A 69,610-nucleotide genomic window follows, 5' to 3' on the forward strand; every position below is an offset into this window, starting at 1 on the left:
AAATAGTTTACTTTCCATACTTGTAGTAGTAACTAAAAAGAAAACCCAAAAAGATTTCTCGTTCTTCTTTTGCTTGTTGGGAGCTTTCCCGTGTAAATAGTTTTATTTCTTTTCTTGTTCTTTGGGGTCGAGAGGAGAAGACCATGATTAAAATGATTGAGTGGCTCATATGCATTATTGTTGATCTAACAAAGAGCCCATATTACCTTGTCTTCTCTCTTCAATTGAATGCTTGCAAATTCCAACTTAGTCCAATGCACGTGCACTATTATTATTATCCACACTATTCGGTCGTGCAAGTGAAAGGCAATAATGATGATTATATGATGAACTTATTGAGATGAGAAAAGCTGGTATGAACTCGACCGCTCTTGCTTTTGTAAATATGATTAGTTCATCGTTCCTGATTTAGCCTATTATGAATAAACATGTTTGCAATGACAATTAGAGATTATAGTTGCTTATGCCATGCTTAATTAGCTAGGAGCTTATAATGGTTTACCTTGCGTGCCAACATGCTATTAAAATGGTTGTGATGTGGTATGATAGGGTGGTATCCTCTTTTGAACGATTCGAGTGGCTTAACTTGGCACATGTTCACGCATGTAGTTGAAACAAAATCAACATGCCCTCTACGATATTTATGTTCATGGTGCATTATATCCTACTCATGCTTGCATTCGGTGTTGATTAATTTTAATGCATTTTCATGACTGTTGTCGCTCTCTAGCTGGTTGCTTCCCAGTCTTTTGCTAGCCTTCACTTGTACTAAGCGGGAATACTGCTTGTGCATCCAATTCCATAAACCCCAAAGTTGTTCCATATGAGTCCACCGTACCTACCTATATACGGTATCTACCTGTCGTTCCAAGTAAATTTGTATGTGCCAAACTCTAAACCTTTAAATAAACATTATGTTTTGTATGCTCGAATAGCTCATGTATCAACTAGGGTTGTCCGTATCTTCCATGTTAGGCGGGTTATTCTCAAAAGGAGTGGACTCCGCTCCTCACTCACGAGAAAATGGCTGGTCACCGGGATGCCCAGTCCCATGCTTTATGCAAATCAAATCAAAATAACTGCAAACAAAACTCCCCTGGGACTGTTGTTAGTTGGAGGCACTCATTGTTTCGAGCAAGCCATGGATTGATGCTTGTTGGTGGAGGGGGAGTATAAACTTTACCATTCTGTTTGGGAACCGCCTATAATGTGTGTAGCATGGACGATATCGCCATCTCTCGGTTGTTATGTTGACAATGAAGGTATACCTCTCAAAATATTATTCATATCTATTTCAAAACCAAGCTCTAGCACCTCTACAAATCCCTGCTTCCCTCTGCGAAGGGCCTATCTATTTAGTTTTATGCTGAGTCATCATCTTCTTATTAAAAAGCACCAGTTGGACAGCACCACTGTCATTTGAATTCATTACTATTAGTTTACATTGAGTCTGACTTGACTGGATCTCTTTTACCATGAATTACAATGTTTAGTCAGTCCTTGATCTTTAAAGGTGCTCTGCATTTATGTTTTGTGGTCTCAGAAAGGGCTAGCGAGATACCATCCTGTTATATCATATCATGATTGTTTTGAAAAAGTGTTGTCATCCGAGATTTATTATTATTGCTCGCTAGTTGATTATGTCATTGATATGAGTAAACATGAGACCTAAATGTTATTGTGCATATGTTTAGTTCATAATCTTTGCTGAAAACTTGAATGCCCGCTTTACATATTTACAACAACAAGAGCAAACAGAGTTTGTAAAAGTTTTTCTTTATGACTTTCAGTTTATCAACAGAATTGCTTGAGGACAAGCAAAGGTTTAAGCTTGGGGGAGTTGATAAGTCTCCGTCGTATCTACTTTTCCAAACACTTTTGCCCTTGTTTTGGACTCTAACTTGCATGATTTGAACGGAACTAACCCGGATTGGCGCTGTTTTCAGCAGAATTGCCATGGTGTTATTTTTGTGCAAAAATAAAAGTTCTCGGAATGACCTGAAAATCAATGGAGAATTATTTTGGAATATATAAAAAATACTGGAAGAAGAATCCACGTCAGGGGGGCCTCCACCTGTCCACGAGGGTGGGGGCGCGCCCCCTGCCTCGTGGGGCCCCTGACGCTCCACCAACCTCAACCCTAACTCCATATATCCATTTTCAGGGAGGAAAAAATCAGAGAGAAGGATTCATCGCGTTTTATGATACGGATCCGACGCCAAGCCCTAAACTCTCTCGGGAGGGCTGATCTGGACTCCGTTCGGGGCTCCGGAGAGGGGAATCCGTCGCCATCGTCATCATCAACCTTCCTTCATCACCAATTTCATGATGCTCACCGCCGTGCGTGAGTAATTCCATCATAGGCTTGCTGGACGATGATGGGTTGGATGAGATTTATCATGTAATTGAGTTAGTTTTGTTAGGGTTTGATCCCTAGTATCCACTATGTTCTGAGTTTGATGTTGCTATGACTTTGTTGTTCTTAATGCTTGTCACTAGGGCCCGAGTGCCATGATTTCAGATATGGACCTATTATGCTTTCATCAATATATGAGAGTTCTTGATCCTATCTTGCAAGTCTATATTCACCTACTATGTGTTATGATCCGGCAACCCTGAAGTGACAATAATCGAGACCACTCCCGATGATGACCGTAGTTTGAGGAGTTCATGTATTCACTATGTGTTAATGCTTTGGTCCGGTACTCTATTAAAAGGAGGCCTTAATATCCCTTAGTTTCAGCTAGGACCCCGCAGCCACGGGAGGGTAGGACAAAAGATGTCATGCAAGTTCTTTTCCATAAGCACGTATGACTATATTTGGAATACATGCCTACATTACATTGATGAATGTGAGCTAGTTCTGTGTCACCCTATGTTATGATTGTTACATGATGAACCGCATCCAGCATAATTCTCCATCACCGATCCAATGCCTACGAGCTTTCCATATATTATTTTTCCTTATTTACTTTTCCGTTGCTATTGTTACAATCACTACAAAATAACAAAAATATTACTTCTGCTATCGTTACTTTCGCTATCGTTACCACTACTATCATATTACTTTGCTACTAAATACTTTGCTGCAGATATTAAGTTATCCAGGTGTGGTTGAATTGACAACTCAACTTCTAATACTTGAGAATATTCTTTGGCTCCCCTTGTGTCGAATCAATAAATTTGGGTTGAATACTCTACCCTCGAAAACTTTGCGATCCCCTATACTTGTGGGTTATCAGACACCTATTACGAGTTATGATCCGCAATACCCGAATAATTGGGATTCTTTTCGGTGATTACCGTAGTTTGGGCAGTTCATGTATTTACTAAGTGCTAATGCTTTGTTCCGGTTCTCTATTAAAAGGAGGCCTTAATATCCCATAGTTTCCATTAGGACCCCGCTGCCACAGGAGGGTAGGATAAAAGATGTCATGCAAGTTCTTTGTTTCGGGACAAAAGTTGCCCCGGTCGCGACCAACCACCTCCCCCGCGCGCCTCTCCCTCCCCCTTCCTCCCTGCCGCCGGCGCCGGCGCCCGCTGTAGGCCTGGCTCAGGCGACGCTGGTGGCGGCGGCCCCCTGGCCTTTCCCCTCTAGGGTGTCCGCCGGCGCGGGACGGGGCGACCCCGGGCGGTGTTTCTAGGTGACGGCGGTCTAGCGTGGCGCCAGGGGTTCCTGGCGTGAGCGGGGGCGGACTCCTGGACGGCGGCCTCGCCGTTGGCGGCAGGGCGATGCGGCGGCGCCCGCTCGACCCAGATCTGGGCCCTTCGGGCCCCATCTGGGCCTGGGCGGGCCGGCGGCGGGGTGGGTCTGCTTCGTGGCTTCCGGGAGGCAGGGGAGAGGCGATGAGCGGCAGGGTGCTGGCGGCGCCATCACCGGCTTGCTGCAGCATGTCGGCGGGGCTTAGCGACCCGTTTCGGGCCTGCCTGGGCCAGGGGTGGCCTGGCATGCCCTGCTGCCGCGTCCGGACGTCTACCGCGACGGTGCCGGAGGTTCTGGCCTCCCGCACGATGGCGGTGGAGGTGGTTCCCTCCCGTTCGGCTTCAGTGCTGCTACTCCCTCCGCGAGGCACTTCTCTCCGGTCCTCTTGGCCTCGTGTTGGTGTTCGCAATGAGGCGGCGTGGGTGGTGGCGCAACCGCGATGGCGCATGGTGGTGGGAGGCGGTCTGGCTGGTCGGCTCTGGTCCGTTGGGCGGTGGGGATTGGAGTGCGGGAGAAATCCTTGTCGGTTCTTCGGCTCCGATGCGGTGACACCTGCGGGTGCTACCATTCCTTCCTGGAGGGTGTCAGTGATATCCATCCCCCACCTCCCTTCGCATGCCGGGGAAAACCCCAGGACATGTCCGGGTGATAACCCACAAGTATAGGTGTCGGTGTCAAAACCGGCGGATCTCGGGTAGGGGGTTCCGAACTGTGCGTCTAAGGCGGATGGTAACAGGAGGCAGGGGACATGATGTTTACCCAGGTTTGGGCCCTCTTGATGGAGGTAATACCCTACGTCCTGCTTGATTGTTCTTGATGATATGAGTATTACAAGAGTTGATCTACCACGAGATCAAAGAGGCTAAACCCTAGAAGCTAGCCTACGGTATGATTGTATGTAGTCCTATGGACTAAAACCCTCCGGTTTATATAGACACCGGAGGGGGCTAGGGTTACACAAGGTCGGTTACAAAGGAGGAGATATACATATCCATATTGCCTAGCTTGCCTTCCACGCCAAGTAGAGTCCCATCCGGACACGGGACGAAGTCTTCAATCTTTCTCCATAGTCCAACAGTCCGGCCAAAGGATATAGTCCGGCTGTCCGGAGACCCCCTAATCCAGGACTCCCTCAGTAGCCCCTGAACCAGGCTTCAATGACGATGAGTCCGGCACGCAGTGTTGTCTTCGGCATTGCAAGGCGGGTTCCTCCTCCGAATACACCATGGAAGAGTTTGAATACAAGGACAGTGTCCGACCCTGCAAAATAAGTTCCACATACCACCATAGAGAGAATAATATTTCCACAAATCTAATCTGCTGACACGTTTTGACAGCATGACATCACACCATGGCCCGGTCATTATTCGAACCATTTTTCTCAACCAGCTCCGCACATAACGCGAGGCGGTTTTCTTGACACGTCTTGTCAAAGCAGAGATCGTGTCCCCCTTATCACAGGATTCTCATCAATACAAACATGGGTAACCCAACCGTGCATGTTGGTATGACTCCCAGATCTTAGGTAAGTCCCAAACGGCCATGAGGAGGACGCCTGATATTCACCCTCTTTAAAAAGGGGACAAGGCTTTTTCTTTTTTCCCTCCCGTGCTCAATCGAATCCTTCCCCTGCCTCGAGTTCTAACACCCAAAGCTCAGGTCAGGTGCTTCGGACCTTCAACTATGTCCGGATCCAACCTTCAAGGTCGGTGGATGCCTTCCTCCGTCACAGAGGAGGACATCAAGAAGTTGAGAGAGGCCAGATATCTGACCGCCGAAATTTCGCATAGGCTGCCTGCCCGAGGGCAGGTCGTCCCTACTCCTGAACCCAATGAGAGCGTCGTGTTCATCTGCCACTTCCTCCGAGGACTGGGCCTCGCTCTGGATCCCTTTGTTAGGGGTCTTATGTTCTATTATGGGCTGGATTTTCACGATCTGGCCCCGGATTCCCTTCTTCACATCTCGTCATTTATTGTCGTACGTGAGGCCTTCCTCCGCATTACCCCTCACTTCGGCCTATGGCTCAAGACCTTCGATGTGAAGCCGAAGATGGTCGAGGGGCAGCACGCAACGTGCGTAGGTGCTTTAATAAGCAAAATCGCTGACGCTCCATGGCCAGAGGGTTCCTTCCCAGAGGTGTCCGGATTGTGGCAATAGGAGTGGTTTTACGTCACAGCTCCCCGAAGTGCCAAGTGGGTAGCTGCCCCCACCTTTCGCTCGGGCCCCCCACCGCAACTGATGTCATGGATCAGCAGGGGGCGGAGCTAGGGTCCAGCAAAGGATGTGCCAATACTGCAAAGCCACATCCGAGATCTCTTTGAGAGAGATTTCAGTCTGGTTATGGTAATGCAAGTTATGCTAGTTCGTCGAATCCAGCCTTGCAAATGTCGGCCCCTCCACATGTGGGAATTCAACCCAGAAGGACCGCGAGCTATTCAGCATTTCCTCGGCATAACACTCGAAGAGATGTACAAATCGTTCTTCGAACCCCAAATAGAGTGTTCGGACACCACCGAGGACGTGGGTCTGAGTTGCAACCGCCCCGCTGCCCAAGTAAGTAATCCCATGTCGAACCTACTATCCTTTTATTTATCATGGCATCATTCTAAAGAGTCGCTTTTTGACCAGGACTGGATAACAAAGGCAATGATGATCAAGTGTTCGGCCCCCCTTCCTGAGGGCTTGGACAATCCGGTACTGGACAAGATGCTCGAGCCGGCGCCTTGTCCAGTGCCCTCAAAGGAAGATGATGGGGGGAATAGAGAGGGCGAAAGCGGGCCTCACTCGCTACTTATTCCAGCCGAGGGAATGAGCTCCTCCGCGAGGGAGGACAATCAAAGGGAAGAATCTGACATTCTCTCTCCCCAGGGAAGGAAGAGGACTACCTCTGAAGATCCGGAAACTAAGGTTTCCAAATGGGAGAAGAAATCTTCATCAGAGGGTCCTGCCTCGGAGGGTATTCTTGCCACACAATGTCCACGCGGGGATCAGCCCTCTACCGATATGTAAGTAATCGAAAAGTACTTAATAGTGGAAACATCCTACCTTACTTCCAAAGACAATAACCGATGCTTATAAATTGTAGTCCGAATCGTAGCCCTTCTCGACAGAGTTCATCTTCGGGGGATCTTCTTCCGGAGATGATGGAGAGCGAAACGCCTCCCCCGGACACCCCGCCTCATGAAGCGGGCGACCTTGAAGTGTCGTCGCGAAGGGTATCTCCGGATCCACTAAGGCCAGAGGATAACCCTTTGGCTACCCGGAATCCCCAGTATCCGGCTCCTAAGGAGAGCGACGGCAAGGGTCCGTACAGTGTGCGGTCGGATGCGCTGAAGGATCTTCTGGGGCAAGCGGCCATCTCGGAAGCGCATCATATGCTAATGGGTACGGTAATTGAAAGGATTTCATCCGCTGAAAGCGGTTTTCATGAAGCCTTTATGAGTCTGCTGAAAGGCTTTGAGGTACGTGAAATAATGTATGTTTTTAACAGTACCGCACACGTTAGGTATGCCCTATGCAGATAGTAGCCCCTGAGACTCTGGTTGTCGTCAAAAACGGCGGCAGACAGAGGAACATAGTCCCAGGTAATAACCAGACTGCCTTTATGTGCAGGTGGCTGAAGCTCCGGTGGCTAGCTGGACTGATGGGTTTGCCGAGCTAAAGCGGCAACTTGATGCGGCAGATGCGGACATTGTGCTTGTCAACAAGCGGCTTGACGAGGCATAGGGTGAGTGATTTCTCTGGTGATTGTCACATAATAAGAGTAGCATGATGCCAGTATCTTTAATATGTTGTGACTGCAGATGGAGCTGCCACCGTGGAGACCCTTCGGGCGGAACTTGCCCGAGCCAAGGAGCAAGCAAGGAGTAGCAATGCGGCCACTCTAAAGGCGGCCGAAGAGTTAAGGGCCGAACAGGCCGCGCATTGCAAGAGCAAGGAAAAAATAGCCAAGATGGTTGTAGAGTTAAAAGATGCCGCTGACCGTTACCAGCTTCTTGAAGAAGAAAACCGAGCGAAGACAACGGACCTGGAGAAGGCCCTGGTGGCTGCCAAGGAAGACCACTCCAAAATTAGAGCGACGAAGGAGGAACTGAATCAAGCTGCAGATATCGTGTCTGGGAAGCCCTTCTTGTTGCGGACTAAGTTCGGAGATCCGAAGTATGCTCCTCTGGACCGGCTATGGAGTTCTGCGGACGCCTACATGGATTTGGCTGCAGGTGCTGCTAATGCGGCTGAGTACTTCAAGGATCAGAAAGGTCCCGAAGTGGAAAAGCTGTTCTGGTCACAGTTTCACGCTCCAGTCCGTCCGCTGGTGTTGAATGAGCGATTGGCCAAGTGGGCTGAGCTCCATAGGTTGTCCGGACTTGCCATGAGGTCCGTTGTGGATCACCTGTGGCCGGGAGGGCCAAGGCCGAATAGCTACTTTAGTTTAGTGCAACAATTCCTTGGTGCTGTGCCACACATCGATGCTGTAAAGAGATCGGTGTGCATAGAGGGTGCGCGGATGGCCCTTGCCCGTGTCAAGACATACTGGGCGGAGATGGAGGCCACCACTGTTGTGACACAGGGTTCGACCGTAGGCCGAGTGGCTGCCGAGCACTACTTTGAAGAAGTTCTTGAAGGCGCTCGTTCGATAGAGGCTCAGTGCTCGAAGAATATTATATTCTAGTGACATGTATTCCCATTGTAAAAACAATGTTTTACTGAATTATCAAGGCTGTATTTATACTTTTGCCCGAAAGTACTATGATGCCTCCTGTGCGACCGTTTATGTATATATGTATATAACCTGAAAGTTTGCAGTCGTCGGTTTCCGCCCCCACGCATATAATGCGGGGGTGTTCGCAGAAAATGCATATCCACACTTGATCCAACGTCTTGGTCCGTTAAGGAGGTGATAGCACAGGGAACGAGGCAATCAGACTATATTGCTTTAACACTTTCACTTAGCCATAGGAGTTTGATGGTGGGGCTACTATATAGCCCCTGGTACTTCTGCACTCGTCCGAATACGGGGCGCGTACGTACATGACCGGGAAACGGCCCTTCGTTAATGCGGAGGAATCCCGAAGATTCCGATGAGTCATCGAGTGGTTGACCAGTCTCTCGCTATATCATGACAGTCAGTTTTCGGCTTTCTCTACTGAGGTGCTTGTCCAGATGAACCAGGGCACAATCGAAGTAGTTCTCCCAGTGCTACCTTAGCTGATATAACGGAACGTAAGGTACCAAAACGTGGGAGCCGGGCAAACCCAACATGTGACCAAAGACATGATTCAGAGCTGATGCATATAGGGCCAAACTCGCGGCGCCGAACACTCCCTAAGGTGTTCGGTCTTTATGACATATACCGGGCTAAACAATGCCCTTAATAAGAAACCCCATGTGTCCAGGTACGTGCAAAATCCTGACGTAGCCACATGCCAATAACGCCAGCATCCTTCTCGGTTGTATGGAGTATCCGGAGGATGTGAGCAACAAGAGACAATAAAAAAGGTTTACGCAAGGTCTTAATCTAAAAGGAAACCTTTGGGCGGGTCCCTGCTCCACGTCTGCGCCTGTATCTCCGTTGTGCCGTGTCCTGGACGGCTGTAGCACGATTGTCATCTGCAAAAGGAAAGAACTTAGGTGAAAGTTGCCGTGCCAAAAAGAAGAATTGGTTATTATCAATGAACTATCAAAATTCAAAAGAAGCCAAGTTGAGCTGGGCTGGCCCTGATTACACGCGGGAAGCCCCTGGTATTGTTTATGAGGGTTTGATCATCAAACCGATCTCATGTATATATGATGGAACGTCGGATTCGTTTAACCATGTCCGTGGACTTGACGACCTGCCATTTTTTCTGGTTGGTGAGGCCATCTAGTTTGCGGCTGTTAGAGCCGCCGCATCCTCTTCCGTACGTAAGAAACATTTGGTATTTCCGCTAACTAAGATGATGCCGCGTGGACCAGGCATCTTAAGCTTGAGAAAAGCATAATGCGGTATTGCGTTAAAACGAGCGAAAGCCATTCTTCCGAGTAGTGCTTGATAACCACTTCGGAATGGGGCGATGTGAAAAGTTAACCTTTCGCTTCGGAAGTTATCGGGAGAACCAAATACCACCTCTAGTAGTAGAGAGCCCATACAGTGGGCCTCTTGGCCTGGTATTACTCCCTTGAAGGTAGTATTACTGTGGCTTATTTGTGTCGGGTCTATCCCCATTTTGCGGACTATGTCCTGATATATCAGATTTAGATCACTGCCATCGTCCATGAGGACTCGTGTGAAATGGTACCCATTTATTATTGGGTCTAACACCAAGGCCGTCAGTCCTTCGTGCCGGATATTTTTCTCGTGATCCCTACGATCAAAAGTGATCGGGCAGGCCAACCAGGGGTTGAACCTAGCGGTGACGGACTCTATGGCGTGTGTGTCTCGGAGTGCATGCTTGCTTCTCCTCTTTGTCACATGGATCACGTTTACTATTTTAACCTCTGGTGGGAATTTTTTCTGTCCTCTGGCACTTTGCTGGCGAGGTTCATCCTCGTCTTCGCTTGGTGTCTCTTCCCCTTTGTGTTTGGTGTTTAGCTTACCGGCCTGCTTGAAGACCCAACATTCTCTGTGGGTATGATTTGCAGGTTTGTCTGTGGTGCCGTGAATCTGGCAGAGTTTGTCAAGAATTTTGTTTAGGCCAGATTGTCCTTCTCTGCTGCCTTTGAAAGGCTTTTTCCGCTGACCTGGTCGGGAGCCCCTGAATCCAGCATTTACTGCCGTGTTATCTGGGCTACCTTCTTTATTTTGACGCTTGTTTTTGTTGCGGCGTGGTTTACCATTGCCGTCCCTGACTTTGGATGTGCTTGGGTCACTGGTGCTGCTACAGGCCAACCAGCTATCCTCGCCCGCACAAAAGCGGGTCATGAGGCTTGTTAGGGCTGCCATTGTTCTCGGTTTTTCTTGGCCAAGGTGTCTGGCGAGCCATTCGTCTCGGACGCTGTGTTTAAAAGCTGCTAAGGCTTCGGCATCCGGACAGTCGATGGTTCGGTTCTTCTTGGTGAGGAACCTGTTCCAAAGCTTCCGGGCGGACTCTCCGGGCTATTGGATTATATGACTTAAATCGTCTGCATCCGGAGGTCGGACATAAGTCCCTTGAAAATTGGCCCGAAAAGCGTCCTCGAGCTCCTCCCAACTTCCAATTGAGTTTTCGAGGAGGCTTTTCAGCCAGTGCCGAGCTGGCCCTTTAAGCTTGAGGGGCAAGTATTTAATGGCATGGAGATCGTCTCCACGAGCCATATGAATATGGAGGATGAAGTCCTCTATCCAGACTCCAGGGTCTGTGGTCCCGTCGTACGCCTCTATGTTCACCGGTTTGAATTCCTTTGGGAATTCGTGATCCAGCGCCTCATCAGTGAAACATAAGGGGTGTGCGGCACCCCTGTATTGGGATGCGCCATGGTGTTCGGACGGTTGTAGTATTCGGTGTTGGTTTTGTACCGTAGCGCGCTTCCTCGATCCATAGATGGATCTGATCGCGCCGGATTTTTGACACAAGTTCTCACGTAGATCGTGAGTTGACTTATGTGCGACTTTGTTAGCTGCTCTATCACGTTCACAAGGTGGTGGATCTGGCCGATTGGCCGTATCACTCTTCGGCTGTATGGGCTCTAAGGCCTCATCATTGAATTCTGGTAATAGCTTGCGCTTTGGATAGCTATTCTTATGGTAACTTCCACCATACTTTGTTACTTTGTTCCACTTGTTGTTGAGCGTATCTTGTGCGACCTTGAGTCTTTGCTTCTGTTTCTTCAGGCTCCTCGCTGTGGCAATAAGCCTTCTGCGGAGGTTTTCTTGCTCCGAGTGCGTTTCCGAGATGATGTGTGCATCTTCGTCCGGACTGTTTTCTTCCCCAGACGGGGTTTGATGAGGCTTATCCTTGGCGTCGTCGTGTTCGGATGTCGGATCCGTACTATGTTTGCAGTTTGCATCTTGATCGTGCTTATCCACCAGGGTGGTGCAGTCGTCGTTTCTTCTAGAGTCGACTGGACTGTTATTTCCTCTTGCGTTGTTATCGCTGTTTTTGCTATGGCGGGACTTAGAGCGACGCCGCTGACGTCGGCGCCTGGGTTGCTTGGAGGGGGCATCCTCCGCTGTCTCTTTGCCATTGCCCTCTCTGGGTGTGTCCGCCATGTATACGTCATGTGATGAAGTGGCGGTCCAGCGCCCTGTGGGCAGTGGTTCCTGTTCGTCTCCTGCATAGTCGTCCATACCGTCGATGTCTTCGGAGTCAAAGTCGAGCATGTCAGTTAAGTCGTCGACAGTGGCTACTAAGTGGGTGGTGGGTGGGCAGCGAATTTCTTCGTTGTCCGCATCCCATTCTAGTCGGACATAGTTCGGCCAAGGTTCTCCTGTCAGGGAGAGAGACCTTAATGAATTTAGCACATCTCGGAAAGTTGAGTGCTGAAAGATATCCGCGGAGCTGAACTCCATGATCGGACCCCCGTCGGATTCGACAGGCACGGATGTAGGCGGCTCGGAGTCCATGGCCGGGGATAAATCCAGTGGTTCGGCGACGCGGCTCTCGAAAGGGGTGAAGTCAGTATCTGGCTCTATCGCCACTGAGAGTGAGGCCTCCATGGCGGGGTCTATCCCTCCGTTCTCGGATGGTGCATTGCTCCGGATTAATGGCCGGAGTAGCTGCGGATGCGATCTCCCGAACACTGTCCGACGGCAGAGTTACGTCTTGCTCGTCGCGACTGTGCGGCGCGTCCGGCATGGGCTCAAATCCGTCGAAGATCAAGTCACCGCGGATGTCGGCCGTGTAGTTCAAGTTTCTAAATCTGACCTGATGTCCAGGGGCATAGCTCTCGATCTGCTCCGGATGGCCAAGAGAATTGGCCCGCAGTGCGAAGCCGCCGAATACGAAGATCTGTTCGGGAAGGAAAGCCTCACCCTGGACCACATCGCTAGCGATGATCGAAGGAGCCATCAAGCCTTATGGTGACGACACAGTGGAACTCTCAATGAAAGCACCAATGTCGGTGTCAAAACCGGCGGATCTCGGGTAGGGGATCCCGAACTGTGCGTCTAAGGCGGATGGTAACAGGAGGCAGGGGACACGATGTTTACCCAGATTCGGGCCCCCTTGATGGAGGTAATACCCTACGTCCTGCTTGATTGTTCTTGATGATATGAGTATTACAAGAGTTGATCTACCACGAGATCAAAGAGGCTAAACCCTAGAAGCTAGCCTACGGTATGATTGTATGTTGCCCTATGGACTAAAACCCTCCGGTTTATATAGACACCGGAGGGGGCTAGGGTTACACAAGGTCGGTTACAAAGGAGGAGATATACATATCCGTATTGCCTAGCTTACCTTCCACGCCAAGTAGAGTCCCATCCGGACACGGGACGAAGTCTTTAATCTCGTATCTTCATAGTCCAACAGTCCGGCCAAAGGATATAGTCCGACTATCCGGAGACCCCCTAATCCAGGACTCCCTCAATAGAGGATCACAACAGTTTTCGAGCGTAGAGTATTCAACCCAAATTTATTGATTCGACACAAGGGGAGCCAAAGAATATTCTCAAGTATTAATAGTTGAGTTGTCAATTCAACCGCAGTTGAAAGACTTAATTTCTGCAGCAAAGTATTTAATAGCAAAGTAATATGAAAGTAATGGTAACGGTGGCAAAAGTAACAGTATTGGTTTTGTAGTGATTGTAGTAGTGGCAACGGAAAAGTAACTAAGCAAAGATCAATACGTGAACAGCTCTTAGGCAATGGATCAGTGATGGATAATTATGTCGGATGCGATTCCTCATGCAACAGTTATAACATAGGGTGACATAGAACTAGCTCTAGTTCATCAATGTAATGTAGGCATGTATTCCGAATATAGTTATACGTGCTTATGGAAAAGAACTTGCATGACATCTTTTGTCCTACCCTCCCGTGGCAGCGAGGTACTATTGGAAACTAAGGGATATTAAGGCCTCCTTTTAATAGAGTACCGGAACAAAGCATTAACACTTAGTGAATACATGAACTCCTCAAACTATAGTCATCACCGGAAATGGTCCCGATTATTGTCACTTCGGGGTTACCGGATCATAACACATAGTAGGTGACTATTGACTTGCAAAATAGGATCAAGAACTCACATGTATTTATGGAAACATAATAGGTTCAGATCTGAAATCATGGCACTCGGGCCCTAGTGACAAGCATTAAGCATAGCAAAGTCATAGCAACATCAATCTCAGAACATAGTGGATATTAGGAATCAAACCCTAACAAAACTAACTCGATTACATGATAAATCTCATCCAACCCATCACCATCCAGCAAGCCTACGATGGAATTACTCACGCACGGTGGTGGGCATCATGGAATTGGTGATGGAGGAAGGTTGATGATGACGATGGCGACGGATTCCCCTCTTCGGAGCCCCGAACGGACTCCAGATCAGCCCTCCCAAGAGAGATTAGGGCTTGACGGCGGCTCCGTATCATAAAACGCGATGAATCCTTCTCTTTGAATTTTTTTCTTCCCGAACGTGAATATATAGAGTCAGAGTTGAGATCGATGGAGCCTCAGGGGGCCCATGAGACAGGGGGCGCCCCCCGCGCCCCCACCCTTGTGGACATGGTGTGGGCCCCTGGTGTTGATTCTTTCGCCAGTATTTTTTATATATTCCAAAAATATTCTCCGTGAAGTTTCAGGTCATTCCGAGAACTTTTGTTTCTGCACAAAAATAACACCGTAGCAATTCTGCTGAAAACAGCGTCAGTCCGGGTTAGTTCCATTCAAATCATGCAAGTTAGAGTCCAAAACAAGGTCAAAAGTGTTTGGAAAAGTAGATATGATGGAGACGTATCAACTCCCCCAAGCTTAAACCGTTGCTTGTCCTCAAGCAATTTAGTTGACAAACTGGAAGTGATAAAGAAAAAATTTTACAAACTCTGTTTGATCTTGTTGTTGTAAATATGTAAAGCCAACATTCAAGTTTTCAGCAAAGATTATGTACTAACCATATTCACAATAACATTTAGGTCTCATGTTTACTCATATCAATGGCATAATCAACTAGCGAGCAATAATGGTAAATCTCGGATGACAACACTTTCTTAAAACAATCATAATATGATATAACAAGATGGTATCTCGCTAGCCCTTTTTGAGACCGCAAAACATAAATGCAGAGCACCTCTGAAGATCAAGGACTGACTAAACATTGTAATTCATGGTAAAAGAGATCCAGTCACGGTCCTACTCAATGTAAACTAATAGTAATACATGCAAATGACAGCGGTGCTCTCCAACTGGTGCTTTTTAATAAGAGGATGATGACTCAACATAAAAGTAAATAGATAGTCCCTTCTCAGAGGGAAGCAGGGATTTGTAGAGGTGCCAAAGCTGGATTTTGAAATAAAGATGAATAATATTTTGAGTGGTATACTTTAATTGTCAACATAACAACCGAGAGATCTCGATATCTTCCATGCTACACACATTATATGCGGTTCCCAAATAGAATGGTAAAGTTTATACTCCTCCTACCACCAACAAACATCAATCCACGGCTTGTCCGAAACAATGGGTGCCTCCAACTAACAACAATCCTGGGGAGTTTTGTTTTCAATTATTTTAATTTAAGCATGGGACTGGGCATCCCGGTTACCAGCCATTTTCTCGTGAATGTGGAGCGGAGTCCACTCCTCTTGAGAATAACCCATCTAGTATGGAAGATATAGACAGCCCTAGTTGATACATGAGTTATTCGAGCATACAAAACAGAATTTCATTTGAAGGTTTAGAGTTTGGCACATACAAATTTACTTGGAACGGCAGGTAGATACCGCATATATGAAGGTATGGTGGACTCATATGGAATAACTTTTGGGGTTTATGGAAGTGGATGCACAAGCAGTATTCCCGCTTAGTACAAGTGAAAGCTAGAAAAAGACTGGGAAGCGACTAGCTAGAGAGAGACAACAGTCATGAACATGCATTAAAATTAATCAACACTGAGTGCAAGCATGAGTAGGAATTTTTTTGAAATTACTGTGTTCCCCAACAGGATTATCATGATGTGCACTACCGAGAGGGCCCAGAGATACCTCTCCGATACTCGGAGTGACAAATCCTAATCTCGATCTATGCCAACCCAACAAACACCTTTGGAGACACCTGTAGAGCATCTTTATAATCACCCAGTTACGTTGTGACATTTTATAGCACACAAGGTGTTTCTCAAGTATTCGGGAGTTGCATAATCTCATAGTCAAAGGAATATGTATAAGTCATGAAGAAAGCAATAGCAATAAAACTTAACGATCATTATGCTGAGCTAACGAGATGGGTCTTGCCCATCACATCATTCTCCTAATGATGTGATCTTATTCATCAAATGACAACACATGTCTATGGTCAGGAAACTTAACCATCTTTGATTAACGAGCTAGTCAAGTAGAGGCATACTAGGGACACTTTGTTTTGTCTATGTATTCACACATGTATCAAGTTTCCGGTTAATACAATTCTAGCATGAATAATAAACATTTATCATGATATAAGGAAGTATAAATAACAACTTTATTATTGCCTCTAGGGCATATTTCCTTCAGTCTCTCTCGCGTGTAGCCTTCTACTTTGTGCCAATTGTTACACCAAGTGAAAGGATCACCCACATATCCCAAATCATCCAAAGCACACCCCTCCAAGGTCCTCCGAAACGTATCCATACACCCATCTCTGTGGTCGCATGAGCTCGGTGTCGCCTTCCCCTCCCCTGCTTCCCCCGAGTCCAGTTGAGGGGAAATGACCTAATCGGCCATTCCTATCGGGCCTGACTGGAAGGTGCTTTAAAGTTCGTGCTATGCAGACCAAATAGTGAATGCAGGTAACAAACGACCAATTTTGTCCCGTGCGGGCCTGGTTGGGCTCTATGCAGACAACCAAACACGCCCCATATTGTCCCGCTTTTTGAATTCATACATGAATCTCCAAGACATGTCTTCGAATTCCTGCAATTTTTCTGTTCATGTTTCTTTGTTCTTATCCCGTGTTCCAAACAGGTCCTAGAAAGGCATAAGGGAAACACAAGATTTATATGTTATACACTCTTGAATTATGCACGATTAGAAAGCCATGGAAATTGACATCAGAGTGTGCTCGACACGATATAGAAAAAAACATACAAATTATAGCATGAGGTACGAGTGAATGAATTATCTCTTTTTAAAATTAGCTTTGAGGGGAAGAGGGACCGAAAAGGCTGACCAAATTGCCTGAGACTGAGAGGATGGCCGGCCACAGCCACACTCATACATGGTCTAGACACCTACTCCCTGTCTCCCTCCGTCCGGTGAAGAGTGTACGTTTGGCTTCAAAATTTGTCCACAAAAGAGTGTACTTTTATTTTTCCAATGCACTTTAAAGTAGAAAAAAATGCTTCTCTCTCGTCACACAGTAATCAAGACCAATAACAATCTACACATGGTTTTCTTAATTTCTACATGCACTTAGCTCATTGGGGGTTGGGTAATTAAAGAGGAGAGAGATGGTGGCTTGCATCTTTCCAATGCATTTTTTTGCTTCACCCCATAATTAGTCCTAAAATATCTAGATGCACACTCTTCAACGGACCGAGGTGATAGAATCTGTTGTTCCAGTGGGCATGGGGATTTCGGTAGTAGTGGTGGTAGGTATTACCTTTTGCTTGTGGCTCGAGGAGCTCCTGGTGCCGGCCATGGTGGCGGTGATAGCAGAGAGTAGTGGTTGCGGTGCTTCCCATCAGCACTGCACTAACCCTAGATTGGTAGGGGATTAGGTAGGGTGTACGGTGTTGCGACGAACCTCGTGGTGCGAGCCGCCGACCCCCACCTCTTTATATAGTGCAGGTGACAGGGGCCCGTCAACCATAGTGGGTTGAGCGGCCCTGATCAGGGCGCGGATCTAAGGGCCCGATGGGCCGTTGGGCCCACACGGTGGAGATCATCCTAACAGGAGGGAGTACGGGTGAAAGCTTGAGGCAATTTCAATGAAAAATATATCCTTGTAGATTCTATGTAAATCTGGCAAAATCAAATGGCCTACGCTAGAGGATTTCTCAAAGACTCAAATTCTACGAGAGAGAGAAAAACGTGTGTGGTTATCTTGAACAAAAAAAGGCTTTACTTTATTGTTATTTTTGAGACACACACACAAAAAAACCTTTAATGCGTGTGGTGATATAGCAGACAGACGAATCGGTCGATTATCCCATCATTAACTCGTCGGTCCTGGTCCAGTTCACTTGGCATCATTGGATCGTGGCAGGATAAGTCCTTTGGAGTCACATTGTCCTTGTAGACTCTTTACAGCCTACTGTTTTGGCTCCATTGGAAATTACTCATCAGTCCCAAACATCATCGGGATTCACCAATTTTATTTCATCTCATATAGTCTCTTATCATTTAGACAAACAGACACTTCTCAAAGCTCGATTGAGCACTTTAAATGAGGTGGGATCAACCTCCATTTGAATTTCACTAACATAAACTTTATAGTAATCAGAAGTATCTGATTTTCTCATTCCTTGAGACCATATGTGTCTCAGGTACTGGCACTTCTTTCATATGGGGATGTTGTTGTTCTGTCATTGCCAAGAGGCAAATTAATTGCATAGTCTTTCATTTCCAAGAGGCAATGGGTTTTATAGGGACCTGTATCACAAGATCCATGTTTACTCATTCCTCCTTTATAGAGCTAACAAGTGTTGTATAGGTCATACAACATGCTCCCCCAGATTACTCCATCTTCACTAAAAATGGCGTATCTTTAAACTTTATTATTTGGGTTTATTCTATTAAAACTTTCTTCTTTATGGCACTTTAAGCACCATCTTAGTATTCCTTAGTCTGCTTTCGGAACTGTAAAAGATCCAGGAATACAACTATTTCTTTTCTTTAGGGGTATTAATATGACCGTCGTACTCCCCCAGACGATCACATTCTTCATCACATTATCTAAATTATAGGGGAGTTTCATCATTCTTAATTTATCTCATATTTCTTTCTCCCCCCTCGAAATGTGGCAAGAACTTTTCTGCCACAATTTCGAAAACCATTCATAACTCTTGTGAATTGAGGAAACTTCGATTATCTACTTCATTCATCAGATTACTTCATACGAAATGAAGTTATCTCTTCATACAAAATGAAGTTATCTTTTAACTAGTACGGGAGTACTTTTTCCTCATTCCATTTCAGGAACTCAACAGAGTTCTTTATCATTAGTACTTTTGCAAGTCACACTTGCATATCATTCTTATCTTTAGGTTCATCTGTAAATTTTATTCTCTTTGGATTTATTGAGTGCTTAATGACCATTACACGTAAGGTGTATGGTCGATACTAGGAAAGCATAATAGCTACTCCATACTTTTCTCCCAGAGTGGGACACATTAAAAGCACATGAGTCATCATATCTTTCTCCTGTCATACAGGATAAGTCCTTTGACAGAATTTCTCCCGCCATACGAGAATTTCTCCTTTTACCCCGTTACTCAGGTATTTTCCCATACTTTTCTCACCATACGGGTTTTATCATAATCATCTTTTCCCGCCATGCGGATAATTCCCTGTAAGGGACATAAATGCCAGAATTGGCTCTTTTGACTGCATTATTCAATCATCACATTTAGGAATAGATCCTAATGCTCTTTGACACACATGCTTGATCCGACGTTGGTCAAATTAAACGTGCATGTTGCTTGTTTCATCTCAAATCATGTTGACTGAAAAATCTTCTTCATAGAGAGTACATGAAAGACATTCGTCAACCAAGACTCTCAATGATCTATCTATTTTCTATTCTTGGATAAATATCCAAGAATTTTTCTTTCTGAAGCCATTCTTTAGAGAGAACATACTCCCTCACGTTATGACCTTTCTTGGTCATCTTTCGGGTCACAAGTACCCAACCATTCGCTTTCACAAATGAAAGCATGGAACACTTTTAGTCCGAGAAAAATTATCCAATAATCAACAATAATGAGCATAAAAATAACCCATGTTGGTCTGGTTAAAAATATGCACATCAAACTTTTAAAACTTTCGTTTATATTCTAAATCACCATTGGGCAAAATTAGAATAAAACATCATCCTTCTACATTAATTCCATATCACCGTTGGGCGGAAATGGAAATAATGCATATAACTCATAAACAATGTGATGATAGTACTTCTATTAAACAACTTTGCTAAGAAATAATCATCATCAACAACTTTATTGCAGCGGGAACAAGAAAAATACATTTCTCTAGCTCAAGAGCATTTCTTGATCTTTATCTGTTCTTTGAAAATTGATCACTTTGATACAAAATTTATTAGAGATTTAAGCTTTGAACATAAGACTCATAGAATTATAGTATTGTTATCATCAACGTTGGTCTGAAAATAACAATACTATATTTTAACTTTAAAACAAATATCTTTCTTTTGTCATAGCAGAAACTGTCTGCGTCTTATTTCACCCACAGGGGAAAAACATTGCTAAGAACAGTTCTTCCAATTAAATTTCCCCGTTGGTTTCAATTTAATTGGAAGATAAAACTTTTTCTTTGCAACGGAAACTTTACAATATTCTATTCAGAAACAATTACGTACTCTTTACTCTCTAAGTAATTTTAACCGTCTGGTTCAAAACTGCATTAGAGAAGCAACAATTTAATCTTTTACTTTAGTTCTATTAAAAACACTTTTATTTTTATTTGCAGCGGAAAACCATGAATAAAAAAATTCATGAACTTTTTTACTTTTCAGAAGTATTTCTTTTACTTTTCTGTTTTCTAATCAGTTATATCTCGATGGTTCAAATTGACTAGAGATTCAAATTGTACAAAACTGTACAAAAAACAAACAAAAACAACAGCCCACCGCTTCCGGCACAAAAGGGCCTACAGGCGGGCGCGCTCAGCTGCGCGGCTGCACCTCCGCCCTATTGGGCCCATCAGCCCACCAGGGCAGCGCGGCTGCGGCCTGGCGCTCTATGCTTTTGGCCCAAAAGGCACGGGCGAGACTAGGTTTTACATCCAGGCCGTTCAAGGCGATCGGACGGTCGAGCATGGATATCAGTTGAACAAAACCGGGATAGAGTTCCCCGATACCGAACCCTAGCCCCCATTCGAGTCTGCCTCTCTCGATCTCTCTTGCTCCTCTTTGCGTCTCGCCCGCAGCGGCGGTCAAGGTCCAGGTCGCCGGGCCACCGCGCGAGGCTCGATGTCGGCCGCCGGCGACGGTGTCCACCAGCGCGCCGTGCCAGCCCAGCCACCTTCTCTTCCTTTCCCCTTGCCATTTCACTCATCGCGCGCCCCCGCTCGCCTTCTCGCTCGCGACGGCGGCCTCAGTCCATATCGCCGGGCCACCGCGCCGCGCGCAGCCGCCGGTGACGGCCACCTCGCCGCGAGCCTTTCTTTCCCTCTTCTTTTCTGTCTCTCCCTTCCCCCAATACGTAGCAGAGAGAGTAAGAAGCTCGACAGCGGAGCGGTCGACGATGGCGTCGTTGCCATCCCTTTTGCCGGTCGCGCGTTCCCTTACGGTGAGCGCGCCGCCGTCGAAAGGTTTGGCCGCGGTGCCCTTTTCCCCTCTCGGGGTGCTTCTTCGTCCGGCGCCTCGGCTTGCCGATGCGCGCCCGGATCGAGAGGAACGGGGCGGCCATGATGGCGGCGCTACTTTTTCCGGTTTGGATTCGTTCTTTCCCCTGTCGATTAGGGTTCCAGGGGAGGGGGTTTCTTTTCCGGGATTAGAACTCCCGTTTCCTTTTCCTACCGAGAATCCTAAACCAATCTGGCTCTAATACCATTGATAGAATATGTTGTTCCAGTGGGCATGGGGATTCCGGTAGTAGTGGTGGTAGGTATTACCTTTTCCTTGTGGCTCGAGGAGCTCCTGGTGCCGGCCATGGTGCCGGTGATGGCAGAGAGTAGTGATTGCGGTGCTTCCCATCAGCACTGCACTAACCCTAGATCGGTAGGGGATTAGGTGGGGTGTACGGTGTTGCGACGAATCTCATGGTGCGAGCCGCCACCCCCACCTTTTTATATAGTGCAGGTGACAGGGGCCCGTCAACCATAGTGGGTTGAGCGCCCCCGATCAGGGCGCGGATCTAAGGGCCCGGTGGGCCGTTGGGCCCACACGGTGGAGGTCATCCTAACAGGAGGGAGTACGGGTGAAAGCTTGAGGCAATTTCAATGAAAAATATATCCTTGTAGATTCTATGTAAATCTGGCGAAATCAAATGGCCTACGCTAGAGGATTTCTCAAAGACTCAAATTCTACGAGAGAGAGAAAAACGTGTGTGGTTATCTTGAACAAAAAAAGGCTTTACTTTATTGTTATTTTTGAGACACACACACAAAAAAAAAACCTTTAATGCGTGTGGTGATATAGCAGACAGACGAATCGGTCGATTATCCCATCATTAACTCGTCGGTCCTGGTCCAGTTCACTTGGCATCATTGGATCGTGGCAAAGCCATCAATGCAATGCATTGCAATGGATCATGTCGACGGGCCATGGGAATGATGCTGCTACTGCTACAAGAGGTTGATCATGGCCCAATCGTAGCATGCACACGTAGTACGTACGTACGTACGTACGTGGACACGAAGCTCGATCCTTGGCCCCGCTTGCCATGGCCCAACCTTCCCGTCCAACTGTAAACGAGCATGCACACTCACATCACATGAGCATGGCGTCGCTGCTGCATCACACGGAGAAAGCGTATTTTTACGTGCCGCCAAAGATGATGCTTTGCTTGTTTCTTGATTTCTCTCGATCCCTCCTCCTTTTCTTCTTTTTTGCGACGAGCGCGTTCGTCCTCCTTGTGTTTTCCGAGGGAACGAGCTTTTCCTCTTCGCTAGTGATAATGATCACGTCGTCGTGCGCATCTTTTGCAGCGTAGTAGTACCACCAGAGACCCTTGGCGCGCCTTTTCCTCGACTTGATCGGGCAACGTGGCAGCGGCCAAAAGGAAGGGTCATAACGGTGGATGTTACCACGAGCTCCTTCCACACGCACATGCATGTGTCCCGTGTTTCTTGCTTCGCGCACTTTCCCTTCCATTTATGCTAAAAAGACTAAGGAGGAGTGACACGCGCAGCTGCTGCCCCAGTCTAGCTAGCACGTTTTGGGCGGCAACGGCGGAGGAGGAGCAGCCCCAATAATTCGTTACAGCGGAGCTTGTCTGCGTCTGTGTCGGCCTAAAACTCCGCGAAATGAAAGCAACATGCGCTTCCAAAGCTGCACTGGATGGAGCATGCAAGGATGCCGCCCGCCCGCGCAGCAGTAGCAGTAGCTAGGCGGCGAGTAATGGCGGAGGCCCGTGGTAGGTGAGTGAGGAGTGAGGACGAGGCCGGCCACGCGTGGACGTGGCGTCGCGTCGCTCCTGCCGACCTTTCTCGGCCTTGCACGGCACCAGCACAGGGCAACCGCAGAAAAGTGGCTGTACTAATCTGAACATGGCCTCGCATGATCACGTTTCTTCGAACTTGGCAACAGGCGGAAGAGCAACTTGCGAAAACTCATGCTAGGAAGTAGGAAGATTATGTTTGTTAGAGCATCTTCAATGGTACGTGTATATTCGGATGTCTATATATGTATATAGACAATGGTCTAAAAAGATTCTCTTATATACACGTCCAGTTTTGCATCAGAACGTTTATATATAGGGACCATAACAGGTGAGTAATCGCTGGGAAGAGGAAGAAATCATGACTACAGTTAAGTTTAGACGACGCCTTCACAATGTCCAGACGTGGACATTGTCAATATCGATTTAGAGGATGTGTATATTTGAACGACCAAGCTGTTGGACATCTGTTTTGGGCCCACGTCTTGAAAAACGAGTATAGACATCCATATAGACAAGCTATTGGAGATGCTGTTATCCAGTTGCTGCTGGATTGTCATCCAGTTACACAAGCGCATTGAGTTTCGAAACAGGTGCTACTATCCAACATCCGTTAAGTGTGAAGACCTTCACGCGGTCTTTTGATTTCACGGCGCGATTAGTGTTGGTTTACTTCTCACTCTTTTTCTTTTTTGTTCGGCTAGAATCAGTTCCGGATTACTTTGGTTCCTCCGCATATCACTTCATGAATAAGGCATGTAAAAAACACATGATGTACTGCATGCAGCTGAGACTGCTCAACTGTTTGCTTTCTATAGTTTCTACCTCTGGTTTCCTTCTGTAGACGGGGGCAAAGCAAAAGTAAGTGGTGCCAGCACCGCATCGAATCGACCTGCCTTCATCTACATTGTTGTACACTCTCCAGCTTGCTTCGCCGTATCATCACCAAGCTGAAACATAGCAGAAAATCAATATGCGGTGACAAACGGCAGATGAGAATTTCTTCAAGGAGACAAGGATCAAAATAGTCGATATATATACCTCATGAGGAGACGACTTTGATGCCACCTCAACTACATAGAAAGAGACCACTTAAAGGGCACTGACTGGATCATGCCTCCACAATGCAAAATTCCTCTACTTCTTAAAATACATGGCTAACATGCCTCGCTGGCGGTTCATCCAGCGGTATCTGAAAAAGGAGCTTCGTGCAAATCAAATGCCGCAAACTTGATAACATAAAAAACTAGCTCAGCAGTAACATTTATGCTACACAGTTTTCATATAGAACGAGGAAGAATTTAGTATATCTCCTAGCAGAAGTTCCACTGTTTTTCCAGACTCCCACCAGGAATGTCTAATTATCCAGACACGAAAATTTTATATGTGCTCCATATAGTTGCTAGAGCAGAACCTACTGTACTGTAAGTAAACAGATAAGACGTCAAGGCGTAAATTCCTAATAACTAAACTATTATGCCTTCAAAAAGAAGCAGCAAAATCATGTGTGTGTGTGTCACCACTTTAGATGCTGGAGATAACTTGGAGATTAGCTAAGCACGCATGCCATAGCTTGTGTGTGAGTTAAGAAGTCGCGTGATCTTGCCGAAATGGTGAAGAGAAGCCACCAGGAAAAACAATTGTTTGTGGCCGAACATTCTTAAGAAATAAAACCATAGAGGTATACAAGGAAAGTAGCCACACCTGTCCAATTTCCCATTTTTCCTTCAGCCAAATGCTATCATCCTGCTTTTCGTTTTTACTGGCTCTGTTCAATAAAAGCATAAGGCAAGGGTAAGCACAAGTAGTGAAACTTCACTCTGTTACAGATAGATGTTTTATAAATTCATAAGTCAAAAACAACAAAGTAACAAAATATATTATAATATGGTTAAACAGCCAGGTTTAATTGATTTTTGATATTCTCCTAAAACTGTGTCTTACCAAGGAGCATAATTTTATAGCAAAGAAAGTAGTACAATTATTAATTGAAACTTGTACTAATAATATTTCTACTAAGAATATTAAAGGAAGTAATACAGTGAACACCTTCACCGCATAATCTAAGAATCTGCGTTCAATTATTTCTTATTAATGGGTTATGGTTCTTGCCCAGAGTACATATATAAATTAGAATTATGAAGGAACTTACTCAACAGGTGCCTGGTCCATGGCACTTGTACGAGGTGTCATCCCATTAAGTAACTCCACTGACTGCTTATCAATGTCTCTGTGATGGCCAGACGAAGTAGAGTTCTGAAAATTGCTGTTGCTGGACATGCTCGAGCCTTGGTAACTCCCAAATGATTGCTTTGATGTCTGGCTCCCAACTGCATATGCAAGTTTTGAAAAAGTTAAAAAGGCACCCAAGCACAATAATTTCTGCAGATCTCCTAAAGAAGGGATATAAGCAAATGTTTATAACCATAAGAGGGTGAAAATAACAGGATCTATTTCAAACAAGATTGTTGAATACATGCAAGGCAAAGAATGAACTTTTGGACAGGTGCAATGTATTTGTGCTAATGCATATCTCTGTGCACTGGTCATAGTTTCACTTGATGAATGCCAAATGCACCGCCTTCTTTCATGCAACAGTAGAACTTCCTGCTATGGAATAACAATTATAACAATATTGTGAAATTTAATCGTTTGCATCATTGTTAAAAAAAATCATCATACACCAGCACAACGAAAATGTACATTAAGATGCCATTCCTGGTTCCTCATGGTGCACATACACAAGATGGAAACAGCCTTGTGGAACTTGCCAAAAATGATTTTATAGCATTCATTTACCAATATGTGCCAAATTATTTAATGGTCAGAAATCAGAAAAGATGGACAGCATCTGGAGACAGGATAGACTCAAACAGTTAAAAGTAATCAGATTTCAGACTGTTGGTTAATTTTTATTATTCATCTGGGGCAACATATCGTATGGAATCTGTTAGGAGCTAGGGTTCTGCCCTGCCTAGGGCGTAGGGTGTAGGGGAAGGAGGGAGTTGGGCGAGGGCTGGAGCGCGGCGGCCGGCGGCGAGGCGCCGTCCTTGCGGTTGGGCGGCGGCGGCGCAGGAAGGAGGCGGCTAGGGTTAGGGTTCCGGCTCCTCTGGGAGCCGGGCAATAGAATACTCCCTCCTTCCATTTATATAGGACCTAATGCGTTTTTCAAGACAGCCTTTGACTATTGACAAGATTAATAGTACATGACATGCTTAATGTGAAAATTATATCATTGAAATCTCCTTTCACATACGAATTTGACGACATGCTTTGTGTAAGTTGCATGTCATATATTGTTGCTCTAACATTTGGTCAAAGTTAGCCTCGAAAAACGCATTAGGCCCTATATAGATGGAAGGAGGGAGTAGTCTTATTGCTTAATTCTCGAAAGTCTTACAACTTGTATATATAACCATAATCTGGAAATAAAACTAAGATAACTTGAGGCCTAAGCCTGCCCAGTGGGCCCCCTGCGGCCACAGACCTGGCCGGTCATAACATCTCTCCCCGCCTGCGCAAACAGCTCGTCCTCGAGCTGAAAGTCGGGGTAGTGCTGGCGGAACTCCTCGTGCTGCTCCCAAGGAGCGTCCTCCTCTGGTAGTCCGGTCCACTGAATCAAAACGTACCAGGAGCCTCGGCGCAGCTGAGCCTTCAACGCCTTCTCTGGCTCAGGAAGTAGGCGCCCGTCCATGATCGGTGGAAGTGTCGGCGGTGCCGCGGGTGGCTCACCGCGGAATGGCTTGAGCAGCCCGACATGGAAGACATCATGGATCCGCGCGCCTGCCAGAAGCTGAAGACGGTAAACCACTTTCCCAATGCGTTCCAGGATAGCAAAGGGACCGGCATAGCGAGGACCGAGCTTCTTCCTCGCGCGTGGGTCCAAGGACTGCGTAGAGCGGTGAAGTAGACGCAGCCAGACCCAATCACCCACCGCGAACTCCGCCTCGCGATGGTGGCCATCATAGTAATGTTTGGCTAACTGCTGGGCCTGTAGGAGCCGTTGCTGGACCTTCGCTAGCATCTCATCACGGCTCCTCAGAAGAGCCACGGCTGCCTCGGTCCGTGCCAAGGCCGGATCAACCGGAAGGATCGGCTGGGGTGGCCGGCCATACACCACCTCAAAGGGCGTAGCACGGAGGGCGGAGTGATAAGAGGTGTTGTAGCAGTACTCCGCCCACGAGAGCCAGTCCACCCATGCGCAAGGGCGATCACCTGTAACACAACGCAAATACATGGCAATCACCTTGTTAACTATCTCAGACTGGCCGTCCGTCTGAGGGTGGAAGGCGGTGCTCAGGCGTAGCTTCATGCCCGCCAGCCGGAAAAGTCGCGCCACACGTGTCCCGTAAACACGGGGTCCCAATCACTGACGATCGAAGAAGGAAACCAATGGAGACGGACAATGCCATCGAAGAAGGCCCGTGCGACAGATGCCGCTGAATAGGGATGGCCAAGCGCGATGAAATGAGCATACTTCGAGAAGCGGTCGACCACCGTGAGAATGACGGACTTGCCGCCCACCTTGGGAAGGCCCTCGATGAAGTCCATGGAGATGTCCGCCCAAACCTGAGACGGGACCTCCAAGGGCTGAAGCATGCCAGCCGGGCGTAGAGTCTCCGTTTTGTTGCGCTGGCACGTCACACAAGACCGTACCCAGTCACGGACCAGGGCACGATCACCGGGAATGTAGAAGTCGGCGCGGAGACGATGGAGCGTCTTCTGCACGCCCTCATGGCCCGCCGAGTGGGCGAGGCGCAGCACCTGCTGGCGAAGATCGTCGTGCGCCGGAACGAAGACTCGGCGCCCATGGAGAAGCAGGCCATCGGCAAGGTGCCACGACTCCTCCAGCTCTCCCGCCGCCAGCTGCTGCTGCAGGAGGAGGGAGTCGGCCGCGGCAGCGGTCGCCCGTCGGATGTCGGCGTAGAGGGCGAAAGAGGGCCCGGTGAGGATGCAGAAGGCCGCCCCCTACGTCGTACCGTCGTCCACATCGGCGTCACGCCGAGACAGGGCGTCGGCGACGATGTTAATACGACCCGGCCTGTACTCGACGGTTATACCTGGCCATTCCTCGGGCCGGGCCGGGCTTCGGGCCGGGCCAACCAAAGCCCGACGCAAAAAACCCAGGCCCGAGCCCGGCCCGGCCCGGCCGTTGGGCCTAAAAATCGGGCCCAAGCCCGGCCCATCACACTAAAAGCCCATCAGGCCTCGGGCCACGGGCCGAGCCTCTTCCTTAAATGGCGAAATTGACGGGCCCGGGCCCGGCCCGGCCCGGGCTTCGGGCTCAAAACCTAGGCCCGAGCCCGGCCCATGGACAAGGTCGGGCCGGGCCGGGTCAGGCTTTTTTGGGCCGGGTCGGGTCGGGCCGACCGGGCCAGGCTGCCCATGGCCACGACTATCGACGGTGAAGTCAAAGCCAAAGAGTTTACTGATCCACTGGTGCTGGGGTACCGTCGAGAGCCTCTGATCCAGCATGAACTTGAGGCTGTAATGGTCTGTGTGGATCCGGAAGGAACGACCCCAAAGATAGGGCCGCCAATGGCATACTGCCTGCACCAGCCCAATGAGCTCACGCTCATACTCCGCCAGCTTAAGATGGCGCGCGGCAAAGGGACGGCTGAAGAAAGCAAGGGGTCCATCGCCCTGATGCAGGACCGCACCGAACCCCGCACCGGAGGCGTCGCAGTCGACGGTGAAGGGGAGGTCGAAATCCGGCATCTGCAGTACGGGTCCCGTCGTGAGGGCCCCCTTGAGGGCCTCGAATGCTGAAGTGGCCTCCTCATCCCAAGAGAAGGCGTCACGACGGAGGAGACGCGTGAGTGGGGCCGCGATGAGGCCAAATTCCCGGATGAACTTCCGGTAGTACCCCGTGAGGCCAAGAAACCCGCGAAGAGCCCGCGGAGACTGTGGAATCGGCCAAGCGGCGACGGCCGCCACCTTGTCTGCGTCCATGGCCACTCCCTCAGCCGAGATGACGTGGCCGAGGTAAGCGACCGAAGGCGTCCCGAACGAGCACTTCGAGCGCTTAAGATGAAGATGATGCGCCCGAAGCTCGTTGAAGACGATGGCCACATGCTGGAGGTGCTCTGCCCAAGAGGCGCTGTAGATAAGAATGTCATCAAAGAAAAGGAGAACGAACCGACGTAAGTAGGGCCGGAGGACATCGTTCATCAAGGCCTGAAATGTCGCTGGGGCGTTGGAGAGGCCAAAGGGCATCACCAAGAACTCGAAGTGGCCGTGATGAGTCCGAAACGCCGTCTTGGCGATGTCATCTGAATGCATGCGCACCTGATGATACCCCGACCGGAGGTCCGGTTTGGTGAAGAAGCGTGCCCCATATAGTTCATCCAGGAGTTCATCGACCACCGGGACAGGGAACTTATCCTTAAGTGTGAGAGCATTAAGGGCGCAGTAGTCGATGCAGAAACGCCACGTGCTGTCCGACTTGCGAACGAGGAGGACCGGCGTTGTGAATGGTGATGTGGAAATCCGGATAATGCCCGCGGCAAGCATGAGTGCACACTGCCGCTCCAACTCGTCCTTCTGCAGCTGGGGGTACCGGTAGGGCCGTACTGCCACCGGCGCCGAGCCCGGCAGGAGATGAATACGGCGGTCGTAGACCTGGGCCGGCGGAAGGCCCTGGGGTTCCGCAAAGAGATCACTGTGCTGCTGCAGGAGGTTATCCAACAGCGGATGCTCAGCCTCAGTGGTGGCCGCGGCCAGCTGGAGCGAGGGCGACGCCGGGGCGCCTCCAACGCCCTCCCACCGGATGCAACGGCCGAGGCGCCAAAAGGTCATCGTCAGGGCGTCGAAGTCCCAAAGGATGGGTCCGAGAGTCCGCAAAAAGTCGACGCCGAGGATGAAGTCGAAGCAGCCCAAGTCGATGCCGGCACAAGTGATGGTGATGTGCTCGTCGCCGATAGTAATGGGTACGTCCCGAGCGAGCCCATGGCAGCGGAGGCGGTCGCCATTAGCGACGGTGACCCGCAGCTGCTCCCCGCCTGTCGGCTGTAGCTCAAGGCGCCGCATAGTAGCCTTAGGTAGGAAGTTATGTGTAGAACCCGTCTCCAAGAGAGCCCCCAGAGTCTCGCCACGGATCGTGACCGGTATAAGCATAGTCCGCTCATTACGGATGCCGGCCAACGCATGAAGGGAGACGACAAGGGCCGTAGCCGGCGCGGGCGCGGGTGCCGGCGCGACCTCGACGGCGGTTGGGTCGCCGAGTCCATCATCGGGGGTATCATCCTCCGTCTCGTCGACCGTCTCCAAGTAGAAGAGGCGCGGGCAGACATGGCCCGGGGCATAGGGTGCATCACAGTTAAAGCACAGCCCCAGGAGGCGGCGCTCGAGCTGCTCTGCCTGCGAAAGGCGCCGGAAGGGCCGCGTCGCGGCCGGGGTGGTCGCCGGCGAGGCGGCTGAAGGTGCTGGCGCGGGCGGCGGGGGCCGTGGAGGCAGTCGGCTCCCCCGAGTTGCTGCTGGCCGTGTCAAGGCCTGGGCACGCTCCTCGAACGCCCGAGCGTAGTATACGGCCGTCTGTAGGTCCTGGGGCCCCTTCATCTCGACGTCCACGCAGATGTGGTCGGGAAGGCCGCCGATGAAGAGCTCAGCTCGCTGTAGTGCTGTCACCCCTGGTGCGTGACATGCCAGAGCCTGGAAACGGTCGGCGAAATCCTGGACCGTGGAGGTGAAGGGTAGGCGGCCCAGCTCGGACAAGCGGCTGCCGCGCCGTGGTGGTCCAAAGCAAAGGAGGCACAGCTCGCGGAAACGATCCCAGGGAGGCATACCGCCCTCGTCCTGCTCGAGGGCGTAGTACCACGTCTGGGCTGCACCCCGGAGGTGGTATGAAGCGAGCCAAGTGCGCTCGGATGCAGGTGTGCGCTGCCCCCGGAAGAACTGGTCACACTGGTTTAACCAGTTAAGGGGGTCCTCCGAGCCATCATACGTGGCGAAGTCGATCCGGGCGAAGCGAGGTGGTGTCCGGGTCGATGCGCCAGTGCCGACCGGTTCGACGATGCGGAGGGCGGAGGGCGGCGCGTCGTACTGCAGCGTGGACACCGACGATTCACCGGCCTCCGTGTAGACCGGCGGTGGCGACGTTCCGGTGAACCATGCCGGAATCGGAGAGGGCGACAGTGGGAACCACACCTGCTGGATCGGGAGCCCCCCTGGAGGGGCCTGACTCAGGCCGGCGCTGGGTGGCGGGGACGGCGTGGGAGCCGGTGCAGCTGGCGCGGAGGGAGCCGGCGCGGGCCAGACCGGCCACGGGGCGGGGGCGGGCGCGGCCGACGCGGGTGGCGCCGCGGGCGCTGGTGCGGGCCATTGCGGCCAGGCCGGCGCTGGGGCGGCCGGCGGCTGGAGCGCCGGGTAGCCCCCGGCGAGTGCTGCGGGCACCGAGTACCACGGAAGAGCCGGGGGGGCGGAGGGCACAGGGGGCGGGAGCGGCGGGGGCGGCCCGTACGGGCTGGCCAGGAAGAGCCGGATGCCCTGGACCGCGACGACCAAGTCGTTGAGGACACCCGCCATGGCCTCCGGGGTGTAGTGGGCCGGTAAGGTTGAAGGGGATGGCGGCGTAGCGGTGACGGGGGCCATCGGCTGGCCGGTGGGCGCGCCGGAGATGAGTTCCAGCGGCGCCGATGGAAAGGCCAGCGGCCCCGTGGCGAGTGGCGATGGCGCGGCAGCGGTGGTGGTTGTTGGAGCGGCGGCGGTGGTGGTGGTCAGAGGCAGCGACGGCGAGGGTGGTGAGGACGACATAGTCGAACCTGAGCTGGCTGATACCAAGGTGTTAGGAGCTAGGGTTCTGCCCTGCCTAGGGCGTAGGGTGTAGGGGAAGGAGGAAGTTGGGCGAGGGCTGGAGCGCGGCGGCCGGCGGCGAGGCGCCGTCCTTGCGGTTGGGCGGCGGCGGCGCAGGAAGGAGGCGGCTAGGGTTAGGGTTCCGGCTCCTCTGGGAGCCGGGCAATAGAATAGTCTTATTGCTTAATTCTTGAAATAGTCTTACAACTTGTATATATAACCATAATCTGAAAATAAAACTAAGATAACTTGAGGCCTAAGCCTGCCCACTGGGCCCCCTGCGGCCATAGACCTGGCCGGTCATAACAGAACCATTCTTGATGGTGTAGTCATGCAGATATGCAATCAATTTAGGTTTGAGCACAATGTTGACATGAAAGAATATCCGAAGAGTAAAATAAAACAAAATTTGACATTGTACATCAAAAGGGGAAATGCAAATATTCTCTTTGCATTTTCATTCAACAGGCCTTTCATCTTTATCATTTCGCTATACCCATTTGCATGTGGTGAACAGATAAAAACATTCATGACAGTTAACACAATTTGTGGAGAAAAAAGAAGTAAAATTTCTAGGCCCAGCGCATATTAGACCATAATTTCAATTGCTCTATTCATTAGTTCTTCTACATACAATACGATCATGAAGCTAGTTTCAACTTAAGACCCAAAAACTACAACTACGGTTGCAAAGATCAACTAAGACATATACCTGGAACTCCAAATCTCATTCCAGTACTGCCAAAAGCAGGGGCACCAAACGATGGAGTAGACTGTGTAGGCTGACCGAAAATGGTATTCATTGGAACTCCTGGTGCGGCAGTTCTGCATAAGATACATTAGTTCAGATTATAAACACAAGAACACAATAAACATGATCACCCATATTGATGGGAAGAAAAATGACCAGTCATGTTCATAACAATTTATGGTAACCGAGTATTCTTGAAAGCGCCGACTACTAACAGAGTAACAGAATCAACAGTTTATTCAAGACCATAATCAGAGTATTACCTTGGCCCAGATCCAAAATTTGTTGCTGCTCCAAGTTGATTGAAACTACTAAACACAGGTGGTCCATTAGTTTGAGAACTCCCAAAGGTTGAGTTATTTTTCACTTCTGGGAAGGAGCCTGCAGTAGGAAAGCTTGGTGTTGCACGTGCCTTGTTCAGCAAATTAGTGAACTCTGTCAACTTTGCATTTTGTAGATTTCTTTCTCCTTCAACCTGAAGAAAGAAAAATTAAGGAGTGATAGTTTGTTCTTAAGAAATTTCGGAAACAATTAACCAACTTTACAATGATCAATCTACAAAGGTTTATCTGTTTTTTTTTTTGTGTGTGTGTGGTTAAACCCACACTTAGAAGTCTTTATGTTGGAACATTTTCACGGGCATAGACCATGTCCACAAGGAAAGTTTCCACATATCTCTATGACTCTACCAACAATGATAAAGCATGAATGCAGGAACACATGGTACATATAGTTCCATAAAAAAAATGTGTTACATAGCATTGTGCTAGTACATGCGAGGTCAGAACAATGTAGTTGCAGTAATGTTTGACCACATACTTCAAGTGCCAAAAAATACCATGAAAAAGAACGGGTGGTACTGCCAGTAAGCTTACTATTGACTGCATAGGCTTCCCTTGTTTGCCCTCTTCGTATGCTTTAGCTCTCAGCTCCTCATAGCTAATATCCCCCGTAATGTCACAAGGACCACTGTGTGCCAACAAAACCAAATATTATGTACATAAACATCTGCATAGCCTAGGGCAGCTGTTGAAGCGGAATTCAGCATAAGGTGCGATTTACCTTCTGAGATGAGCATAACAAGTAAGCTTCCACAGGGGAGCCTCATTCTTGAAGTCATCAGATATCTGTTGCCTGCAGGACTCAGGGTCTGCACAGGATCTGGGAGAAGAACTTGCAACGTTAGTGACTCGCCCATAACCAAGTCAAGCAAGATCAAAAGTATTATAGCATCATGGCATTGAGACTCACGTGTGGGCCGCCTGCGGTGCTGGCTGCGCCTCCGCTTGCTTCGTCGGCGCCGCTGAGGGATCCCTCACCCACTTATTTTGAAAAGGCTGACACAACAATTCACTAGTCACACATGCATCTATCCATATAGACCACATAATTTTGCAATTGATGAAAATGTCATACAGAGTAAGATCTCTTCCCCATTACAGTATACTAACCTTTGCCGGGCCAGGATCGTTCCGCTGCTGGGCGGCGCCGCCTTGCACTCCGAACCCGAACGGATTGGGCTTCTGCTGCTGCTGCTGAAACTGCTGGGACTGCGCACCGAACGGCTGCGGCGGCGGCTGCTGCCTGCCCCCGGCGCCGAACCCGAAGGGGTTGGGCTTCGCCTGCGGCTGCTGCTGCTGCTGCTGTTGGTTGGAGTTGGCGTGCACGAACCTGCACTGCGCCCCGTACTTGCAGCTGCGCGCAGCATCCAGAACCAGCATTACATACAAATCCACGGCGCGCGCGCGCGGCGGGGTCAGGGCAAGGGCAACCAACCAATCGGAATCGGTGGCCGCAGCGGAATTAGAGCGGGGACGGATCGGGGTACCTGCCGCGCTGGTAGTTCCTGCAGAGCTCCGGCCGCCGGTTCATCGCCGCCGAAGGGGGGCGACCCGGGGACGGCGCTTGGCCGGCGCGAGTCGTGCCTAGGGTTTAGGGTGGGGGGCTCGCTGTTGCTCCGAAGGACCCCCTTCCCCGCCGCCAGAAACGGCCTACTTCACTCTGCCAACGGATCAGCGTAGCGTGGACGCGACGCGGCGCGAGGCGGCGGGGCAGTCCTTGGCTGTCAGTCGGTGGGATTCGGGGAGAAGCCGCGGCGGGCGCGGAGTCCGGTCGGCGCAAGAGCGGCGCAGAGCCAACCAACGGGCGGTAATCGCTGGGCCGCGGGACGCAGGGCTAGGCCCATGCGACGTGGGCCGTGTCCCCTTCCGCGTTTTCCTCTCAGGTGGCTGGTGGGCTAACCCTCAAAAGAAAAGGTGGCTGGTGGGCTTCCACCGTCCCGTACTACGGGCAACAACGGCAAGGCGCGCCCTTAACCACACACAGGGCAGCGAGGCTGAGTGGCTGACCAGAGGAGCGGAGCAGAGACCACGAACGAGACGCGGCCGGCCACGGCGCTGGTGTCCTCGTCCGCCGTCGCTGTGCCGCGCGGGGATGGCGGGGCAGGCGCCGGCCGTGGTGGCGTTCGCTCTGGCGGCCGCCATCCTCTCGACGCCGCCTCCGCAGTCGGAGAACTTCTCCAACATCCCGCCCACGCTCTCCGGTACGTCCCCGTTCATCCGCAGGAGAGAGCAGCGCCACCACGGATGGCATGCGCACAGGCACAGGCACAGCACAGGTATCAGTTAACTGATGATGGAGGTGGGGATGCAGGGGACGACAAGGCGCAGGTGAGGATCAAGCACCCCAAGTCGGCCAAGGCGCTGCAGTGCACCTCCAAGTGCGTGGCCACCTGCATCCGCGGCGGCGAGGGGCCCATCAACGTCCGGAGGCCCCTCGTCGTCTTCAAGGAGGGGCAGTTCCGCAGCCGCCTCTACTGGTAATTACTCTACTAATTAGCCGCCCTGCCTGCCTGTTAGTACTGCTGGGGCCAGGCCACTGACGAGTTAACCATACGTGCTTAATTCCGTGCAGCCTGACAGAGTGCTCGGACATCTGCAACCTCATCAAGGACGGCGAGGACGGGCCATGAGACGAGCGAAGCTCTTGCCCAGGAGGAACGACAAGCACATTCAGGGCCATTCCGGGACTGCATTTCTCACAAGGAACCGCGCGAATCACGACGGAAATTCCGAAAGGAACCACGGCGGTCATGCGGTGAAGAGATCATACTAGGGAGGGAGGGAGCATCGCCATGGAATTTCTGTACTTTCTACCGCTTGCTTATAGCTGTACATGACACAGCAGGCAGAGCAATACATTTTTGGCATTGTCAGGACCATGAGCAACAGAGATACAACATGAATGAATGAATGAATGCCTTCAACTCATAACTTGAATTTTATTCTGCAACATATACAGCCATGCTGAACTCACTGATCCAGTGTCGAAACAAACCTGCTGAACTCACTGCACTTGCAATCCTTTCTGACCCGCGCACTTGCTGAAACAGCTAGGTTCAACTGTCAACAATCTAGGTTTCCTTTCTTGCTTATAAATTGTAGTACTACTCCCTCCTTTCCGGTTTATAGGGCTTACTCCCTACATACATTTGTAGTATCTCAAAATTTTAGTTTTTCCATTTTATAAGGTTCAATTTGGTTGTTCCCCATTACATGTTCAGACTTCAAGATGCATTAAATCATTGCATGCAAGTATTAAGAGAAAACTGACTAATGCATGCACTTTATGCATGCATGCATTGCAATTAATGCATTCGTAAACATATTTTTTGAGGAAAACAAGAGCATTAATTGGGTGCTTTTGCAAACTACAAAAAATATTCCATCACTCACCATCTACCTTGATTGGTGAGATTTTTGAATTGAGCCTTAGGGCATCTCCAACAGTTGTGAGATGGGTGTTGGTAAATTTGCCACCTAGGACATAGTGATGATGTGACATGTATTAAATGTGAAGAGAGAGCAAAGTTGTATGTAGATTAACCAATAACCTTTGCACAAGCTCCAAGGTGAAATAGAGAGCAATCACATTTATTGTCTCACAATCTATTGGATAGCTTACATACAACCTATTGGAGTAGTTGTATGATAACTTGTTGGTTGATGACATGGACATTTTACCAACAAGACTAACATACAACCTGTTGGAGATGCCCTTATAAATCGAAAAGGAGGGAGTACATGATAATGCCGCAGACCAGAGCTGCAGGCTACATTATACTCCCTCCGCCCCATATATTGACACTAGTGCAGTGTCAAAAACGCTATTATATTATGGGGCAGAGGGAGTACATGTTGTCAGTAAACTCACAACACCTTCATAACGATCGCCTTCATTTTATTTGCTAGCTAGTTAGAAATCAACCACTATCATATACAACATTTTGCCCTGAATTCGACAAGAAGTCGAGGCAAACTAGCCAATTAATCCAGCTGACGTGCTCAAGATTTATCTGACATCTTGAGGAGGATACCAGTCTTTTAATCCAGCCGGCCGTTGCACATTGGTTCAGTGCTGAAACAAACCGGATGATCACTGGATGTGCACCTGTGTGATCCGAGACCTGGTCGACCACTTGCCGAAACGGCTCGGTTCGACTGCCGACAATATAGGGCTTCCTTTGCACCTCTGACCTGATGATTCAGCTGTTACAATAAACAGATATTCAGTACATGGAAAGACACACAGATATTCGCTGTTGCAGAAGTACTCAGAATGCATTTTTTTATTGTTGGACACTATTTTAGCTTACCAGTCAGTTCACTGATCCCATATCAGGCAGGAAAAGGTATCGAAATCGGGAGTCGAACGGGATGATGCCGAAAGTCCGGGTGCCCAGGAGGCTTTGCCGCCTCTGAGACACGCAGTGCTCGACGAATGTAGCTTGCTGCTGAGGCAGGAAATGCGATATCCAGATAGGGAAGCTGTTGTCGTCGACGAACCCTCGCGCGAAACAGTGCAGCATTTTGGGGATCAGAAGCTTCCCCTTCCGGCTCACTCCCACCGATGCTCTGATGAAATCACGCTGCGCATCCTGCAGCTCTTCCCTTACGTTGCTGGCTGTGTATATCTTCACCTGCAATGATAAACAATCGTCAGTTAAGTATAAAAACGTTGCAAAATGATGGTGCTGCATTTCATATCAAAAGCCATAAAATGAGTGATCTAAACTTACTGCAGGCGAAGAATACATTCCACAGCTGAGGGCAAATGTCAGAAGTGGTTCAGGTGTTGAAATGCAGAACTTTCTCTGGTCCTCAGGTGACTTTATCTTCTGAAGGGCAAGAAGCAGAGCCTTAAGCAAAACAAAGAAGCTGTTATCAGTTTGCATTCATGAACAAACAAGCAGGTTTGTCATCAAGATGCACTGCAGCTCACATACCATCTGTGGCCTGTGATTCGGCGGCTTCATCTTCAAAATAACATATTCGATGAATGCCGCACTGAATGAATTCCCTCCAATTGTGTAGGCAGCCTGGAATAAAAATAATAGCAACAGTGTTAGACATGAATCATCACATGAGTACAGAAAAACGAAAATCAGTTAACGAGCACAAATCTAGTTTTGAAGCAAACCTTTTGCATCAGTGAAAACAGTTTCATGTCACTTCGTGGAACACCGTAGGCAAGATAAGCCTGTAAAGGGATAAAGCACCATCAAGTCTCGCGTCAACTATCAACCAAGTCTATCTCCATAACCAGAAAGGCTACACAACTAAAGCGAGTCTGTCAATTCACCGTACGTGCATCAACAAGGCGTTGTACAAATTGATCCAAAACGCCAATCTCGCGTCGTCGCTGAGATGAACAGGGTTTACTTCTGCCAGCTGCTCAATAAGCAACCTGCACTCCAATTAGCATCCATCAGTACGGATTAGTGAATTTTAAATCAAAACCAAAGCATCAAGACATGCTAAGAACACTGCCCATCTTTTTGGTATTCAGACTTGCAACTAAAATTGTAATTTCTTGGGGTACACAAAGTGTAATGCTGTCTTGTTTGGAAAGTCAGCAGACTAATAGCATCCGTAATTTCAAACTTTGTCTTGTGCGGTATTCAAACTTGGAACTAAAAATGTAATTTCTTGGGCTAGACAAAGTGTGATGTTGTCTTGTTTGGTACACTGAATGGTAACTGCTACTCATAGCCAGTGGACTCTGAATATAAGTAGCATGGATTGGTTGACACCATACCTGAACTTCCGAAGCGACTCCGCGGCATACTCGAGCTGCTTCTTCCCGGCGGACATCCACGAGACCTCCGACGCGGCGCCGTAGCCCCCGATGTCGGCCCAGCTGAGCTTCTCCCGGGCCTTGTACGGGTCGAAGACGGTCTCGGAGGCCAGCAGGTGGTTGTTCTGGTTGAGGTCGACCTGGGGGCTCTGCACCCAGGAGGAGATGGAGGACGGCTCGGACAGCGACCAGAAGGCGGCGATCCCGCTGGGCGACGGGCCGGCGCGCTGGCCCTCCCCGGCGGCGGAGGGGTTGCTGGCCCTGGAGGCCTCCCGGCAGGAGTCGGAGAGCGAGATGAAGATGTTCCTCATGCACCGCACGATGTCCTCCGACAGGTGGTTCGGGTTCGCGCCGCCGCCGAGGGCCTTGATGGAGAACTGCCGATGCAGCTTCGGGGGCGCGGCCTTCTCCGCTCTGGTGGAGTTGCTGGTGTCGCTCGCCGTGTCCTGGTACGGAGAGAGCGCCATGGATGGATTCAGATACGGAGGTAGAAAGAATGTGGTGGTGAGGAGAGGGGGGAGGCCGGCGGGCGGGCGTACGTCGGATTCGGACTCGGGTCTGGCGGCGGGGCGGTGGGAGCAGAGGGGGAGCGGCCGCTGCTTGGCGTTGGCGCGGTACTCGACGAGGCGCCGCTCGTTGCGCTCCTGGATGAGCTGGAAGTGGAGGGCGACCATCTCCTCCTCCAGCTTGGAGACGGCCGCCTCCATGGCGGAGATGTTGGAGAGCAGCTCCTGGGCCTGGAGCAATGGCAAGCGCATCCATACATGCTCTGGTTAGGTCGTGGCCAAGGATGGCAGAGAGAGAATGGCGGCGGCGGCGCGCTTACGTGGGTGGGGAGGTAGGACATGTCGGCGAGGGTGACGGCGGCGTGGTCGAGCGCGTTGTCGAGGATGGCGTGCAGCGCCGTCTCCTCCCGCAGCACCTCCTGCAGCCTGAGCACCTCCTGCTCCAGCTGCGACCTGAAGCCCTTCCTCCTGGCCTTGCTCCGCGGCAACGGCATGGCTTCCCGCTCCGCCGGGGACTCCGCTGTTATTGGCCAAGGACGATCGAAGCGGCGCACGTATCGCTGATGACTCCTCCGGAACGACGACGTTCGTGGTAGTTAATGGCGATGAACTGAAGCGTGCGGAGCGGAGGCGGGCGGGCGTATTTGCTGGGGCGGAGCCGGGGAACGAGGAGACCGGCGCGACTGCGACTGCAGCAGCGAGTATTAACTGAGGAGGAGGCAAGGAGGAGAAGGAGGGGCGTGCACACTTCAAAATTTGAAATGCGCCTAGCTACTAGTCTCCGACGCGTCGCTAGTGCCGTCCGCGTGGAGGGAGTGGGTGGCCAACTCGCGACCCGAGGCCGAGGGGGAGGCGCGACAACAGGAGCCACCTCGCTGCTGGGCTGGCCCGACTGCCAGACCAGACCTCACCTGGTACTCGGCCGCTTGCTTGGGTGTGGGTGCGAGAGGCAAGGCGGCGTGATCCGCGGACCTGCGCGCCAGCAGCGTCCCCAGCCGAGGCTACCGGGGTTCAGTTCGAGGCGGGCCAGCGCTGGCCGCCGAGCCCAAGGCGACGCGGAGGCTTTGTCCGGCGCGGTTGTTCCCTTGCCCATCCACGCTTTTGTTCTCTTCTTTTACGGGGGCGCATTGCATTGTTTATCGTTACCGCGGCTAGTGGAGCGGTGGTCGCGCCCAGCTTTCGTGTCGCCCCGCACGCCGCCCCACGCCCACGGCCAAGCGGATGCGATGCGGAGACCGATGATCCCGATCCGTCCGTCGCTCTGACTGTCCGTCACACCACCCACACACGGATCCACATACTACTACCTCACCCTACCCTACCAGTTCAAAACTTTTTTTTTGCAATCTTTTTTTTTTTGCTATCTACCAGTTCAAAACTTCAAAAACTTGAACCATCGCTTGCCCGGCCCGGCCCGGCCTCCATCAACAAAAACAAATGTGAAAAGACAAAAAAAATCCTGAACGCCGCTAGCCCGCTACGTACCGCTGCTGCCGGCGGCGACACGCGGAAACCGGCCAGACCATGGAGCACGACCGAGCCATGGCAATGAAATGAATACCGGAGACCAGATGCACCTACTCCACTAGCCGCTGTAGTAGGAGTACTGCGCCCTGATAAGTGTCGTCAATGCCCCCCAGCTCGGTTGCTTCATTCAATCGCTGCTGGTGATGGAAGGGAAGGTGGTTCAATGCGACCGACTGGAGGGAGGGATGGATGGTGACAGTTTACACTGGCCCCGCAGTAAAGACAGCATGTGGGGCAGTGGCTGTGGGTGCGTGCTGCTTGCCCAGAAAGCAGCACCAATGAATGGTCAATGAAGACGACCGCTCCGTCCCATGAATCAACAATACTCCTACTACAGCGCAATGTCGAAAAAGTGCAATGTCGAAAGCGCGCCACTTTCTCTGACAATCCGACTATGGGCATCTCCAACAAGTTGTATGTTAGTCTTGTTGGTAGAATGTTCATGTCATCAACCAACAAGCTATCATACAACTACTTCAATGGATTGTATGTAAGCTATTCAATAGATGATAAGAAAATAAATATGATTGCTCTCTATTTCACCTAGAAGCTTGTGCAAAGGTTGTTGGTTAAACTACATATAACTTTGCTCTTTTTCTACATTTATTACATGTCACATCATTACTATGTCCTAGATGGCAAATTTACCAACACCTATCTTACAACTGTTGGAGATGCCCTGTGACGGTCTGGGCCTTGGGCTCCAACAACAAGGATAACGAAATCACAACTGTGCCAACAGTGAGTGAGTCCAGCAGCAGAGATCGATCTTCCCTACCCATCATCAAAAAACAAACAAAAGGAGGAAAGGCTACAAGTTGCTGGCTCAGGCCCGTTATATGCTTCCAATTAACCAACGCGTAACTTCGCGGCTCCTGTTCGGCCCTTGCTGCATCAAACAGTCGAGGAAGAGCATAGCCTCGTTGTTTCTCATTCTACCAACCGGTTTTTAGACATATTCATATTACTCTTGAAGATTTTTTTCAAATATATATATATATATATATATATATATTTATCTATAAAAAAATCTTTTTAAAATGCAAACAACTTTCAAATTCTGGTAATCTTTTCAAAAGCGTGAAATACCCAAGATTTTTCAAAACTCGCATGTTTTTCAAAAATTCTGAATTTTTTTAAAACCGAAACATTTACTGAATTTATTAAAAAAATGGAGGGCCATTTTTTGAGTTCCCAAACATCTGTTTTAAATTTGTGACCAAATTATGAAAACAGGAATAATTTGTATATTCCGACAAATATTTGAAAACACAAATATTTCAAAAACAATCCAAACTATCTTCAGCTTTGCAAACATTTTCTAAAAAGTACACTTATTCAAAAAGAAAAGATAAAAAAACTGGTAACAGGGCTGGCCATTAAGTGTGGCGCAAGCAAGCAGGCAGAGCGCTTGCCGCCCGTGTTTACGTGTGGTTAACCGAGGGTTTTCGTTTCTTTTTTCCCTTATTATATTTTGTTACATTTTATTTTAACAGAATATCTTTAAAAATAGAAATGTTCGTCGGATATTAAAAAAATTATATTTTACAATTATATATTAATTGATAAATCATTCACAAAATTTTGTAAAAATGTGAAGTAAACTTAAAAAGTGTTTACATATTTTAAAAATATTATCGCATTTTAGTTTTTTTCTGTGATTTAAAATGTGTTAAAGTGTTTCATAAAGTGTTAATGCATTTTGAAAAAAAATGTACAGCTTAAAATGTGTTCCCACAAATACTTGCAATTTAAAACAAAAACTGACAATTAAAAAAATGACCGCATATTTTGAAAATATTTTAACACAATTAAAAAAGAGTATTAAAACTGTTTGCACATTTTGAAAAACATTCATGTAACTAAAAAATATTCAAGTGTTTTAAAAATACATCCATTTTGAAATGTATTCCAGATTTTCGCCCACCATGCAACTCATCATCTTCAACACTGCCAGCATCCCCATCGAAATTTGTGCCTTTTGGCTAATAACCTCATATCCCAAGCTTCTTGTGTGAGATCCCACCATGCGTTGCCGCTTTAGGTACACTTTTGACGTATCCATAATTTTTATTGTTTAATGTTATTATATTACAACTTTTACATACTTTTTGCAACAAATTATATTATTTTGGGGATTAACATATTAATCTACTGCCCAGTATCAGCTCCTGTTTTTTGAATGCATTTTTTGTGTTTAGCAAAATATCCATATCAAATGAAGTCCAAACACGACAAAATTTTACGGAGATTTTTAATTGAATATACGATTTTCTGCAAGAATTTATGTCAAGGGGGGCCAACGGCTTCACAAGCTCACAGGGCGCCCTCCCCCTCCTTGGGGCGTGCCTGGTGAGTGGCTCCCTCGAAGTCAATTGGAGCTATCCTTCAGCCGTAAGGAAGGTTATATCCAGAAAAAATCGTGTTAAATTTTTTAGGCCGAATCGCTACATATTTAGAAACGGTGTTCGGCCAAAAAAAACAGGTATGCGAAACAGAGAAGAAAACACGGAGGGAGATCCAATCTAGAGGGGCTCCCGTCCCTCGGGGGACGGGGAGTGAAGGAAATATGCCTTAGAGGCAATAATAAAGTTGATATTTTATATTTCCTTATTCATGATAAATGTTTATTATTCATGCTAGAATTGTATTAACCGGAAACTTAGTACATGTGTGAATACATAGACAAACAAAGTGTCCCTAGTATGTCTCTACTTGACTAGCTCGTTAATCAAAGATGGTTCAGTTTCCTAACCATAGACGTGTGTTGTCATTTGATGAACGGCGTCACATCATTAGGAGAATGATCTGATGGACAAGACCCATCCTTTAGCTTAGCATTATGATCGTTTAGTTTTATTGCTATTGCTTTCTTATGACTTATACATGTTCCTCTGTCTGAGATTATGCAACTCCCGAATACCGGAGGTACACTTTGTGTGCTATCAAACGTCACAACGTAACTGGGTGATTATAAAGATGCTCTACAGATGTCTCTGATGGTGTTTGTTGAGTTGGCATAGATCAAGATTAGGATTTGTCACTCCGTGTATCGGAGAGGTATCTCTAGGCCCTCTCGGTAATGCACATCACTATAAGCCTTGCAAGCAATGTGACTAATAAGTTAGTTACGGGATGATGCATTACGGAACGAGTAAAGAGAATTGTCGGTAACGATATTGAACTAGGTATGATGATATCGACGATCGAATCTCAAGCAATTAACATACTGATGACAAAGGGAATAACGTATGTTGTTATGCAGTTTGACCGATAAAGATCTTCGTAGAATATGTAGGAGCCAATATGAGTGTCCAGGTTCCGCTATTGGTTATTGACCAGAGACATGTCTCGGTCATGTCTACATAGTTCTCGAAAGCTTAATGTTCGATGATGATTTGTATTATGAGTTTTGTGATTTGATGACCGAAGTTTGTTCGGAGTCCCAGATGAGATCATGGACATGACGAGGAGTCTCGAAATGGTCGAGAGTTAAAGAATGATATATTGGAAGGTTATATTCGGACACCGGAATGGTTCCGAAGTGTCGGGAGGTTACCAGACCCCCCCCCCCCGGGGAAGTATTGGGCCTTAATGGGCTTTAGTGAAAAGGCGAGAAAGGCCGCAAGGGGTGGCCGCAACCCCCCCCCCCCATGGCAAGTCCGAACTGGACTAGGGAGGGGCCGGCGCCCCCCTCTTTCCTTCTCCTTCTCCTCCTCCTTCCCTCTCCCCCCTCTTGGAAAAGGAAGGGGATTCCGACTAGGATTGAGAATCCTAGTTGGACTCCCCTATGGCGCGCACCCTTCCTTGGCCGGCCTCCTCCTCCTCCTTCCCCTCCTTTATATATGTGGGCAGGGGGGCACCCCAAAGCACAAAAGTTGTTTCTTAGCCGTGTGTGGTGCCCCCATCCACAATTTACCACCTTGTTCATATTGTTGTAGTGCTTAGGCGAAGCCCTGCGTGGATCACATCACCAACACCGTCGCCGCGCCATCGTGCTGACGGAACTCTCCCTCGACCCTCTACTGGATCAAGAGCTCGAGGGACGTCATCATGCTGAACGTGTGCTGAACACGGAGGTGCCGTACGTCCGATACTTGGATCGGTTGGATTGTGAAGACGTTTGACTACATCAACCGCATTACTAAACGCTTCCGCTTTCGGTCTACGAGGGTACGTGGACACACTCTCCCCTCTCGTTGCTATGCATCTCCTAGTTAGATCTTGCGTAATCGTAGGAAATTTTTGAATTACTACGTTCCTCAACAGGAAGACCAATGACCAGAGGAGGAAATTGTTGTCCCATCTAGGGGGGAGGCCAAGAAAGAAGGAGGAGGAGGAGGAGGTGTGGGCTCTCTCGCCCTCTCTCCCATCTAGGGCGATCTACATCTACTTTGTCACCGTCAACAACAACTCTCTCCCCGTCTATGTAGCGGTGTAACATCTCTATCCCCGCTGCAATCTCTACTTGAACAAGGTGTGTTATGCTACATACTATTATTCAAAGATGTGTTGGCATCCTATGATGTTTGAGTAGATTCGTTTTCCCTATGTGTTAATTGGTGATCATGATTGATTTGGGTTGTATGTTTTATTTTGGTGTTGTCCTATGGTGCCCTTCATGCCGTGCAAACGTGTGGGATTTCTGTTGTAGGGTGTTGCAATATGTTCATAATTTGCTTACTATCAGGGTTGCATGAGCGATAGAAGCACAAACTCGGGTAAGTGGGTTTTGCATATGGGACGAAAGAGGACTTTATACTTAATGACATGGTTGGATTTTATCTTAATGATCTTTAGTAGTTGCAAATGCTTGCTAGAGTTTCGATCATAAGTGCATGTGATCCTAGTATGGAAAAGTATGTTGGCTTTTGCCTCTTCCTTATATAAAATTACAATAATGATTACCGGTCTAGTTATCAATTATCTAGGGACAAATCATTCTCATTGTTTTCAAAAGCTCTCTCTACTAAAAATAATTAACCTTTTATTATTCTCGCAAAGTACCTCTAGTTTTATTCTTGTTCAAAGCAAACGTTAGTGTGTGTAGAGTTGTATTAGTGGTCAATAAAACTTGAAGATAATATAAATTCTACCTTTAGCTCCTCGTTGAGTTCGACACTTACTTCTGCCTGTTTTGAGTGTTCTGTAAATGGGCGGTAGTAGAGCGGCAGTTCCGCGTGGTAATACCGCTCCAGCGGTACTACGGGCCTAACTGTCACCCTACTACCGCGGGTTTACTGGGCATTCTCATGCTAAGCGGAAGTACCGCTCCTCGCCGCGGTAGTATCGCTCTGGCGGAACTTCTGTTGGCTTCTGCCACGTGAAGTACCGCTTTTTTACTACATTCTGGACTGGTTTTGTCCCGTGGGCGAAAGTAGAGCGGCAGTTCTTGGCGATAGTACCGCCTCGGGCGGCACTGCCGCACTGCCCCCCTCTACTACCCGTTGATTCCAGTTGTTGCTCATCACCAAGCGGAAGTACCGCTGGTGGGAGTGGGAGTACCGCTCCGACGGAACTGCCGCCTCCCTGGCTTGCTCATTTGTACGCAGCGGCTAGAACTTCCGTGCCAGCGGAAGTACCGCTCCCCTGAGCGGTACTACCGCTTGTTTATGGGCTGTGGGTGCATAATAGTTGGATTTCATCCCCCACTATATAAAGGCTTGTTCGGTTGACAGGGAAAATGGAGGGCTTTGGCAGGGATTGCACCCTCTACAAGTCAAAATCCCCTCCAATCCACCCCCAATCCCCTTGTGAGGGGGTGTAACCGAACTTAGCCTAAGGGAGTCATCTTCCTCAAGATGACTTACCTCTTACTCCCCCAAGCTCCATTGTTGCTCACAAGATCATTCTTGCCCGATCTTTCTCCCTAGCCAGTCAAACTTGTTGATTCTTTAGAGATTGCTTGAGAAGGTCTAGATCTACACTTTCACCAAGAGAAATTTGATTCCCCCACTAATCCCTTGCGGATCTTATTACTCTCGGGTGTTTGAGCACCCTAGGCGGTTGAGGTCACCTCGGAGCCACATTCCATTGTGTTGAAGCTTCGTGGTGGTGTTGGGAGCCTTCAATTCGGGTTTGGAGAGAGCATCAACCTTGTTTGTAAAGGTCCGGTCGCCGCCTTCAAAGGCATCACTAGTGGAATCACGGCATTTCGTATTTGTGTGAGGGCATGAGGAGAATATGGTGGCCCTAGTGGCTTCTTGGGGAGCATTGTGCCTCCACACCGCTCCAACAGGGACATACTTCCTCTCAAAGGGAAGGAACTTCAGTAACACATCGTCGTCTCCCCCAACCCCACTTATGGTTATCTCTTACCTTTACTTTGTGCAAGCTTTACTTGTGTTGTTTATCTTGCTTGCTTTTATTGTTCTCATTGCTAGCATCATATAGGTTGCTCGCCTAGTTGCACATCTAGACAACCTATCTGTTGCTAACCCTAATTTGTTAAGAAAAGCTAAAAACTGATAGTTGCCTATTCACCCCCCTTTAATCAACCATATCGATCATTTCACTAGATAAATAGTACCCCTGATGGGGTCCCCTCTAGACTTTGGGGGCCCGGGGCGGCCGCTCCCTACCCCCATTCAGGGCAGGCCCTGCTGGCACAATAAAATTCCGCTCGATATGATCAATAGCAAGGTCAATTTTAAGCATGAAAGTCGGAGTATTTCAAGACGTGAGGGTGAAGTAATGTGTGATCTCTTGGGCAATGATAATGTTATTAGGAATTTTCCTGCCTTACTGAGAGTGGTCAATGTAATCAGTAAGGTGGGGTTTAAGTCTCTTCCCCAATCGCCGACCACATCGCCTCCCACACGTCCCGTGTACCGCTCCATGTCGGAATGTGTTGATGCTCCCTCTTGGACCGACATGAGGAGTGATTTTTCTTCTATCCTTGGATTACATGTGTGTAGAAATTATACGAAATGACTGCATGATAATAACATTATTTCTGCATTTCCTTGCGTTCACAGATTAGATGACAATTAGCAGTGGAATAGACAATTCATCCCCAGTCAGTTGTTGGCACTCATATGCTCCACGTACCCCACCAGCCACCAGGGCTCACTCTGCCCAAACTATCCCGCCGCCGCCGGCGCGGCAAGGCGCGCGAGTGCGGTACAACCACCCTGCTGGTGCGGCCCCGTTACGTCCAACACCTCCAACTCAAACGGCCCCCACTTTGCCGTCTCTTCCACGTTCCACCTTATAAAAAAAACTCTAAAAAACCTTATAATAATAATATCCGCCTACCTGTCGTGTCCAGCACACCATACAGGTCCACGCCCGCCCGCCCGCCCGCCCATAGAGCTCGCCGCCTCCCTCCTTCCCTCCCTGTCTCCTTCCCCGCCTCTCTCTCGTCGTCGTCCCCCGCAGCGCCGGCCGAAGCAAAGCACGGGGACTCAACCGCCGCCATGAGCTACTACGGCCAGCAGCAGCCCCCCGTCGGCGTGCCTCCACAGCAAGGTCCGCCCCGTTCGCCTCAAGTCAAGATCCATCCCCTCAATTTCCTCCTTTCACATCTCGTATACAATCCTGTTGTTTTTGCTCAGGGTATCCAGGGAAAGAAGAGTACCCGCCGGCAGGCTACCCTCCGGCCGGGTACCCACCGCCGGGGCAGGGACAGGGCTACCCTCCCCAGGGATACCCGCCGCAGCAGGGGGGTTATCCGCCACAGCAGGGTGGGTATCCGCCGCAGCAAGGCTACCCGCAGCAAGGGTACCCACAGCAGGGGTACCCGCCTCAGTACGCGCAGCAGCCGCCGCGGCAGCAGCAGAGCAGCGGCCCGTCCTTCATGGAGGGATGGTAAGACAAGACTGAGCCCACCTCCTTCCTTCTCTCAGATTCCCTCGGCTTGGTCCTAGCATCGCGTTAGATCTCTGAACTGAAGCCAGATTGGGCTCGCCGTCGCCGGTGGGTCGTCGGGGTCGGGGTGGACGTTGGGGGGTCGGCGTTTTGTGTGGCCCGGGGTGGGTTGGGTTCGTTGGTGGGTGACGTCGGCCCCGCATCCCTCCACTCGTGACTCGTCGTTACTGCCGTTCTGATGTGTCTGTCACTAGGAGTGGTTGCCTCAGCTGTCAAAAAAAAAGGAGTGGTTGCCTCAGCGAACCTCGTAGCTGTCTGTCACGCTAGGTCTTCTGGCGCGGAAAGATATTTGTGATTTGTGAACAATATAAACTAGATATATACTCCCTCCGCCCAATAATGTAAGACGTTAAACGTCTTACATTTACACTAGTGTCAAAAAACGTCTTACATTATGAGACGGAGGGAGTACTTTTTTGTGAAACTATAAGTTAGATATACTAGTAGTACATGTTTATTGAAATGACACCAGCTGAAGGGCGGCATTTTCTGAAAACTTTTCATATTTCCAGAGCAATTCATCCAAAACTTAGTTTTTTTTGCGGGGTTATCCAAAACTTAGTTACTGTCGAATTCAGAGCATAGTTGGACGTGTTGCATCTCATTCTTCTCTTGTTCCGAGCATACAATGATGTAAGACATTTCTTGACACTACATCAGAGTCAAAAAACGTGTTACATTATGATAGGACGGAGGGAGTACTGTATATGGAACTTGTAGCATATACGAGTATTATGTGTAACGACACCAGCTAGCTGACATACATTTTTGCTTTCCCTTTGTGTTTTGACAGCTTGGCCGCCCTTTGTTGCTGCTGTCTGTTGGATGCTTGCTTCTAAGTTGAATTCTAAGCGACAGGGAAGAGATTTGGTGCAGCTGCTATGTGCTCCATATTGGAAAATTGGATTGGCTTGTTGATTAATAGTAGTACTACTTCTTAGAGGAGATTACAAGAACTCCTTACCGTCATGTTTGTATGTTCAGATGATTGGTGTACCTTTTCGCATTAAAAAAGATGTTTGTTGTAATGCCTAGTGAACATGAAAAACCAAACTGAAAGCTCAAGCCAATACACAATACATTGAAAGAAAAGACTGATCCACAACCATACTTCTAATAACTTGGAAATTCAGCAGGGTTTCAACACAACATAACAAACTTGGTAATCCAGCAGGAGTTCAAGAAATTAAAAACTTGGAGATTCGTCAGAGACGACGATAGTACCAGTACGACATTGCCACTCGACAGATTACTTCTGCACACCATTGCAGCAGCACACACAGATAGCAAAGAAAACTGAGGAGGCGATAAAGCATCGCTCCAGGCCGAACTGAACGCTGTCTCACTCAGTGGCGACCAGCGGCCTGTTTCTGCGGTCTGATCCAGTCCTGCAGCACCAAGGTGACCCTGTCGTGCTGCTTCACGGAGGAGCCGTGCAGGAGCGGGGAGGCGCGGGCGAGGACGCTGTTGTAGTGGACGTACTCCTTCTGCCGGAACCTCTCCTGTTCGGAAAGCGTCATCTCGTCCCACTCAGCGTGCAGCTTCTCCGACAGGCTCCAGTCGATGTTGTACCTGGTGGCGCCGAAGCACGTCTGCCTCAGGACCCGCCTCGCAAGGGTCTGCAGGTCGGGCACGCGAGCCCCATGCTTCGACCACCATTTAACTGCGATTTCAAGTCATAAACATGGTAAGAAGGTACTCGTAAGTCATGTACTCAGTATGATATGAGCGAATGAATGAAATGGTGATGATCTCAGTGGGTGTAAGCAGGCCATATGCTCCAGTTTGCAACTTGCAACATACAGTACTAACTAAACAACCATGTTGACAAGCTTGAGCTGACGCAGAGAAGTTGATAATTCTACACATTCATCTCTAATCCTTTTAGCTTCTCTGCTATTTATTTAAACAACTATGTTGACCAAGTTAGTCTAATGCAGAGAAGTTGATCATTCCACACATTCATCTGTAAACCTTTTAGCTTCTCTGCTATTTATTTAAACAACTATGTTGACAAGTTACGCTAATGCAGAGAAGTTGATCATTCTACACATTCTGACTTTGAATTGAATAGAGAAGTGCATCATGACATGATATATTTGTGCCACATTCACATACTAACTAAATATGTTGGCGCGCTGACACTATTCCAGCTCGCTCTAAAGATTGAAAAAATCCAGTACATATGACACAGAAAGGCACTACCGTTAGTGGCTTGTTAAGGAGTGGGCATTTTGTAAGAGATTAGGGTGTAGCTTACCTTGTGGTAATTCCATTATTTGCTGCTTTGCTCGATCTGTATCGAAATAGCGCAACTTCTTTTCATACACTTCCAATTGTGCTAACGCATTTCTGGGATCGTAATGAGCCTTGCCCAGTTGGATTATACAGGCCGCGATGCCGCTGCTGATCACAGTATAAAGGTGGGATCCAGCTGCGTAAAAGATCCTTGGGTTTAGCATCTGACCAGCAGCATGAAGAGGGCTATGCAAGTAACCATCCCATATCCTGTCAATTATACGCAAATAAAACTCACTTCCATCTCCAATATTGACACATATCTCTGTTTTTGCACCATGCATGGCTTCATACAAGATACCCATCGGACAGATATCAGATTCCAGTTTATACAACACTCTGACAAGTGGACTTGTAACCTTCACGACTTTGGCCGCAGCATGCCAAAATGTATCGTCTGTCTTTACTATGCTCTGGATACGCTCAAACAAATCAAGAGAAGCCCAACCAGAGGGAACCCATTCAGGTGAGCTGAACATCTGCACCAGACCTACTCTTGCAGAAACTAACCTCTCTAATGTGATGAACACTGCCACAAATTTCAGATAAGAACTGCTCAAAATCTCCTCCTGGACATATCTTCCTTTCAGTTTCATTGGCAGTGCATGGACATTTAAAAACCTTGTAATTTCCCTTGCCTTCATTAGAACTTCACTGACATGCTCGAGCGCTGCTATTTTCTCAAGCAGAAGGTTGATGCAATGGTCAACACATAGTGTGAAGAAAAAACTATCATATTTATTTAGAACATACTGTCGTGCCATCTGCATATGGGGTGACACGTCATTCATGACAATCTGAACAATGTTATGGGCACCGACATCATCAACCACGCGAGAGAGCATTGATTTTAGCTCATCGAAGTCCTCAGTGATTTCAGAGACATCAATGGATCTGAGGAAGTGCATACCTTTGCTACAGTGCACCAGGACACTTACGAAGCTTTTGCCACACTTGCTCTTCCAACTATCAACAATTACAGTGCAGCCACTTGTTTGCCACTCTTGCTTGAGTTCCTTTGCGCGGTTCTCAGTTTCTCTTAGTTGCTCCTGCAGAACAGCTTCGTACGTAGGCTCAGGTGCAGGTTTGGAGAAGAACTTGCCTATTGATTTTGCTGAAGGAGAATCAAAGTCATTTGCCTCAACCTTTGGTTTCAGTTGACAAGGATTATATGTGATTTCCTTGGGCTGCCTCAAATCCGGTAGATAATGAAGAAAGCAGCGGTTATTGGACACAGTTGGTTGTAGCTGTGGTTGCTGGACTTGAGCAGATGGAAGGGCTGGGCTTGTGTGAGGAACCTCATCATGTTCATGCTTCCGTTTCTTCATTTTTCTGAGCATCCAAGCTTTCTCTTCTTGCGATCCACAAGTGAACTCCTTAAGCTTGTGCTGACATTGCCCCTGATGCCTGCTAAATGGTGTTCTAGGCGGTTGTAACTCGAAACCACCTTAACGCAGTAATGGCAGCTCACTCTGCAACCTTCCTCATCAATGGTTTTGCCATGCCTTTCTTTTCCACGGTTACTTGTCTGAGGATATTGTACAGAAAAAACCTGAAGGAAAGCAATGAGAGATACTTCAGTAATGCAAAAATTAAAATGTCAAATTCCCAAAACATGAGTGCAACATTTCACCAATGATTAGATTTCATCTGCTTCCTCTTAATGACAGCACATGATGTATGCTAGTGATGAATTTACCACATGTGAACAGAGAAGACTGTGATCCAACTAAACACTGTACCTTAGAAGTTTAACCACAGTATTACTGGATGAAACAGTTTATTCTGTATTTTTTTCCGATAAAGAACAGTTTGTCTGTATAACTCTTCAAGAAGAGCACATAGAGGCGTGGTCAATGGTTCATAGTATACTTACCAGCAGACTGGAGGCATGAGCTTGTTCACAAATTACAAGTTCATTATCGCCAGGGCAACAAATCTTTGGGCACCGATGCGATGAATCAACAGTAACTCTAACAGGGCAGTCAACGATTGGCCATTTTCACCATGGTACACTCCAGAAACATGTAACTTCAACTAGATTAGACAGTTGTTCCTCGCAAACAGTCTAAAATTTGATGTTTACAATCCTGAAGGATTCAAATGAACCATACGAAATAGGCCGGTGTAAATAGAAGGTTAACTATTTCGGTACTATCCCACAGGACAATTGGAGTTATATGTAGTTTTTCACAGACTAGTGATGTGGTATAAGCATAAGACTGCACGATGATCTTACAAAGACAGTAACATACCCCCTCTCAGCCCTCTGATACCCCTCCTCTCCCCCGCCGCTTGATCTCCCTCCTCCGGTCAATTCCTCCACAACAAAGAGCAGATCCGGAACCCTCTCGACACCCATCCCGAAGTCCAGCGGCGCCGTCACCAGGGTCCGAGCCGCCGTCCACCTCCACGCCTGACTTCATCCCAGCTCGCTCGCTCCCAGGCGGGGCCCCGAACTGTCTTGGCGGCGCTGGTTCTCGGGGCTCGACGGGGGGCTCGTGATCCCGTGCGGTGCTAGGCGCGCTTCCATGGCGGCCCGCGTTGGTGCTGCGGCTGGTGGCGGCGTGTGAAGGAGCCTGCTGGCCCGGCGTGGTGCTTATCGAGGATCTGCGGCCTGCTGGTCGCCTGCTCGGGCGTGGTGGAGGCCCGGTGGGGCGCGTGGTGAAGGGACTCGGGCGGTCTGTGCGGCGCTCGGTTTGCGGCTTCGGCCGCGAGGGTGCGCGGATCGGTGTGTGTGTGTGTGGAGTATCTGTGTGCGCCGCGCTCAGCGGTTTCGCCCGATTTCCTTTAGTAACTCGGCAATCTGGTTTTCGCTCCATGTTTCCTAATTAAGAGTCGAGAAACTTATCTTTTCAATGAAAGAAATCCCGCTATTCGAAAAAATAATGCCGTGGCGTGCAGTGACTATTTTTCCTGATACTAAAAAAAACATAGTTTTAGCAATTCTTTCGAATCAGCACAGACCCCTTTCAAAATCTAACATTACACTCCCTAATTCCAAAAAGCAAACAAAACCTAAAATGGAGAAAGGGGAATTCTTTCTGGGCATGCTCCAATGCACACCCTCTGTGCAGAAGAAAGCCGCAAAGGACTTTGACTGTTTGCCATTTTTGAACATCGACATGACAAGACGACGGGTTTTAATTGCGGAAAGGACATTCACTTGTGGGTGAGTGAACAAATTTTGCTGGAGAACGACATTTCATTCTTTTTACCATGATATGCTTTTAATAGTTAGATCATCAATTATTTTTGAAATCGCGGGCACCAAAAAGGACAACACAAACTTCGGTGGATTATTGGGGCAAACCTCGGTGAACCGAGCATGGTTCGAAAGAGAATCCGACGGGGCTGGATGTGTACTAGAGAGATATTGGAAAACAAACACAGATAGGCTGGAAAAAAGTAAAACCCAAATGAGATAGGTGTTGTGTTGGATACATGTTCCCTTGATTGGTTACTTCAGAGAACTTCATCGGCATAAACACACAATTCCAAAGAACACCTTGGGACAATCCTAGTTCTTAATGTTGCACTTGAATATTGAGATTTAAAAAAAAGCCTGAGAAATATGCATTTAGATCTAATATACTCCCTAGAAAAAACAGAAATGGTATCAACAAAAACCTTTTATGCTCCTAGTGAATAAATTGTTTTTCCTTACCTTTGACTTTAGATCTCGTCTTCTCCGTTCCAAGATGTAAATGATGGCCTAAAAGTGGGGCAATGGCTGTGGTGCGCTGGAAAAGGGTGAATGGTGGAAGCCTGGGAAATATGCATTTAGTTCTAATATGCTCCCTAGAAAAAAACAAAAAATGGTATGAACAAAATCCTTTATGCTCCTAGAGAATACATTATTTTTTCTTACCTCTGACTTTGGATCTCACCGTCTTCGTCCAAGATGTAAAAGGAGGATGGCTTGGGCAGCGATTGTGGTGCGTCGGGAAAGGGCAGATGGTGCAGTGTGTCAGTGACTTGGAATACCACAATCTCACCTAAGAGGAAAACATAGATGATGGATTTACGAGGGAAAACATATCTAGAGGGTGGAAGTGGTGATGGTGGATGGAGAAGATAGCTAGATCTAGACAATTATCATGGTTGACGACGGAGGAGAAGATAGTTAGGTCTAAGGAGTGGTGGTGGCGGCGGCGGGTGGAGGAGAATATGGTTAGATCTAGACAATATTGATGGTTGCAGGCGGAGGAGAAGATAGGTGGATCTAGACCATGTTGATGGTTGTGTCGTGTGTGTGTGTGTGTGGGGGGGGTGGCTTTATAGCCGCGCGGTTTGGGACTAGGGGTGCGACCACGATCCGCGTGATGCGGGGTGCGGGCCGTCAGATTGGAGATGGGTGGCAGAGAATGGGGTAAAGGGGGTGGCGCGGATAGGTGACGTGGCGGGGGAGGTGTGTTTCTTTTCTAAGGGTGGGATAGGGTGCGGGGATGCGAGGAAGGCGTGTGTCTTGGGTAGGTGGATGCCAGTTGGGACCAGGCATTTTTTGGACGGATTGCGTGCGGAGTTGCTCGCTGCCGCAAATTTTGGATGGATATCTGGTCGATGGGCTCATGAGGTGTGTGGTCGTGACGAGACTAGTGCAAAGGCGTAAACTCGGATTATTGCTAGGACAATTTGGAAAGCGTATTTCTATGTTTTCCACGATCAATTGATATGAGGGGTGCTTCTTTCAGGTATGTATAACACGCCTCAAGAAAAAAATACTCCCTTTGTTCAACTATTATCTAGTTGTTTCTCAGCAGCGGCCATCACGCCACACAACACCTCGACTTGCCCCCCAGGGTCTCGGAGCGTTAGCGACATAGTCACCGACGTTTGATGGCAATGACGCCCCCTCCTCTCCTTGTTGTGTTGCATTTCATGGTTTCTATTGCACTTTAGCTTTTTCTTTCTGATCAACGTGGCGCTCAGTGGTGGCAGAGAGGAGGGAGGAGGCGGCAAGGGCGAGGAAGGAATTGGGGTTTTGGGGGGCGAGATGGAAAGGACTTTGTTTGTTTGCCATTTCTAGAGATAGATGAGACCAGGGGTTTTAATAGTTGGAAGGACATCTACAGGTAGGTGGTGTTGGGGAACGCAGTAATTTCAAAAAATTTCCTACGCACACGCAAGATCCGTCTAGGTGATGCATAGCAACGAGGGGAAGAGTGTTGTCCATGTACCCTCGTAGACCATAAGCGGAAGCGTTATGACAACGCGGTTGATGTACTCGTATGTCTTCACGATCGGACCGATCCTAGCACCGAAGGTACGGAACCTCCGTGATCTGCACACGTTCTGCTCGGTGACGTCCAACGAACTCTAGATCCAGCTGAGTGCCGGGGAAGAGCTTCGTCAGCACGATGGCGTGATGACGGGTATGATGAAGTTACCGACGCAGGGCTTCGTATAAGCACTACAACGATATGACCGAGGTGGAAATCTATGGAGGGGAGCACCGCACACGGCTAAGAGGTTCCCCTCCCCCGTATATAAAGGAGTGGAGGAGGGGGAGGGCCGGCCCTCTATGGCGCGCCCAAGGGGTAGGATTCCCCATTTCCCTTGTTGGAGCAGGAGAGAAGGAAAGGGGAGAGAGAGGGAATGAAGGGGGGCCGGCCGCCCACCCAATTAGGACTGGGCTAGGGGGGGAGGGCGCCCTCCACCTTGGCCTTCCTCTCCTCTCTTCCACTAAGGCCCCAATAAGGCCCATATACTCCCCGGGGGGTTCCGGTAACCCCCCGGTACTCCGGTAAATGCCCGAACTCACCCGGAACCATTCTGATGTCCAAACATAGCCTTCCAATATATCGATCTTTATGTATCGACCATTCCAAGACTCCTCTTCATGTCCGTGATCATATCTGGGACTCCGAACTACCTTCAGTACATCAAAACACATAAACTCATAATACCGACCGTCGCCGAACTTTAAGCGTGCGGACCCTACGGGTTCGAGAACTATGTAGACATGACCGAGACTCATCTCCCGTCAATAACCAATAGCGGAACCTGGATGCTCATATTGGTTTCTACATATTCTATGAAGATCTTTATCGGTCAAACCGCATAACAACATACGTTGTTCCCTTTGTCATCGGCATGTTACTTGCCCGAGATTCGATCGTCGGTATCTCAATACCTAGTTCAATCTCGTTACCGGCAAGTCTCTTTACTCATTCCGTAATGCAACATCCCGTAACTAACTCATTAGTCACATTGCTTGCAAGGCTTATAGTGATGTGCATTACCGAGAGGGCCCAAAGATACCTCTCCGATACACAGAGTGACAAATCGTAATCTCGATCTATGCCAACTCAACAAACACCATCGGAGACACCTATAGAGCATCTTTATAGTCACCCAGTTAGGTTGTGACGTTTGATAGCACACTAAGTGTTCCTCTGGTATTCAGGAGTTGCATAATCTCATAGTCATAGGAACATGTATAAGTTATGGAGAAAGCAATAGCAGTAAACTAAATGATCAAAGTGCTAAGCTAACGGATGGGTCAAGTCAATCACATCATTCTCTAATGATGTGATCCCGTTCATCAAATGACAACTCATGTCTATGGTTAGGAAACTTAACCATCTTTAATTAATGAGCTAGTCAAGTAGAGGCATACTAGTGACACTCATTTTGTCTATGTATTCACACATGTACTAAGTTTCCGGTTAATACAATTCTAGCATGAATAATAAAAATTTCTCATGATATAAGGAAATATAAATAACAACTTTATTATTGCCTCTAGGGCATATTTCCTTTAGTCCCCCGCTTGCACTAGAGTCAATAATCTAGATTACATTGTAATGATTCTAACACCCATGGAGTCTTGGTGATGATCATGTTTTGCTCGTGAGAGAGGCTGAGTCAACGGGTCTGTAACATTCAGATCCGTATGTATCTTGCAAACCTCTATGTCTCCCTCCTTGACTTGATCGCGGCCGGAATTGAAGTGTCTTTTGATGTGCTTGGTTCTCTTGTGAAATCTGGATTCCTTTGCCAAGGCAATTGCACCAGTGTTGCCACAAAATATTTTCATTGGACCCGATGCACTAGGTATTACATCTAGAATCGGATATGAACTCCTTCATCCAGACTCCTTCATTTGCTGCTTCCGAAGCAGCTATGTACTCCGCTTCACACATAGATCCCGCCACGACGCTCTGCTTGGAACTGCACCAACTGACAGCTCCACCATTCAATAAAAATAAGTATCCCGTTTGTGACTTAGAGTCATTTGGACCAGTGTCAAAGCTTGCATCAACGTAACCGTTTACGACGAGCTCTTTGTCACCTCCATAAACGAGAAACATATCCTTAGTCCTTTTCAGGTATTTCAGGATGTTCTTGACCGCTGTCCAGTGATCCACTCCTCGATTACTTTGATACCTCCCTGCTAAACTAATAGCAAGGCACACATCAGGTCTGGTACGTAGCGTTGCATACATGATAGAACCTATGGCTGAAGCATAGGGAATGACTTTCATTTTCTCTCTATCTTCTATAGTGGTCGGGCATTGAGTCTGACTCAATTTCGCACCTTGTAACACAGGCAAGACCCCTTTCTTTGCTTAATCCATTTTGAACTTCTTCAAAACTTTATCAAGGTATGTGCTTTGTGAAAGTCCAATTAAGCATCTTGATCTATCTCTATAGATCTTGATGCCTAATATATAAGCAGCTTCACCGAGGTCTTTCATTGAAAAATTCTTATTCAAGTATCCTTTTATGCTATTCAGAAATTCAGTATCATTTCCGATCAACAATATGTCATCCACATATAATATCAGAAATGCTACAGAGCTCCCACTCACTTTCTTGTAAATACAGGCTTCTCCAAAAGTTTGTATAAAACCATATGCTTTGATCACACTATCAAAGCGTATATTCCAACTCCGAGAGGCTTGCATGTGTCCATAAATAGATCTCTGGAGCTTGCACACTTTGTTAGCACCTTTCGGATCGACAAAACCTTCTGGTTGCATCATATACAACTCTTCTTTGAGATATCCATTAAGGAATGCAGTTTTGACATCCATTTGCCAAATTTCATAATCATAAAATGTGGCAATTGCTAACATGATTTGGACGGACTTAAGCATCGCTACGGGTTAGAAGGTCTCATCGTAGTCAACTCCTTGAACTTGTCAAAAACCTTTCGCAACAAGTCGAGCTTTGTAGACAGTAACATTACCGTCAGTGTCAGTCTTCTTCTTGAAGATCCATTTATTCTCTATGGCTTGCCGATCATCGGGCAAGTCAACCAACGTCCACACTTTGTTCTCATCCATGGATCCCATCTCAAATTTCATGGCCTCAAGCCATTTTGAGGAATCTGGGCTCATCATCGCTTCCTCATAGTTCGTAGGTGCGTCATGGTCAAGTAACATGATTTCCAGAACAGGATTATCGTACCACTCTGGTGTGGATCTTACTCTGGTAGACCTACAAGGTTCGGTAGAAACTTGATTAGAAGTTTCATGATCATCATTAGCTTCCTCACTTACTGGTGTAGGAATCACTGGAACTGATTTCTGTGATGAACTATTTTCCAATAAGGGAGTAGGTACAATTACCTCGTCAAGTTCTACTTTCCTCCCACTCACTTCTTTCGAGAGAAACTCCTTCTCTAGAAAGGATCCATTCTTAGCAACAAATATCTTGCCTTCAGATCTGTGATAGAAGGTGTACCCAACAGTCTCCTTTGGGTATCCTATGAAGACACATTTTGCCGATTTGGGTTCGAGCTTATCAGGTTGAAGATTTTTCACATAAGCATCATAGCCCCAAAATTTAAGAAACGAAAACTTGGGTTTCTTGCCAAACCAGAGTTCATAAGGTGTCGTCTCAACGAATTTCGATGGTGCCCTATTTAACGTGAATGCAGCCGTCTCTAAAGCATAACCCCAAACGATAGCGGTAAATCAGTAAGAGACATCATAGATCGCACCATATCTAATAAAGTGCGGTTACGATGTTCGGACACACCATTACACTATGGTGTTCCAGGTGGTGTGAGTTGCGAAACTATTCCGCATTGTTTCAAATGAAGACCAAACTCGTAACTCAAATATTCTCCCGCACGATCAAATCGTAGAAACTTAATTTTCTTGTTACGATGATTTTCCACTTCACTTTGAAATTCTCTGAACTTTTCAAATGTTTCAAACTTATGTTTCATCAAGTAGATATACCCATATCTGCTCGAATCATCTGTGAAGGTAAGAAAATAACGATACCCGCCGCGAGCATCAACACTCATCGAACCACATACATCAGTATGCATTATTTCCAACAAGTTTGTTGCTCGCTCCATTGTTCCGGAGAACAGAGTCTTAGTCATCTTGCCCATGAGTCATGGTTCACAAGCATCAAGTGATTCATAATCAAGTGATTCCAAAAGTCCATCAACATGGAGTTTCTTCATGCACTTTACACCAATATGGCCTAAACGGCAGTGCCACAAATAAGTGGCACTATCATTATTGAACTTATATCTTTTTTCTTCAATACTATGAACATGTGTATCAATGCTATCAAGATTTAGTAAAAATAGACCACTCACAAGGGTGCATAACCATAAAAGATATTACTCGTATAAATAGAACAACCATTATCCTCTGATTTAAATGAATAACCGTTTCACATCAAACAAGATCCAGACATAATGTTCATGCTTAAAGCTGGCACCAAATAACAATTATTCAGATCTAATACTAATCCCGAAGGTAGATGTAGAGGTAGCGTGCCGACGGCGATCACATCGACTTTGGAACCATTTCCCACGCACATCGTCACCTCGTCCTTAGCCAATCTTTGCTTAATCTGTAGCCCCTATTTTGAGTTGCAAATATTAGCAACAGAACCAGTATCAAATACCCAGGCGCTAATACGAGCATTAGTAAGGTACACATCAATAACATGTATATCAAATATACCTTTCACTTTGCCATCCTTCTTTTCCGCCAAATACTTGGGGCAGTTCCGCTTCCAGTGACCAGTCCCTTTGAAGTAGAAGCACTCAGTCTCAGGCTTAGGTCCAGACTTGGGCTTCTTCACTTGAGCAGCAACTTCCTTGCCATTCTTCTCGAAGTTCCCCTTCTTCCCTTTACCCTTTTTCTTGAAACTGGTGGTCTTGTTGACCATCAACACTTGATGTTCCTTCTTGATTTCTACCCCCGCAGCCTTTAGAATTGCGAAGAGCTCGAGAATCGTCTTATCCATCCCTTGCATATTATAGTTCATCACGAAGCTCTTGTAGCTTGGCGACAGTGATTGAAGAACTCTGTCAATGACACTATCATTAGGAAGATTAACTCCCAGCTGAGTCAAGTGGTTGTGGTACCCAGACATTCTGAGTATATGTTCACTGACAGAACTATTCTCCTCCATTTTGCAGCTGTAGAACTTATTGGAGACTTCATATCTCTCAATCTGGGCATTTTATTGAAATATTAACTTTAACTCCTGGAACATTTCATATGCTCCATGACGTTCAAAACGTCGTTGAAGTCCCGATTCTAAGCCGTAAAGCATGGCACACTGAACTATCGAGTAGTCATCAACTTTGCTCTACCAGGTGTTCATAACATCTGGCATTGCTCCTGCAGGGGGTTTGTCACCTAGCGGTGCTTCTAGGATGTAATTCTTCTGTGTAGCAATGAGGATAATCCTCAAGTTACGCACCTAGTCCGTGTAATTGCTACCATCATCTTTCAACTTAGCTTTCTCTAGGAACGCATTAAAATTCAACGAAACAACAGCACGGGCCATCTATCTACAACAACATAGACATGCAAAATACTACCAGGTACTAAGTTCATGATAAATTAAAGTTCAATTAATCATATTACTTAAGAAATCCCACTTAGATAGACATCCCTCTAATCATCTAAGTGATCACGTGATCCATATCAACTAAACCGTGTCCGATCATCATGTGAGATGGAGTAGTTTTCAATGGTGAACATCACTATGTTGATCATATCTACTATATGATTCACGCTCGACCTTTCGGTCTCAGTGTTCCGAGGCCATATCTGCATATACTAGGCTCGTCAAGTTTAACCCGAGTATTCCGCGTGTGCAAAACTGGCTTGCACCCGTTGTATGTGAACGTAGAGCTTATCACACCCGATCATCACGTGGTGTCTCGGCACGACAAACTGTAGCAACGGTGCATACTCAGGGAGAAGACTTATACCTTGAAATTTAGTGAGAGATCATCTTATAATGCTACTGCTGAACTAAGCAAAATAAGATGCATAAAGGATAAACATCACATGCAATCAATATAAGTGATATGATATGGCCATCATCATCTTGTGCCTTTGAGCTCCATCTCCAAAGCACCGTCATGATCACCATCGTCACCGGCTTGACACCTTCATCTCCATCGAAGCATCGTTGTCGTCTCGCCAACTATTTCTTCTACGACTATCGCTACCGCTTAGTGATAAAGTAAAGCAATTACATGGCAATTGCATTTCAGACAATAAAGCGACAACCATATGGCTCCTGCTAGTTGCCGATAACTCTGTTTACAAAACATGATCATCTCATACAATAAAATTTAGCACCATGTCTTGACCATATCATATCACAACATGCCCTGCAAAAACAAGTTAGATGTCCTCTACTTTGTTGTTGCAAGTTTTATGTGGCTGCTACGGGCTGAGCAAGAACCGTTCTTACCTACGCATCAAAAACCACAACGCGGTATAGTGATTGGTTTTCTATCTTCAGAAAGAACCTTGTTCATTGAATCCGATTCAACTAAAGTTGGAGAAACTGACACCCACTAGCCACCTATGTGCGAAGCACGTCGGTAGAACCAGTCTCGCGTAAGCGTACGCGTAATGTCGGTCTGAGCCGCTTCATCCAACAATACCGCTGAATCAAGAATCAACTAGTGACAACAAGCAATATGTATATACCCACGCCCACAACTCCTTTGTGTTCTACTCATGCATATAATATCTACGCATAGACCTGGCTCGGATGCCACCGTTGGGGAAGACAGTAATTTCAAAAAAATTCCTACGCACACGCAAGATCCATCTAGGTGATGCATATCAATGAGGGGAAGAGTGTTGTCCATGTACCCTCGTAAACCGTAAGTGGAAGCGTTATGAAAACACGGTTGATGTAGTCGTACATCTTTACGATCTGACCGATCCTAGCACCGAAGGTACGTCACCTCCGCGATCTGCACATGTTCAACTCGGTGACGTCCCATGAACTCTAGATCCAGCCGAGTGTTGGGGAAGATCTTCGTCAGCATGACAACGTGATGACGGTGATGATGAAGTTACCGACGTAGGGCTTCGCCTAAGCACTACAACGATATGACCGAGGTGAAAATCTATGGAGGGGGGCACCGCACATAGCTAATAGATCAACTTGTGTATCTATGGGGTGCCCCCTCCCCCATATATAAAGGAGTGGAGGAGGCGGAGGGCCGGCCCTCTATGGCGCGCCCAAGGGGGGGAGTCCTACTCCCGGTGGGAGTAGGATTCCCCCTTTCCACCACAAAAAAGACACATCCGTGAAATTTTGGGCCGAACAAAAATCTTTTCTGTCATACTTATGACACTTCTATCACGATAATTGTGACAAAACCCGCTATCATCGTATATGTGGTGGGGTCCTACTTCTATGACAAAAAATCATGACAAAAAATGGGCTTTTCGTCGGGCCGGAGACGCAGCTGCATGACATTCTTTGGGCCGTCCATGATAGAAAAAAACATGGTAGAAGCGAGGGCGAGGAAAATATCGGGGTGTTCCCGGTTACGGTGGGTGGTCGGGGCCGAGCGATGCGCGTTTCTCTCATACACGCACGCGCGTGGGTGCGAGGTGTTGGGCTCTAACTGAACCCGAGCGAGGCGTTGGGCTCTAACTGAACCCGAGCAATTGCACTGCAGGCTACGCGTTACTGAACCCGAGCGACCGATCGATGGCTGTTAACTGAACCCGATCGAGCGATTCCTTCGCTACTGCTGCTAACTGAAGCCGATCGATGCTGCCTCTGGATGAACAGTGAGCGTTGCGGGAGGGGGGGGGTTGGATGAATAGTTCCCGGTGGGGGTGGATGAACAGGACCCCGTGGTGTTGCCTTTGGATGAACAGGACCCAGATCGATCGAGCCGGTTGGGGCTGGATGAACAGGACCCCGTGGAGGGCAGGATGAACAGGACCACCCCGTGGAGGTACTACAAAAAAAAGACACATCCATGACATTTTGGGCCGAACAAATTTTTTTCTGTCATACATATGACACTTCTACGACGATAATTGTGACAAAACCCGGTATCATCATAGATGTGGTGGGCTCCTACTTCTATGACAAAAAATCATGACAGAAAATGGGCTTTTCGTCTTGGGCGGGCCGGAGACGCAGCTGCATGACATTCTTTGGGCCATCCATGACGGAAAAAACCGTGGTAGAAGCGAGAGCGAGGAAAATTTCAGGGAGTTCCCAGTTACGGTGGGAGGTCGGGGGCCGAGCGATGCGCGTTTCTCTCGTACATGTACGCGCGTGTGTGCGACGCGTTGGCTCTAACTGAACCCAAGCGAGGCGTTGGGCTCTAACTGAACCCGAGCGATTGCACTGCAGGCTACGCGTTACTGAACCCGAGCGATCGATCGATGGCTGTTAACTGAACCCGATCGAGAGATTCCTTCGCTACTGCTGCTAACTGAAGCCGATCGATGCTGCCTCTGGGATGATTAGTGAGCGTTGCGGGGTTTTTTGGATGAACAGTGAGCGGTGAACAGGACCCCGTGGTGTGGAGGGCTGGATGAACAGTAGACGGTGGAGGGGTGCCCATGGAGGGGTGGTTGAACAGGACCCCGTGGTGTGGAGGGCTGGATGAACAGTAGACGGCGGAGGGGTGGTTGAACAGTAGCCGGTGGAGTAGCGCGCAGTGGAGGCTGGATGAACAGGAGCCCATGGAGGCTGGAGGAGGTTGACGGTAGCCCGTGGAGGCTGGAGGAGGTCGACGGTGGAGATGAACAGTATCCCGTGGAGTCCCGTTTTGCGGTACGCCACACCCCTCCCGATGAACAGGACCCCCCTTTCGACCGTAGGAGGTCCGTTTCGTCCATTTTGCGGTACGCCACACCCCTCCCGATCAATAGGACCCCCGTTTCGACCGTAGGAGGTCCATTTCCTCCGTTTTGCAGTACGCCACACCCCTCCCGATCAACAGGACCCCCGTTTCGACCGTAGGAGGTCCGTTTCCTCCATTCTACGGTACGCCACGCCTCGTTTCCATCGCCTGTTCCGTCCAAGCCCTCCCGATGAACACGACCACACGTTCCATTCTGACTCAGCCGGTTGGCTCCCACGTGTTCCGTTGCCTCCCAATGAACACGGCGCATTCCGTTGCCTCCCCATGAACATGACGCATTTCGTTGCCTCCCCATGAACACGACGACGACGCTGTTTCTCCGTTCCGACCCAGCCATGTACACGAGCCTTGGCCGTATGTATGTGCGAGTAGGCGTTCGAGATCCTGCCCGTATGTACACATACGTGGCCGTATTTTCTTTCTTGCACCCTGACCGCTGTACGTACGTGTACATGCTACGTGCGCGCCTCTACTATGACACGTGCACGCCTCTACTACGACACGTGCACGCCTCTACATCGACCAGCATGTACGTACAAGTTCGCGGCCAGAATGACAACGCTACGTACGCTTCGACCAGGTGGGTCCCGACTGTCAGGCACTTCCTTGTGTGCGAAGATGTAGCTGGTGGGTCCCAGCAGTCAGGGGGGCGAATCGTTTTGTTTTTTTTGCCCGGACGCACTTCCTTGCGTGCGAAGGTGTAGCTGGTGGGTCCCAGCAGTCAGGGGGGAAACATTTTTTTTCACGAAATACGGTGGCCTGTCTGGTGGGTCCCCGCTGTTAGGTGGAGGAATAATTATTTTGCACGTAATAAGGAGGCACTTCCTTGCTGCGGCCGTGGACCCAGCTGTCAGCCTCTCCACGTACAGTCCACGTCCGATGGAAGCCGTTCCTTGACCACATTGACCATGCCGCGCCGAGAGCACCAGGGCGGTGGACGATGGCGAGGCCTAGGAAGGGGGCGACACAGAGTCGGGGAAGACGCGGCAGTGGATGCCCACGCGTAGAGGAGTACGAGGGTTCACTGGTTCGCTGCGGTGTGAGGCTGCCGTCACCACAGAATAACATGGGGTGTGGGTGAGTAGAGGGATGGCCTGGCCAGCGGTGGGAGTAGTAGGGGGCGATGAGGCCTCCGCCGCATCGCAGCCGGCCACGGGAGGCAGGAGCACGAGGCACGACCGACGCTGGTTTGGGCGGCTGGAGCAAGAAGACCAGAGGTTGAAGAAGCACTACGGCCGTTGGATGGACATCGTACGGTCACTTGAGCTAGAATCGTGCATATTGACTAAGTTGACAAAGCCCTCCATCCCCATCAACTTAGTAGGCCCACAAGTCAGCCTACCACTATACTGGGTCCCAGCTAACAGGGGGAGTATTCATTTTTTTGTGCGTAATAAGGAGGCACTTCCTTGCGTGCGAAGATATAGCTGGTGGGTCCGAGCTGTCAGCGGCGGTAACATTTTTTCGCGAAATACAGAGGCCCTTTCGGTGGGTCCCTGATGTTAGGTGGAGGAATCATTATTTTGCGCGTAATAAGGAGGCATTTCCTTCCGTGCGGTCGTGGACCCAACTGTCGGCCTATCCACGTATAGTCCACTTCAGATGCATGTCGGTCGTTGACCATGTTGACCAGGCCACGCCGGGAGCACCAGGGCGGTGGACGACAGCGAGGCCTAGGAAGGGAACGACACGGAGGCAGGGAAGACTCGGCAGTTGTTTCCCATGCGGAGGGGAGTACGACTGTACGAGGGTTTACTGGTTCGTCTGCCGTCGCCGGAGAATAACAACAGGTGTGGGTGAGTAGAAGGATGGCTAGGCCAGCGATGGGAGTATGGTGGGGCGGTGAGGCCTGCGCGGCAGTAGAGCCGGCCGCGGGGAGGAGGGAATAGGCAGTCCCGCCGGCACTTGTTTGAGTGGCTGGAGTAGGAAGAGCAGAGATTGAAGAAGCACGACGGCCGTTGGATGGACATCGTACGGTCACTTGAGCTAGAATCGTTCATATTGACTAAGTTGACAAAGCCCTCCGTCCCCGTCAACTTAGTAGGCCCACAAGTCAGCCTCCCACCATGGTGGGTCCCAGCTAGCAGGGGGAGTATTCATTTTTCTGTGCGTAATAAGGAGGCACTTCCGGTGGGTCCGAGCTGACAGCGGGGGGAACGTTTTTTCGCAAAATACGATGGTCCGTACGGTGGGTCCCAGCAGTCAGGGGCAAACGTTTTTTTGCAAAATACGGTGGCCTGTCTGGTGGGTCCCAGCAGTCAGGGGGGAACGTTTTTTCCATGAAATACTGGTGGCCCGTCCGGTGGGTCCCCGCTGTCAGGTGGAGGAACAATTATTTTAATAACGAGGCACTTCCTTGCGGCTGCCGTGGACCCATCTGTCAGCCTCTCCACGTACAGTACTCTTCCGATGGAAGTCGGTCGTTGACCACATTGACCACACCGCGTCGAGAGCACCACAGCGGTGGACAACGAGGAGGCCTAGGAAGGGGACAACGCGGAGCCAGGGAATACGCGGCAGTGGATGCCCACGCGGAGAGGAGTATGAGGGTTCATAGGTTCGGCTGCGGTGTGAGGCTGCCGTCGCCGCAGAATAATAGGGGGAGTGGGTGAGTGAAGGGATGGCCTGGCTAGCGGTGGGAGTAGTATGGGGACGGTGAGGCCTCCGCGGCAGCACAGCCGGCCACGGGAGGCAGGAGCATGCGGCACGACCGGCGCTACTTTGGGCGGCTGGGGCAAGAAGAACAGAGGTTGAAGAAGCACTACGGCCGTTGGATGGACATCGTTGACCACGCTGCACCGAGAGCACCAGGGCGGTGGACGACGGTGAGGCCTACTAAGGGAACGGCATGGAGCCGGGGAAGACACAGCTGTGGCTGCCCACGCGGTGGAGAGTACGAGGGTTGATTGGTTCTGCTGCCGTCGCCGGAAAATAACAGGAGGTGTGGGTGAGTAGAGGGATAGACAGGCTAGGGATGCGAGTATGATGGGGCCGTGAGGCCTGCCCGGCAGCACTGCCGGCCACGGGAGGCGGGAGCAGGCGGTTCCGACGACGCTGGTTTGGGCGGCTAGGGCAGGAAGATCAGAGACTGAAGAAGCACGATTGCCGTCAGATTGACATCTAACGGTCTGACGCTGGTAGAGTTGATTGTTGACTAAGTTTCTTTTTTGAGAAACCTTGTGTACGCATGAACTTAGTAGGCCCACAAGTCAGCCTCCAAATCTGTGGCAGACAACATAAATCCCATTTGCTATTTTTTATAATTTGCAGCCCATTTTCTAATTCTTAAGTAATTTATTACAACCCATTTTCTGCCCAGGACCACGGTCAAAAAGTTCAACCTTATTTTGCATATTTTGGTGGAGTCCGAACTGTTGTAATCCCGAAATGATAAACATTTTTTAAGAACTTATTGATTTGCCAAAAAAATCATTTTGTTTTTGTAAGCAAATAAGACGTGGGACAATTGAGTTAGTTTAGGGGAAAACCAGTGGTAAAAAAATCAGCACTGGGTGGGAAAAAACAACAAAAATAAGGATGTAAATATGAAAAGGGAATTTTATGTGTTTTCAATATAATGATACGTGTATATGAACTAGTAAAACTATAGGTAGAGATTAGAAAACGGATGTAGGACATGCGTTTCAAGAGGAAAATAGAACTGGGCTGTGTGTTTGATTCAGTAAAAAAAACTGCCTGTAGATGTTGTAAGACAAAATATAACTAACGCTGGTGGGCCAGAGGCCAGTAGATACGTGCTGGATCTTTGTGCCCCGTTGTCGTCATGGGCTGGGCCCGTTAAAAACAAAACCAACCCTGGGTAGTCTACAGCCCAGTTGAAACTTGCTCGACCTGAAAAAACAATATACGTGCTCAATAAACGAGAGAATTCTGCAAGTACAGACTGATAACTGGGATGCAGCACGGATATTGTTTTTTTATCATGATAATAAGTGCATGCACTTGTTTCGAAAAAAATGGAGAACTGGGAATTCGAACGGCGGGTGCTTATGCTACCCATCAAATAAAAATCAGGTGCCTGAAAATTCGTTTCGAAACAAATGATTCAACTTTATGTCCACGTCGACCCTCGGCATGATGGTTGGAAGCAAATGCAAGTTCATACCAAAAGATCGTTAACAACAATACCAACTTGCGGACGACAAGGTAGTACAACTACCAATACCAAACTAACTTATAATCTTTTTACTCCTAGCCCTAGTTTTCGTCTGGTAGAAAATCTTGCAGAGGACCAGCTCCCGCTCCTTCTCTTGCTCCAGGTCCCCGAGGTGGTACTGGTGCATCACCCAGTTGGTCCTCTATTGGTCGAAGTTCTTGTTGGTGTGCAGCACCAGAACCTTTTTTGCTGCCCGTCTTCCGGCCGTTGACCATCACCGGCAAGGTATTGCCGGTCTTGTGCCACATCGCGTGCATGCCGCACTCCGACTATATCTTGCGACGCATCCACGTGCCCCTTTTGAACGCCCTAGAATTGCGCTGGAAGAAATGCTTCCTTAGGC

At 48.5% G+C, this 69,610-nt stretch overlaps 5 protein-coding genes across 7 annotated transcripts; 2 read left to right on the forward strand and 3 right to left on the reverse strand.

The window, feature by feature from the left end:
- Positions 1 to 23,739: 23,739 nt before the first annotated feature.
- On the reverse strand, positions 23,740 to 34,760 carry LOC125519789 (zinc finger CCCH domain-containing protein 46). Its single transcript, XM_048684558.1, has 11 exons — positions 34,447 to 34,760; positions 34,070 to 34,313; positions 33,870 to 33,955; positions 33,681 to 33,779; positions 33,494 to 33,587; positions 32,882 to 33,093; positions 32,580 to 32,692; positions 25,230 to 25,407; positions 24,782 to 24,845; positions 24,119 to 24,269; positions 23,740 to 24,027 (listed from the first exon to the last, which is right to left on the reverse strand). The coding sequence occupies exons 1-10, from the start codon at positions 34,488 to 34,490 to the stop codon at positions 24,222 to 24,224; spliced, it is 1,182 nt and encodes a 393-aa protein (XP_048540515.1). The 5' UTR covers positions 34,491 to 34,760; the 3' UTR covers positions 23,740 to 24,027; positions 24,119 to 24,221.
- A 122-nt stretch (positions 34,761 to 34,882) lies between these two features.
- On the forward strand, positions 34,883 to 35,887 carry LOC125519791. Its single transcript, XM_048684559.1, has 3 exons — positions 34,883 to 35,160; positions 35,271 to 35,436; positions 35,532 to 35,887. The coding sequence occupies exons 1-3, from the start codon at positions 35,052 to 35,054 to the stop codon at positions 35,587 to 35,589; spliced, it is 333 nt and encodes a 110-aa protein (XP_048540516.1). The 5' UTR covers positions 34,883 to 35,051; the 3' UTR covers positions 35,590 to 35,887.
- Positions 35,888 to 36,494: 607 nt separating this feature from the next.
- LOC125524043 lies at positions 36,495 to 40,423 on the reverse strand. The gene is made up of 9 exons (XM_048689117.1): positions 39,580 to 40,423; positions 39,293 to 39,490; positions 38,715 to 39,199; positions 38,264 to 38,363; positions 38,097 to 38,156; positions 37,903 to 37,995; positions 37,696 to 37,815; positions 37,273 to 37,596; positions 36,495 to 37,165 (listed from the first exon to the last, which is right to left on the reverse strand). Exons 1-8 carry the CDS (start codon positions 39,751 to 39,753, stop codon positions 37,276 to 37,278), a joined length of 1,551 nt encoding a protein of 516 aa, XP_048545074.1. The 5' UTR covers positions 39,754 to 40,423; the 3' UTR covers positions 36,495 to 37,165; positions 37,273 to 37,275.
- A 7,638-nt stretch (positions 40,424 to 48,061) lies between these two features.
- On the forward strand, positions 48,062 to 49,683 carry LOC125524045 (cysteine-rich and transmembrane domain-containing protein WIH2-like). The gene is made up of 3 exons (XM_048689122.1): positions 48,062 to 48,256; positions 48,343 to 48,595; positions 49,449 to 49,683. Exons 1-3 carry the CDS (start codon positions 48,205 to 48,207, stop codon positions 49,492 to 49,494), a joined length of 351 nt encoding a protein of 116 aa, XP_048545079.1. The 5' UTR covers positions 48,062 to 48,204; the 3' UTR covers positions 49,495 to 49,683.
- Positions 49,684 to 49,750: 67 nt separating this feature from the next.
- LOC125524044 lies at positions 49,751 to 55,192 on the reverse strand. 3 transcript variants are annotated; one of them, XM_048689121.1, is made up of 4 exons: positions 54,825 to 55,192; positions 54,621 to 54,721; positions 50,916 to 52,505; positions 49,751 to 50,318 (listed from the first exon to the last, which is right to left on the reverse strand). In XM_048689121.1, the coding sequence occupies exons 3-4, from the start codon at positions 52,291 to 52,293 to the stop codon at positions 50,002 to 50,004; spliced, it is 1,695 nt and encodes a 564-aa protein (XP_048545078.1). In that variant the 5' UTR covers positions 52,294 to 52,505; positions 54,621 to 54,721; positions 54,825 to 55,192; the 3' UTR covers positions 49,751 to 50,001. The 3 variants fall into 3 exon arrangements, with proteins under 3 accessions (XP_048545078.1, XP_048545077.1, XP_048545076.1); XM_048689120.1 differs by lacking the exons at positions 54,621 to 54,721; positions 54,825 to 55,192 and adding an exon at positions 53,209 to 53,729; XM_048689119.1 differs by lacking the exons at positions 54,621 to 54,721; positions 54,825 to 55,192 and adding an exon at positions 52,830 to 53,729.
- Between the last annotated feature and the right edge of the window lie 14,418 nt (positions 55,193 to 69,610).

The sequence above is a fragment of the Triticum urartu genome, chromosome 7, assembly GCF_003073215.2.
Source record: "Triticum urartu cultivar G1812 chromosome 7, Tu2.1, whole genome shotgun sequence".
Lineage (NCBI taxonomy): Eukaryota > Viridiplantae > Streptophyta > Magnoliopsida > Poales > Poaceae > Triticum > Triticum urartu.

What these genes read in the sequence shown, in the direction of transcription:
- LOC125519789 (XM_048684558.1), bottom strand. Translation starts at nt 34,490, where the DNA reads ATGAACCGGCGGCCGGAGCTCTGCAGGAACTACCAGCGCGGCAG. An exon ending in TGTTATGCTCATCTCAGAAG is followed by an intron (nt 33,588 to 33,680) that starts GTAAATCGCACC and finishes GTTGGCACACAG; the next exon opens with TGGTCCTTGTGACATTACGG. An exon ending in ATGGACCAGGCACCTGTTGA is followed by an intron (nt 24,846 to 25,229) that starts GTAAGTTCCTTC and finishes TTTATTGAACAG; the next exon opens with AGCCAGTAAAAACGAAAAGC.
- LOC125519791 (XM_048684559.1), top strand. Translation starts at nt 35,052, where the DNA reads ATGGCGGGGCAGGCGCCGGCCGTGGTGGCGTTCGCTCTGGCGGCCGCC. An exon ending in CATCCCGCCCACGCTCTCCG is followed by an intron (nt 35,161 to 35,270) that starts GTACGTCCCCGT and finishes GTGGGGATGCAG; the next exon opens with GGGACGACAAGGCGCAGGTG. An exon ending in TTCCGCAGCCGCCTCTACTG is followed by an intron (nt 35,437 to 35,531) that starts GTAATTACTCTA and finishes AATTCCGTGCAG; the next exon opens with CCTGACAGAGTGCTCGGACA.
- LOC125524043 (XM_048689117.1), bottom strand. Translation starts at nt 39,753, where the DNA reads ATGCCGTTGCCGCGGAGCAAGGCCAGGAGGAAGGGCTTCAGGTCGCAG. An exon ending in GACCCGAGTCCGAATCCGAC is followed by an intron (nt 39,200 to 39,292) that starts GTACGCCCGCCC and finishes TCTCCGTACCAG; the next exon opens with GACACGGCGAGCGACACCAG. An exon ending in TGTTTTCACTGATGCAAAAG is followed by an intron (nt 37,996 to 38,096) that starts GTTTGCTTCAAA and finishes TTTTTATTCCAG; the next exon opens with GCTGCCTACACAATTGGAGG.
- LOC125524045 (XM_048689122.1), top strand. Translation starts at nt 48,205, where the DNA reads ATGAGCTACTACGGCCAGCAGCAGCCCCCCGTCGGCGTGCCTCCACAG. An exon ending in CGGCGTGCCTCCACAGCAAG is followed by an intron (nt 48,257 to 48,342) that starts GTCCGCCCCGTT and finishes GTTTTTGCTCAG; the next exon opens with GGTATCCAGGGAAAGAAGAG. An exon ending in CCGTCCTTCATGGAGGGATG is followed by an intron (nt 48,596 to 49,448) that starts GTAAGACAAGAC and finishes GTGTTTTGACAG; the next exon opens with CTTGGCCGCCCTTTGTTGCT.
- LOC125524044 (XM_048689121.1), bottom strand. Translation starts at nt 52,293, where the DNA reads ATGCTCAGAAAAATGAAGAAACGGAAGCATGAACATGATGAGGTTCCT. An exon ending in AATAATGGAATTACCACAAG is followed by an intron (nt 50,319 to 50,915) that starts GTAAGCTACACC and finishes TTGAAATCGCAG; the next exon opens with TTAAATGGTGGTCGAAGCAT.